This window comes from Cetorhinus maximus, chromosome 13 (assembly GCF_964194155.1).
Source record: "Cetorhinus maximus chromosome 13, sCetMax3.hap1.1, whole genome shotgun sequence".
Lineage (NCBI taxonomy): Eukaryota > Metazoa > Chordata > Chondrichthyes > Lamniformes > Cetorhinidae > Cetorhinus > Cetorhinus maximus.
Window position 1 is genome coordinate 90,295,954 of NC_135891.1, and position 71,381 is coordinate 90,367,334.

Here is a 71,381-nt window from a genome sequence, read left to right on the forward strand (position 1 = left end):
GGCCCCTGGACTCCATCTTGCGTCAAGGTAAATTGTCCTTCTACAATCTGTTTTTTAAAAGTAAAGTGTCCATCTTCTTCAAAACTTCCATGTGGGCATAACACTCACAAACTCCACATTATTAAAAAATATTGACCTTTTGGTAGGGATTCAAAATTGTAATTTCATCTTGAGATTCAAAAAATGATTATCAATCTTTTGGCGTTTGTTATCAAACATCAACAGCAAGTATCTATTAGGCTCGGCCTTGTAATGAGTCCCAGGTATCCATTACCCATTTACTGGATTTCTAAACTGGCAGTACCTTTGTGCTGTGAATGAACTTTTCACTGCGAATTACCTGCCATACCTCACTTGCCTGAATTCAGTTGATTGCTGGAAACACCCATAGAATAATACAGCCTGGAAGAATACCATTCCACCCATTGTGCCTGTACTGGCTCTTTGATAGAGCTATCCGGTTTGTGTCACAGCCCTGTGCCTTCCCCATAGCCCTGTAAAAAAATTTCCTTCAAGAATTTATCCAATTTCATTTTGACAGTTACGATTGAATCTGCTTCTACCACCCATTCAGACAATGCATTCCAGATCACATTTCATTTGGTATAATTTGAGTACACTCAGATGAGCACTGGAAATAATCATGTCGCTTTAATAATGTGATTTACATATGAGCATTTCTTTCTTTCCAAATATTCAGTCCCTGAGCTCGTGCAGCATTTCCTGACAGTGCTGATTAGAGGATAGATCCTCTCAGGGGTAAGTTCTTCTGGTTCAGTTTTCTTTACATTACCGGACACATAATCTTCCCTGTCAGAGTGCTCCTAGTTTTAATTGTGTGCTTCAGTTTCTTTTTCCTCACCTCTCCTGACAGGGTTGCCAACCCTCCAGGATTGGTCTTGAGTCTCCAGAAATTGAAGATCAATCTCCAGAACACTGCTGTGTGCAACCCTCAAGAAAAATCATTGGGACATGAAAACAGATTGCTTTTTTTTTGTCATTTTTGAACATTTCTTTTTACCAGATATAAAATTATTGAAAATGGGAATAAGGCTCTTTGGCTGACAGTCAAGCATCATTCAGTTGGGTAATGAGTCTTTTTGCTTTCTAATTGGTGTAGGAAGGAAGGGGCTTCACAAGGAGGGCGGTGTTGGTGGAATAATGGCTGGTGCATTGGGGCAAATCAGGTGATGAAGCCTCCAGGAATACATTTAATCACAGTTGGCAACCCCATCTCCTGATGGGGCTAACTCCTTTCTAGGGGACAGTCCTCTGAGTGCTGGCTTCCCTACCCATGTGGCCATTCTTCATGCTTGAGTCCAGACGACGTGTATTGGCAGGCTATTCCACTGCAAAAAGCATCACAGCTGAGCTTGGTCTCACTTTCATCTGATTTCCACCTTCCCAGCAGGAGCAGTTACTAGTGAAAATAACTTTCTTAACCTGGCCTTCTGACTTCAATTCTACTATTCCTACCCCCACCTGGCCAAGAGGTTGAACCTGCATGGAGCTTCCTGGCCTGTTTCACACTGAGCATCTGAACATTGGATGCTGCAGTTACCCTCAAAACGCTTGGCCTAGTGAAGGAAAATATTAGCCAAGGATCTTGGTCCCGATTGCTATCCTTCCTGCAAAGTATGGGCAGAATCGTCTGCTCCCATTGGCGGCGGTTGTCATGGCTGGTGTGAGCAGACAATATAGCTAGAAGGGCTGGCGTGTCAGTCTCCAGAGGAGATGAGGCCAGATGGAGATGTGAGGGCATGTGTCAGAGAGTGAGCAGTGAGGTCCCTTGAGCCAGCAGTGAGTGAGATGCTAGTGAATGTGTGATGGGCTTGGTCAGTGTGTGAGTTTAGAGTGATGAGATGGTTGCCTTACCCTGGCAGCACAGATGAGATCATCCAACCTCTTTCTGCATTGGATGATAAACCTCTTTGGTGCAGTGTTGGCACTGATCACCACTGCCACCACCTCCCAAACTGGAGTGGTGAGATTGCTGAACCTCCTGCAGCCAGAGTGGGGGTGGAGGACATCACGGCGGGCCTCCGAAAGACATTCCAGTGACCGGTCACTAAACTCTTTCAGGGCCATGTCTTCACTGGAGCAGTCCTGGGCTGCAGGTATCAAGGACTGTGTGCGTGGCTGCAGTTTAGATATGACACCTGGAGTGAGGAAAGGATGAGGTGACGGTGTGGCCAGCGATTCAGAGGCTCCCTGCCAGTGAGGCAACGTGTTTCCTGTGGCTGCATAATTAATGAGGCAGGAAGGGAACCATACGGTGCGAAAATCTGCCAGTACAGCCAGCAGGTAAAACGTCTTTTTCCACGCCCACGACGACATTTAGTGCAAATCGGGGGTGATCCGCCCTGTGTGTCTGCGTGTTGGTCGATACTGGATTAAATCATGCTCAAGATCAGATGAGACATCCCTGTGGGCGAGCAGCCTTCCAATTGCTCGCTGTCAGAATTTACAAATGAAGAGTTGTAACTTGGGCAAAGTGGAGGTGGAAAAAATGTTATAAGTACATCTATATTCAGACAAAGTTGGTCTGTGACTTAAATTTAAGTTTGATGTCCTCGAATTATGATGAAATGGAAGGTCCAGCACAGAGGGGGCCATTCAGCCCCTTACTGCTGCTGCTATCCATTCCCATGTCGGCTTCAGTAAAGATCCGATTCCCTTTTAGAAATTGTCAGGCTCTCCGGCTCAATACTTGCAGTAAAGCATCCCTCAGCCTAAACCATCCTCTGTGTGAAAGAAACCAATTTCCCCGTTAGTTCTTTTCTTGAAACCTCAATATACTATTTGTTGACAGTCCTGATGTGTATTTTCTGATTTTACTCCAGGTTTTCAGGTAAAGACTTCATTAGAAAGCCACCTGGACTGGGCCAACCCCTGATCGCTTCTCTGTACAATTCCATGATGTGTTCTGGGTGTTGTGAAAAGGTGATGTGACTGGAGATTGACGTCAGTTTCCTGTCTGCCCTTGTTTCCTGCAGCTTTTTCTCAGTGAATGACCCAAAGATTTAGACAGAATTGGAGGAGGGGAGGGCAGTTCCGCCCAGCCTGGAATTTGTCAAGTTTGTGCCCATATATAGATACGTGCTCGCCGAGCGGGTGGGGGAAGAGAGGAACTCGCAGTGAAATTCACTTTGCTGAAACTGATCAAAGAGCGCAGCCACTTCGCCGCTGCCTGGGTTCAAAGCGACGTTAGAAAGCTTTGAGCAGCATGTCTAACAAGCAGTTTAACATCGGACCCGCCTACGGTCTATCAGCAGAGGTCAAAAATAGAGTAAGTTTAACTTTTTAATTTGGTGTTTAAGAGTCTCAGCTTGTTGCTGGTTTTGTAACCTGCTGGTCTCCGGTAACTTCAAGTGAGGACTCAGCGTTCCCTCATCTTTATTGATAAGATGTTTCTCTGACTTCTCTTTTTTGTAACTCTGGGCGTTGTCCCAGCTGCTGCTGCTGCAAACTGCCATCAAAGTGTTTTTCTGTATCTTCTACAACCATGTGTCTTTATCAATCAGCTAATTCTCTGTCTGTGCCTGGGCCAATTCATCTCCAACTCCAGCAGGAAGAATTGGGAAACTTCTTCCTAAGATATGGTGGGCGGTGACTTTTTTTTAAAAAGTTATAATTTCCTGCATGTTTTGCTTTAAGCAGTGATGGCTACCTTAATGCAAAGAGAGAACTTTGATCTTGCCTTTAAAATCTTAGTTTGGTATGTGCTTTTATGATGCTTTGTGTCAGGAGTGGATGGTGACATTGGTTGAATCTCTTTGGTTTTTAAAAAAATCTTAGCTTTTTTATTCAATATTGTTTCTGGGACCCACGAGGTGTCTGAATAACTGGGAGGGAATGCTCCCTCTCTCTCTGCCCCCTTGTGTGTCCTACCCTGAATAAACCTCCCTATGTCAATGTCCTTGTAATTGATATGGAAAAAGGAGCTAGGTTTCTTTTTTTCCCTTCGTTTCAAACATTTGTACTGTCACTTCTCAAGTAATGAGGGAAATCCCAAGAATGCTTTTAAAGTTTGTGCTGGTAACTCTGAGGCTGAATCAGACTGTATGCAGACTTGGCCTGATATTTGACACTGAAATAAGCTTCCAGCCCCCATACATGTTTCACCGCTAAGACATCTATTTCCACCTCCAACATCATCTAACTCCTTCCCTGCCTCAGCTCATCTGTCGCTGAAACCCTTATCCGTGCCTTTGTTATGCCTAGGTGTGACTATTCCAGTGCGTTTCTGGCTGGATTCCCATGTTAAACCCTCCATAAACTTGAGATCATCTAAAACCCTGCTGCCTGTGTTCTAACTCACATTATGTCCTGTTCACCTATCACTACTGTGCCTGCTGACCTAGATTGGCCTCCCAGAGCAGCAAGGCTCTAAGTTTTAAAATTCTCATCTTTATATAAAAATCTGTCTTGTGACCTCACCTCCTCCCGATTTTGGTAATCTCTTTCAGGCCCACAACCCGAGTAGATATCTGCTCTTCTCCAATTCTGCCCTCTTGAATATCCCGATTCTAATTGCTCCACCCTGACATCGAATCATAAGAAATAGGAGCAGGAGCAGGCCATTTGGCCCCTCGAGTCTGCTCTACCACTCAATTAATCTTCAGTTTCTCAAGCCCAAAGCTCTGGAATTCCCTTCCATAAACCTCTCTACCTTTCCTTCTTTAAAACCTACCCATCTCACCAAGCTTTAGATATTCTGCCCTAATATCGCCGTACTTGGCTCAGTGTCAAATTCTATTTGATTGCACCCCCGTGAAGCACTTGAGAGGTTCTTGTTGCTGTTGAATTAGCTCAGTATGGGCAATGAGGGGCTATGATTAGCATGTGATCCTTGGGCTATCCTCAATTTGTGCACAGCAAGCTCCCACAAGCAGCACAGAGAGGTGACCAGATGTCCCTCAACCAACAGCACTGAAACAGGTTAAATTTTGGCCAGGGCATTGGGAAGACACCCCTGCTCTTCAATATAGTGTTACACCAGAGGTAGGGGACACAACCTTGATTTAACATCACAAGTGAAAGACAGCACCCCTAACAATTCAGCGCACCCTCAATACTGCACTGAAGTGTCAAGCCTAGATCATGCGCTGAAGTCTCTGGAGTCGAACTTGATTCTGCAATCCTCTAATTCAGAGGTGAAAGTGCAACCACTGACCTAGGGCTAACACTTAAGGACAGGATTGGATTGGGCTGGTGTGTCCTCAACCTGTCAACATGGGTGAAATATGCAAAGGAGGGGGGAGTGGGTAGCGGAGTTAGTGGTTGATGCCTGGGGAACCTGTATCCTAGTAAAGATCAACATCTCTGGGAGAAGAGAGAAGAAAATTTAGGGTTAGAGATGTTTAAAATGTATGTGGAAAACCAGGAAATGATGGTCAATTGACACTAAGTTCTACTTTAGGAGGGGAGAGTTGTGCCATTTTGAGATTTTGGGGAAAGATTAGAAGAAGGTGCAGTGAGCCTTGGTTTCAGCATGGTGAGGATACAGGGAGAGGGCGGAATGGTAAAAAGCTGGAGAACTTGCAGCATAGGAGAATGAGAAAGGGGAGTTCAGAGGAGTGCCGACAATTGCAGCTTTCACACAGCAAACTCTCTTCCCCATCAACCAATCAGCTTACTTGTTTTCTCTGTAGCCCTTCTAATCTTTCTTTTAATCAAGATCAAAAAGTGACCTTAACATTGTAACTATGTTGGTGTTTCATGTATCAAACCAGTCGGAAGGTTTAAACATTCCACCTTCGTATTTGCGTAAACCTCATAGCCAACAACCCACTCTTTCTCTTTCCAGCCCTGCACAAGCATAGATTGTTTTAACACTTGACACCCAGCACTTTAAAAAAAATGATGGTCCTGAGGTTGATATTTCTCACTGTCCCTTTGTACTGGTAAAACTGATTTTACGAAGTGATACTATGATGTACTGTGGTGTGCTTTGGGATCTGCTCTCCTTTTGTGTTGGTGATGGAGAGACAATTTTACATAAGTCAATATGCACAGGAGAAGTTTCTGATTTTTTTTTTCTGGCTGCAGACCATCCCTGGTAGATCTGTAAGGTCAAATGATTAGAGAAAATATATACTGAACTGAACTTGAATGGTGCTGGGGTTGACTGGGAAGTAGTGGTGTGCAAAGCACCTGACCTGTATGAATAGCTGGGCCTGCCAATGGCCAGAGACACTTGGGAGTGAAATTGGATATGGGTCAGAGACACACAGCATGGATCGCCTGAAATAGAGTCCGCCCAATATTCAGTTTTATTTTATTCACTCACAGGATGTGGATGTCACTGGCTAGACCAGCATTTATCGCCCGTCCTTAATTGCCCTTGAGAAGGTGGTGGTGAGCTGCCTTATTGAACCACTGCAGTCCGTGTGGTGTAGGTACATCCACAGTGCTGTTGGGGAGGGAGTTCCAGGATTTTAACCCAGTGGCAGTGAAGGAATGGCGATATATTTCCAAGTCAGGATGGCAAGTGACTTGGAGGGGAACTTCCAAGTGGTGGTGTTCTCGTGTATCTGCTGCCCTTGTCATCTAGATGGTAGTGGTCGTGGGTTCGAAAGGTGCTGTCTAAGGAGCCTTGGTGAGTTGCTGCAGTGCATCTTGTAGATGGTACACACTGCTGCCACTGTGCGTCGGTGGTGGAGGGAGTGAATGTTTGTGGATGGGGTGCCAATCAAGTGGACTGCTTTGTCCTGGATGGTGTCAAGCTTCCTGAGTGTTGGAGTTGCACTCATCCAGGCAAGCAGAGAATATTCCATCAAACTCCTGACTTGTGCCTTGTAAATGGTGAACAGGCTTTGGGGAGTCAGCAGGTGAGTTACTTGCTGTAAAGATTCTCAGCCTCTGGCCTGCCCTTGTAGCCATGCATTTTAATAAGTTGAATATCAGGAGTGATGTATGATGGGCAGTGATTGCAAACCCACCAGTTTTGTGTCCATGCCCATGTCCAATTTCAACTCCAGTAGTTTCTGATGATAATGGCAGTGTTTACATAGTTGCAGATTGCCTTGTGGCAAGGGGTGTGGATGGGGATGCCATTTACTGCGGTGTGTAGCTAGGTAAATGCGGCCGAAACGCTTCAACTGTTACAGCTAAGAGCCAGATCCTCATGAGAGGATCAACTAACATTGCCAAAAATTTGGTCAAAATTTATACTGAAGTTCTCCTAATGCCCCCATATCCATTGTAATTTAACATGTATCCAGTTTATCCCTGGAGTTTACCACCTCCTCCCACAGTTGGAGAGGACACTTCCCCAGAAGTTTTCATTCAACATGGGGACAGTTTTTGAGGTAGTGAGCTCAGTGTTGTGTTCACTGACAGAATGTTAGGTAGTAGACTGTGTAAGCAACACAACAGCAACTTGTATGGACTCGCTTCAGGTACAAGGGGGCTGTGGCGCACCAGGGTTGTAGTGAGTGACTGAAGGTTCCTCTTGCCTTAGAAACTACCCTATCAAATCTCCTGAGATAATGCCTTCCAAATCCACGACTGCTACCATCTAGAAGGACAAGGGCAGCAGACATATGGGAACACCATCACCTGGAAGTTCCCTCCAAGCCACTCGCCATCCTGAGTTGGAAATATATCTCTGTTCCTTCACTGTCGCTGGGTCAAAATCCAGGAACTCTCTTCCTAACAGCACTGTGGGTGTACCTACGCCACATGGACTGCAGCGGTTCAAGAAGGCGGCTCACCACCACCTTCTCAAGGACAATTAGGGATGAGCAATAAATTCTGGCCTAGCTAGTGACCCCTTCATCCCATGAATGAATACAAAAAAATCTTGCGCCAGATTCCATAGCATAGCAGAAAACAGACAAATAACCAGCAGTTTGAAAGTCTCTACCTGATCACACCTGATCTGGTTGCTTGATCACACCTGGGGATTTGCAGTGGTGAATCTTGAGCTGTGAGCCACACAAGTAGCCTGAACACAACCAGAGACTAAATTGCAGATAGGACAGCTTGTTATCAAAAAAAGATTGTGGGCATCAAGGTGAGGAATGTTTGTTTGTCCTGAAAAAGAAGCTCTTCCTATTTCTGACACCCATGGTGTCAGTATCAAGCACTCCCTGGACTGTTTATTCAAGATTTGATTTTATTTCTCTAATTAGCCTTGGATTTTCAACTAGGTTATTTGTCTCTGTCCCAGAGGATTACATAGCTGCTGGAGGGGAGAGGCTGTCTAATCAGAGTGACTCAGGCATCAGGGGTGGAGCAGCTTTGATAGAGCAGGCGATTGTTTTCTACCCGTCATTTTCTTCTATATGCGCAACATAGCTGGGCATGGAGTAAAGCTCTTCCTAGCCTAACAATGTGCCTCAGTGCCAAATTCTGAAAGCAGACTCTTCTGCATCAGTGTAACATTTTTCCATTTCCCACACCAGCCTCCCCATGCCCTTTCATGAGTGAGATTGTTGATTCAGAACCTGGAACAATTGGAGGGATAATTGAAAGAGGCATAACTGCTGGTAGATAGTATAAAATGAAAACAGAAAATGCATGAAATACTCAGCGGGTCAGGCAGCATCTATGGAAAACGACAGTTTTTTTTTTCGGGACAATTTTCTTGTGTTACATGGCTGTGTGTCCAGTGGTCATTTTGATTGGTAGGTAGATTTCTTAAGGGAAAACATAGCTTAGATATGTATATTGGGGATTTGCTTAATTGCCAGCCTGACAGAATTGTCCATCATCCTTATGGTGATGATAAAAATCACATTGTGTGGTTCTGCCAGGAGATATTACTGTAAGAAAATGATATTACAGGTAATGATCTGAAGGCATGAGGAAAATCCTAGGTTTAACGGGAGATAATTAAGGTCAAGCTTTGGACCAAAGCTCCTGATATTTGAGAAGACAGCCTTATAAAAATCAGGAGCGATCATTAAATTCAGAGAATCTGGAGAAGTTCTTGGAGTCTGTGCTAGATTAATACAACATTATAATAGGAGACATATGCAATTACTAACATGCAAGATCTGCATCGCTTGTTGTACAGTCTCTGGCTGGCCTCTTCAGCCATGATGGGCACTGGATTTGCAGCAGATGGACACTCTTGAGAGCAAGGAAAGGGTAGAGGTTCTTGTGGGTGCTTTGTTGGAGAGTCAAGTGGTAGCATTCAGTATCTGCAACAATTGAAAGATTTGTGAGGGATATCACGACACATCACATCAGCTATTGTGGAGAATTTGGCTGAATTTCATGCAGATATGTGCAGTGAAGAAACTTCAATCTCTCTCTGATGTGAATAACAAAGAGAATGAAATTAAAGAGTTTGGGATGTGTTGGCCATTCTTCCACAAAAGAAATTTGGATATAAGCCATTTTAATATTTATCCTGGCAGAAGGGAAATCTGTTCACCTTGCGTAAGACTCCACCCACTGTGATACGTGTATTCTTTATATTTTTCTAACGATGGGTGAACCGATTACCCTGACTGACTTTCAGTGGTCTGAATGATTTGTCTACAGATTTAAAGTGCTCGGCAAAGAACCAAATGCAACATGATGAAAAACTTTTTAATGCAGCAAATTCTTAAAATCGGGAATGAACTGCCTGAGTGAGTGATGAGGAAAAGGGGAGGGGAATGGCATTGGCTGAATTGCTCTTGCAGAGTGCCAGCACAGATTTGACAGGCTGAATGGCCTCCTTCTGTGCTATAACCATTCTGTGGTTCTACTGTAGAATAAAGTAATTTACAATTGAATTAAGTGACCCCCTCGCCCAGCGTCAACTTGGTTTATCTTTGGAAAGATTAACATGGTACAGTTCTAGTCTGCATCACAAAACAAATTAATGTTTTAATATCAAAGAACAAAGAAAAGTACAGCACAGGAACAGGCCCTTCGGCCCTCCAAGCCTGCACCGATCATATTGCCCGTCAACTAAAACATTTTGCACTTCCGGGGTCTGTATCCCTCTATTCCCATCCTATTCATGTATTTGTCAAGCTGCCTCTTAAATACCACTATCGTACCTGCTTCCACTGCCTCCTCTGGCAGCGAATTCCAGACACTCACCACCCTCTGCGTAAAAAAACTTGCCCTGCACATCACCTTTATAGTTTTCTCCTCTCACCTTGAATCTATGTCCCCTAGTAATTGACTCTTCCACCCTGGGAAAAAGCTTCTGACTATCTAGTCTGTCCATGCCACTCATAATTTTGTAAACTTCCAACAAGTCGCCCCTCAATCTCCTTCGCTCTAGTGAGAACAATCCGAGTTTCTCCAACCTCTCCTCATAGCTAATAACCTCCAGACCAGGCAGCATCCTGGTAAACCTCCTCTGCACCCTCTCCAATGCCTCCATATTCTTCTGGTAATGTGGCGACCAGAATTGCACTCAATATTCCAAGTGTGGCCTAACCAAGGTTCTATACAGCTGCAGCATGAATGAAGGCAAGCATCCTTATGATTTCTCTCCAGGGCCACTCACAACAGTGTCTAGGCAATTAATCTTTAATTTCTGGGACAATCCGGGAAGGGGGGCAACCCTAGGTGGGGAACTCAAACTAGAAGCAACATGCACTTGCACGTTAGTATAAATTCTGTGTCCTTGGAGAGCCTAAACTAGTGATGGTGAAGAGCTAAGATGCCAGACAGGATGTGAGTGATGTCTGCAATGGCTCTTTACCATTGCTGCACTGGTATCTAGTAAAACCCACTCCCCAGGATCACTGCAATGCCTGTGGTGGAGGGTCTGGGTGTTCACTTTGCTAGCTCACGTCTGACAGTGAACTTTTGACCAAAGAGAACTATGTAGATCGTTGGATAATAGCTCCTGTTTGTGATTGTAAATTATAGTAGATCCCTGTTTTTTTTTCAGCAGTGTTTGTGTGCAGTGTTTAGCATTGCTATTCATTTAGTGAGCTCCTGTTTATACTTTAAATGGCATTTTCAGACCCAGGGCTTTCTCCTGGTTTCCATCAGATTGACTATGTTTCGAGTCTTCTCAGGGAAGTGACTGAAGAAGATCAGGTTCCTGGTCTGTGCTGAGTTTGCTAATCTCACTTAGGTTGGCTGCAGAAGGCATCAGTCACTTTACATTAAGGCAGGGGGAAATCAGCCAGAGTTCCTGCTTCTGATCATTATCCAGTGACCCCAATGGAAAATGCGTCTTGGGTAAGGACAGGGTCAGCTTCCTCTACAATGCCCATCAAAATTGAACAGCCTGTTCATACCCACCTAAATGACAATTCAGAGTATCAGAGGGCAGTCAATACTTGTTGAATTTACACCCCAGCAAAAGTCAACACCCTCAGGAGAGAGAGGGTTGGAGAGGTGGTTGTGGGGAGAGACTAAGAGATTCGCTTATAATACTATACTACAGAATTTTTTTCTAATGTCAGTGCTTAGTTTCATTTTATATCACACAAATATTTTGGGGAATTTCCTGCAGAATTCTAAAAATCTTTTTTTTAAAAATCTTGTTTCTATGATTAGTTGAGACTTCTATTTAATACCTGTAATGGATAAAAATAGTAAACCTGTGAATAGATCTTCTGCTTAATTCCTTCTTCCTCATTTTGACTTTTAAAAGGTAATAGTACTTATCTTGCTCTAAACAAATGGTTTTGTATTCTAGCTCACTTGTTTTTGATCTTAAATCTCATGCATTTACCAAGCTGCCAACTTGAGCAGCCTGAGCTTGCTTCAGGCTCTGGCTTTAGCACTGTAGGCCTGAACAAACTGGGATGTCTTTTTTTAAAAAAAAGAGGGTCAGCTGCTTTCGTTCAGTCGCAATTTTTTTTTTGTAAATTGCTGAATTAATTTTTAATCGTCTGAGCGCCTCTTTATGTGAAGATTCTCTAGGCTGTAAATAAAGGATCTCTTTGTACATGAGCAAAAACCTAGCTGGATGTGACATTCATTTTAGAAGAAATTGGTCCCCAGATGGAAGGACATTGGTTTGCTTTCAGTGCTTTAATGTCAAGTGCAGCTGCTGCTCAGCTGAGGAAAATTTTCAGCATATCAGCCAATTGATCTCTATGGTACCTTCCATTGCATAGAACTCTCCATAGATTTTTATGCATGTAATTCACTATGCATGACAATCTCTGGCAAACCTCTGTCATTTAAAATACTTTATTGGACGATGCGGTGCTCTGGTTTTACACCACATCAAGGCTTTTTTTCCAACAGTGTCACATTTTAGGCCTTGCTGAACTTTCCCATTTGAAATACTCCTATTAATAAGGCTGTTTATCACCAAGTGTAAGAATCATGTATATGATCGTTGCACGTGCTTGCTGTCCTGAGATTTCACCAATGAGCCCCAAAATAGAAACCTCACTACCATGATTGCAAGGAAATCCCCTTCATCGCGCACGTTGTTTCTGTTTCAAACCTACATTCTCCAATTGGAGGAGGATGTGAAACTCTGGTTTGTCACAGTTGCAACAGACGTGTTTTTAATATAAGTCCAGTCAGTATCTTAGTCATGCCTTACTGTAAAACACAAATCTTTTCGCCCAGTAAAGCAGCTCTCTTCTTTACAACTAAAGCACCAGGTTGTAGTGATCTTTTATGGGGTGTATCACTCACTCATAAACTGAGCAAAGGAAAATCTTTAATTCACTAAGTTCTTTGCTTTGTTTCTATAACACTCTCTACCAACTTCCCAAAAAGTTGTTTATTGAACAGTGTGTGGTTGCACTGATGTTTTGAGGCTGTGAGTGACTCATGTCCATCTCTGGTCCAGCTAGTGCTGCACAGAAGCTTCCAATCGCTCTCCAGATCTGTAACTGTGTACATGTTTTAGGTATTCCCCTGGGCTGTCACAGCATTGGGTGTTTCCTAGGGGCTGTTATCTCACAGGGATATGATTCTACTGTCACCAGCTGCCTGACACAAGTAGCCTTCTCATGCTAGCCTAGATAGTGAATTGCGGTCGACTATTCAATCACAGGGTGAATCATACAGTCCAATTCTGTTCTCTAATGTCCGCACATGTACTTTCTAGCCGGATCCACTGGATAGTGGTTGAGAACAAACATTTTTTTAGAAAAAAATTAAATTAACATTTCACTATTTAAAAAAAGAACAAGTGAGTTCTCCCTGATGTCCTGGCCAATATTTATCCTTCAAGCAACATCACTTAAAAATAAATTACCTGATCATTATCTCATTGATGTTTGTGGGAGATTGCTGTGCACATTTTAGATGCCATGTTTCCACTATGCTTCAAAAATACTTCATTGACTGTCAAGTGTTTTGGGAAGTCGTGAAAGGCGCTATATAAATGCAAGTCCTTTTTTGATCAGTGTCCTGAGTGAATGAAAGGAATGTTAAAATTAGCCAGAGTGTCTGCTATTCCCCAATTAAATACCCAGCTGACTCTCCACTCTTAAACTTATGGGTTAAGAATTGGTATTTGACAGACAGGAACCAGACTTGGTGCATTTTCCCACAGTCACTGTAGAGCTGCACTTTATTTCTGTTTGTTCAGTATGTTGTATGATTTGGCAGGTATGGAACCTGTTAGCTGATGTAGTTGTTACAATGGTTTATTTGGTTAGCTTTCACTGATCAGCAAATCTCTTAACCACAAGTGTCTGATGGTTCGAATTATAAAGCATTAGTTCCTCAAGAGACAAATTTGCTCTCTGGATCTCAGCAGTAACTCTATGATGCGCCATCCGTGTTATGCTGGTATGTAATTTGGTAAATGTAAAATATTTGAGCATGTTGAAGCCTGAACATTAATAATAGCCTGTGACCATATGGTTGTCCCTATTTTTTTTCTAGTTTACTCTGCTCCTCTGTTACTGACTTGTGGTGGAACCTCCAGCTTCTCCAGTTTCTGACCTGTGGGACCCAGTGTTCCCCAGATTTTGACCGTGGTACCTGAGTGACTCTGTGAGCTCATGTGGTAAATGTCAGAAGGCTATTGGGAAATCCTACCCTTACTCAATATGTGCACATATCCATTGTTCCAGGCCCTTTATTCTGCCTGCTGGACCTTGAGGGGCTGTATTCCCTCAAATAATTAAGCAGTTAATGGTGAGCCAAAGTTTTGTCTGTGAGCCATTTCCGCCTGGGGCTTTGTTATTCCCAGTGGAGGGTTTGTGAAATGAGCCATAAATAGCCCTTGTTTGTAGTTGTGGGAACACTACATGCAGCTGGTGGGATAGACTGTTCCCTTCTCCCCTTTTCTGATTTGTTGTGAGGACAGTAAACTTTGCTGCTTCCCTACCCCCATGTTTACCGATTCTGTTGACACTCACTATCTTGGCCAACATGAAGAATGGCCACTGGACATGGGCCCGGTGGGAGTAGCTGTGAAAATGTACCACAACACAAACCTGAACCTTGACTGGAGAAAACAGAGTGACAGCTGATTGCCAGTCAGTGCCTTAAAGCCTCTGAATGATTTCCTATGCTGAGTTTTTATGTGTTGTCATTCTCGTTGCAGGATTAATTTCTTTTTATTTGATCCCTAAATAAGTGGTCCGGTATTCAATCAATCACAGAGCGGTTTAGGGCAAGTCATAGAGTGTCCAATCTATAAGCCCTAAACCTTGTGGCCTTTTGATTCCCCAGTAATTATTTCTATTGGTAATTTTGAGCTGGCCTTCTAACCCCAAATCATCTTATCACAAACACTGCCCACTTCAGTAATACGACCTCTACCCTTACCTCAGCCACATGTGTCACCTAACCTCCATCCATACCTTTTGACACCTCCAGTCTCAACTGTTCCAATGCTCTCCTAGCTGGCTTCCCATTCACCACTCCCTTTAAATTTGAGCATATCCAGGGTTCTTCTGTCTATATTCTATCCTGTACTGAATCCCACTCTTCCATCACCTCTGTCCTTGCTGATATACATTGGTTCCCAGACTCAACACTTTGAGTTTAAATTCTCATTTTTTCATTGCCTCACATCTCCCAATTTCTAACCTCAGCCCTACAAATCACTCCAAATTTACCTGCCTGCTCACTGGCTTCTTGTGCATCCCTACCATTGGTGGCTGCATTAGCCATCCCATTCCCACCTTTCAAAATCCCTCGCTAAACTTTTCTGCCTCTCCAACTCTCTCAGATCGTGGGCATATTATTAATGTAAGAATGTTCACAGGAAATTCCTCTGCCTGTTTTGTAACAGAAGCTGGCATTGTTAAAACAGGAGAGACGGGAGAGACCTTGGAGTATGATTTTGTTGATATAATGTATATATACCTTTAATGGGGGCATATCTTAAACTGCTGTCAATCACTACCACCTTGATGGGATGTGATGTATTAGTCCCATGACTTGTATCCAGTCAACAAGCAGCAGCAGCTGAGATCAGGCATGTATACTTAGCCAACTAGTTAACTCTACTTGTACATAGCCTCATCTTCAAATAAAGAATTCACATTAAGATAAAAGCAAAAAACTGCGGATGCTGGAAATCCAAAACAAAAACAAAACACACATTGTTGTTTTACCAATCCTTGTATGATTGGTATGTTTATGTTGATGCAAAGAAGAGATTTTGCCATTTAGTACTGGATCACCGGGCTTTCACCATGTAGCATAAGCTAACTCCCAATTACAAAACTCAGCCAGGAACTTGAATTGTGTTCTTTCCAGCATTGGATTTAAGGAAATGTGTGCACTGAAGAACAGAGCAAGGGGAGGAGCTGGGAGACGGAGATGCAGATACACCACCTGTCTCCTGTTGTCATCCATGTACAATATCTTAATTGCTTAATCCTTTGTAAACTCAACATTTAGGCTGTTTGTCACAGCACAAGAAATTACTACTGCCCCATCAACACCTCCTTCAAAGAAGATATTCTGGGGGCTGAAGAGAGAACAATTAGCTGCATCATTTAACAGCTCCGAAGGAGGGAGGGCTTCAATGTTTTATCATCCTTTTCACTCACTCAGTGTTCAGAAGTTCCACAGTTACCGTGTTAAGAAGGGTTTAGTTGGGGGTGGTGAAATTGTTGTTCATTTTAATCATGTTTGCATCTGTTCTCTTAATTCTTCCAATTCATTTTTTTTTTGCAGTACAGGCTTTAATCTGCTGCCATGTTTACTTTTGCTTAAATCTCTTCAGAATGCAGCAGCTGGAATTAGCCCAGCTCCCATTACATTCCCTTAACTTTCCTCGTTTCCTTTGCGCTTGAGGCACAGGTCCCACCTTTACTGGTGCTTCATGCAAGTGCTCATTCTTCATGTGTGGCCCTCAGCAATCTGTGTGTGTTTACTCGGACCACTGACCACTCCACACTGTCTGGGACAGTGTTTTCATGATTAAACATGGGCACCGAGTGTTGAGAGTTAGGCTCTGATGTTGACCATCAGCACAGTAACTGAAATAGCCAGGGTAACTGGGGCTAGGAGGAAAAAATAGTGGAATTTCATGTCCTCCATGTGTAATAGAGGAGGTGATTTTGTAATAGTTCCCTTTCGCCTCCATCTCACTCTGTTTTAGCAATGACCCACACACTCGATTAATTTAATTTATTTTCACAATGCTGGAAAGATCTGCATTCATTGCCTGTCTCTGGTTGGCCTTCAGAAGGAGGTGGCCTTTTTGAACTGTGGCAGTCTGTGTCCCAGAGGGTTATTAGTCTGTAGCATTCTCTTCCCCAGAGAGCAGTGGGGGCTGGGTCATTGAATTTATTCCAGGCTGAGTGAGTTAGGTTTTTGATCGGTAAGGGAGTTGAGGGTTATGGGGTGGCAGACAGGAGAGTGGAGTTGAGACCACAGTCAGATCAGCCATGATCTTATTGAATGGCAGAGTGGGCTCGAGGGTCTGAAAGGCCTACTCCTCCTAATTCTTGTGTGTGGTGTACACATTTGCACGATGCTGTTAGGGGGAGGAGGTGGTGGGGGGGGTTCAGGATTTTGACCCAGCCACCATGAAGGAACTGCAAATAAAGTTCCAAGTCCAAGTGTGTGACTTGGAGGGGAACTTGGAGGTGGTGGTGATTCCATGCACTTGTCCTTCTAGGCAGTGAAGGTTGCAGATTTGGGAGGTGCTGTGGAAATATGAAGTGATTTGATGGTTGAAGAGGTGTCTTTTTTCATTAAAAATTGGCTGAAGAGTTGCAGTGCGCTCACTCACTATACAGGCCAGAAAAAGCAGTTTGCTATAAGCTGGTCTCCCTGTATCTTTCTGAACCAGCTAGAGAACCACTGCTGAGAGTGAACTGCTCAAAGTTTGCAACTTTATAACTGAAGGTAAATCCTTCAAGACTGTAGTCCAGGTATACACTCGTTGGGAGTGCTGACTGCAGAGTCAGATGTGGAGGTTATTTAGGATTTGTTATGATCTCTGTAGAGACCAATAGCTTTTCAAAAGAGATGAATTTCCTAGTGACTGACAAAGTACCAAAAGACAAGGTTTCACAGTTTAAGACTCATGGTGACTTTTGTTACAATAAATCAAGCATTACTGAACAAGCAACAAATACATCAAACTAAAGGTACTTTTGCATTGACTGACTAATGCAATCGAGATACATCTTGCAATCCTTTTTACTGTACACTGCAATTCTGGCAGACATGTAGCATTACAGGGACAGTTCCAAATTAACTCAGCTCTCCAGTGGGACTTACCTTCTCCCTGTCACGTTAGGTCAAACCTTCCAGCGTCTTTCAAAAGTCGTTCCACTCAGCCTGAGTTTCCTGGATCCAATTTTCACCAGCAAGGCCCACCTCGGTGACTCCATGTTCCTTAAATCTCCAAGAGCTCTATCTGTCCCTTTTTAGTGCTGACTCCTCCTGGGGGCTAGTTCCATGGATCCTCGGCATCGTCCAATTCCTCTTCCCAAATAGTCATTGCCCACCTGTAAGTTGAAACCCTCACCGTCAGCAGGCTGATTGATCTTGGTGGGGGGCAATCTCGACTGAGCCTAATTCTGCCCTTGCTCAACCTTCCTGCATGTATTTCCCAGCAGGATAATGATCTGAAGCGGCAAACTTGGCTAACCCTGGAATGCTAAGGTCAATTGTAGCACCCTAATCCTGCACTGTGGCTGCAGAGAGATAATTATAGCACCAATCGGGGTCAAAGCTGGTACATTCCTCTGCTAGTTTGGTGTGTATTTATCTACCAGACAAGGTGGTGTCAGCTGTGGCTCAGTTCATAGCACCCTCACCTTTGAATCAGAAGGTTGTGGGTTCATGTCCCACTCCCGGAAACCAAGAACTGTGAATGTACTCGAAAGAGTTACATGCGATCTGTTGATAACTCGAAAGAGTTACATGCACACCATTTACAGCTGACCTGAATTAGGGGCTGTGCTTGATTTCTCCCTTGTTATTGTTAATTTAGTTAATTGTTTTAACTCTAAAAGAAGTTACATGCACACCATGGAGCCTGATGGTGGGCCTCGTCAAGTTTAAATCCAGGTCCCGTTACTTTTTTTTCTTCATTCACAGGATGAGAGTGTCACTGGCTAAGCCAACATTTATTGCCCATCCCTAATCGCCCTTGAGAAGGTGGTGGTGAGCCGTCATCTTGAATTGCTGCAGTCTCTGTGGTATAGGTACATCCACAGTGCTGTTAGGGAGTGAGTTCCAGGATTTTGATCCAACAATAGTGAAGGTATAGTGATATGTTTCCAAGTCAGGATGGTGAGTGGCTTGGAGGGGAACTTGTAGGTGGTGGTGATGTATCTGCTGCCCTTGTCCTTCTTGATGATGGTGGTTGTGGGATGATGGTGGTTGTGGGCCTGGAAGGTGCTGTCGAAGGAGCCTTGGTGAGCTCCTGCAGTGCATCTTGTAGATGGTACACACTGCTGCTACTGTCCGTCAGTGGTGGAGGGAGTGATTGTTTGTGGAAGGGGTGCCAATCAAGCGGGCTGCTTTGTCCTAGATGGTGTCAAGCTTCTTGAGTGTTGTTGGAGCTGTACTCATCCAGGCAAGTGGAGAGTATTCCATCACACTCCACTCTTGTGCCTTGTAGTTAGTGGATAGGCTTTGGGGAGTCAGGAGGTGAGTTACTCGCCACAGAATTCCTAGCCTCTCGTAGCCACAGTATTTATATGGCTAGTCCAGTTCAGTTTCTGGTCAATGGTAACCCCCAAGATGATAGTATATATCTCTCTGAATTCCCCACTAAGATGCTGAGGTTTGGGGGCATGGGGGGGAGGGGTTTCCTGTGGCCCACCGGTGACAGTTTGGACAACCCCACACTAGGCCATTAGGGGGTTTTTAATGTCTTGGTGAATGATATTTCTGTACAGTAGTTGCTAATAAACTTCCCAACCACCTTGAAAAGTTGGTTTCAAGTCCAACCTACTGCTGCCCTACAAGCCTCAAGAAGCTTTACTCAAAATGCAGGGCTGTCTACTTCAAAGTTGCATAAGGGGAAAAAAAAGTGATTAAATTTGTGAATTTTACCTTTATATTTATCCATTAATGCTGATACGTGAAGTTTGAAATTGGTGTAATTGTACCTGCTAACCTCCCATATGTCACACAAGCAGTATCTTCATGCATGTGTAGTGCCCCAATGCTCACTGATAGTGACCAACCAAAACAGACTGGGGACCAAATCTGGAGCTTTCCTTGTCTACCTGACTCAGTTCCACAAAAGGCGGTGTACTTCTTGCTTAACCATGGGAAGGGGGTTGGAGGAATCATTTTGACACTCTTCATTTTCGGGGAAAATCTCTGATTAATCAATCTTAAATGTTTGTAGCACTTTGTAACTGCATGGGCAATTTGAATGTTTCCCCTAGTCTTTGTTGGTGTCAGTCTTACCTCTGAGCTAGAAGGTTGCCAGTTGAAGCCCAAATCCAGGCCTTGAGTGCGCAATCTAGATGGACACTTGAGACCAGTACTGAGGGAGTGCTGCACTGTCCAAGGTATCTATTTCAAATGGGGCATTAAGATGATTTACAGGTAGATGCGAAAAGCATGGTTACAATTCTGCAAGGAACGTTTTAATTCACATGGATCATGAATTACTTGCAGGGTTGTGATGGACTAGAACCATTGCCTATCTCAAGGTTCATTAATTCCAATTTTGAGAAGAAGGGGGTATTGAGCACTCACTGAATTTCCACAATTTATCACCTAATTAATAATTTATGTAACTGACTTTAGATTGCAAAACTGCAGAATCCAAGCACTTACAGGAAGTGTGATTAACAAATAAAGTCAGCGTGTTTTTTGATGTCAAGACTTTTTTTTCCTGATTGTTTCTATATTAAAAAAAGTTATACCTTTTTTGATTGTTTAAAACAATTTGTGTTCTCACAGGGATTCTTAGATGGAGCACCAGGCATTGAATGGTTAATACGCTAAATAGAAGTTGTTTTCGGAGAATGAACCTATTCATTAAGTTGTCTGGGTAATTGGAAACCGTTTCTCACCAACAGTGATCTTGGAGCTGTTTATGATATCCAGGCCCTTTTTACTTCATTTAGATGAAGAGCAGAATCTACATTAGACCTGAAGTTGTAATGATGAATGAGCTTAATATTAATTTCAAAAGTGTATATGAAGAAAGTCTAGTGTGATGATAGCCTAGTCTGGACGTAGTGGCTTGTAGATTGGTCCAGATTTGCAGTGAGTGTTTTGTACATTGCTCAATGCCTGTATGGGGAAAGGGACTAAATGGTCCCCGATGTGGCATTTATTTAATATCCATGAAGAGAATAAAAGCTTATCCCAATATCTGCTCCCCAACTTGGGTCCCTCACTGCACCAGTCTCATGCTTCTGATGTTTTAAGTATGCATTAAAAGTAATGGGTGTAGGAATGATTCACTCCTGTAATCATATGCCATAACAATACTCACTTTGTTTAAGATTTGTTTTACCATTTATTCAGGGCTGCTCCTGAGTTCCTCATGAGTTCTTTCTATTCTGTTTTGGTAATTGACTCTGAGGGAAACATTTCATTTGTGCTGTTCAGGGTGAAATTGGGTAACCACACGTAAAAGAACAAATTCATAATTTCATCATAAAGGGAAGCATCAGGTTGATCTGTGTCCTGTTTTTCTGCAGATTGCTCAGAAATATGACCCTCAGAAGGAGGAAGAGCTGCGAGTCTGGATTGAGGGGATCACTGGGAAGCAGATTGGGGACAACTTTCAGAAAGGTCTGAAGGATGGTGTAATCCTTTGCGAGTGAGTACTATACCTCCACCCTGATTTGTCAATAAGTTGGCAATTTGACAAAACATTAATTTGCTAAACAATTTGGTCTTATTTTCCCTGCCTCTTGATTTTCTCTTTTTTTTCCCAAAAACCCCCACCCTCTAAGATGCTGGTTTATGTTCAATGGGGTTACATCCACCCTCTAGTACTTCAGTAAAGTTGTTCTTTGTTTAACGCTATATAATCAGAATCGCTGAGCTGTTCAGCCATGGGGTGGGAGTGGGGTAGGGTGCATCACAAGCAAATCTGATATTAGTCTTGAGGCACTGAGGTTAATTGTTGCATCCTGATTGGTGCCCTGGCTGAGGTTATCTGACCCGCTCTTCCCTCCCCGCCACCCCCACACCCCAATCTGAGGCGTCACCAGTAAAGCTCTATCACTTCCTTGCTGCCTCACCAAGTCGACTGATTTCTGACACTCGCATGTTCTAACACAGGTTCTTCCTGCATGTGGCTCTATTGTTGAGCTGTCATCACGTTTGGTGATGGCTCATAATGCAAAAGCAGAACAAGGTGAGGGCAGCAGAGAAACAACTTTACACGTCGCTTTTCGCTGATCAAGGGATGTGAGGACTAAATTTCAAACACTTTCCCATTTGGGACATTCCATTTCAGCAGCTCACACTTCCAGGCCGTGTCCAGCAAGAGTATCAGATGCAGAGTAAAAGTTGTTCTACACTATACCAGTAAAGTGCTTCAGCTCCAACCTCAACCTCACCGTCTGATATGTGTCCCCCAATTACGGCACTGACATTTTTCCATTTCCACACCAGCTGTGGCCTCTGCTTTAGATTGTCAAGTTAGGGGCAGCTTTGCACTCTGATATTGCACTCGGTAGAAACTGTGAAGTCTCCCCAAACTCATTTCTTTTGAGACTCTTACAGTTAGCAGATTTCACTCCAGCTTTGCATGTGTCATCCAACCCTCAGAGAAGGACACTAACTGAACCTTGGTGATATGTTTCTGGCCTTCTAAAGCACGTATTGGTAGCACCTATGTGCAGGCTAGTAGCTTTTTTTTAGTCTTCCTTGTATCAGTTGGATGGTTGATATTCACAATGAAACTGCTTCTCTGGTTTGGTCTATTTGCTCGAGGATTACAAACTGTTAAAGTGATAACCGTGGCCAGACTTCACTAGTCAAAGAAACATTCGAAATGATTCGAAACAAAGAAACAAACAAAGAAAAAGTCGGGTTTCACTGTTGATTGTAGGTTGCATGTTTTGCTCAAGACTGCAGAGCATGCTGTGTGTGAAACAAAAACAGAAATATCTGGAAAAACTCAGCAGGTCTGGCAGCATTGGTGGTGAAGAACAAAGTTGACGTTTCGAGTCCTCATGACCCATCAACAGAACTAAGTGGAAATAGGAAAGGGGTGAAATATTTATTTGGTGGGGGGTGGAAGAATTTGGCGGGGGTGGGGGGTGTTGTTGGGACAAGCAAGCAGTGATAGGAGCAGATAACCAAAAGATGTCACTGACAAAAGAACAAAGAGGTGTTGAAGGTGGTGATATTATCTAAAAGAATGTGCTAATTAAGATTGGAGAGCAGGACGAGCAAGGTAGCTCTAGTGGGGGTGGGGTGAAATAAACCATGGGTGGAATACATTTAAAAGTAATGGAAATAGGTGGGAAAAGAAAAATCTATATAATTTATTGGAAAAAACAAAAGGGAGGGGGAAGAAACGGAAAGGGGGTGGGGATGGAGGAAGGAGTTCAAGATCTAAAGTTGTTGAACTCAATATTCAGTCCGGAAGGCTGTAAAGTGCCTAGTCAGAAGATGAGGTGCTGTTCCTCCAGTTTGCGTTGAGCTTCACTGGAACAATGCAGCAAGCCAAGGACAGACATGTGGGCAAGAGAGCAGGATGCAGTGTTAAAATGGCAAGCGACAGGGAGGTCTGGGTCATTCTTGCGGACAGACCGAAGGTGTTCTGCAAAGCGGTCACCCAGTCTGCGTTTGGTCTCTCCAATGTAGAGGAAACCGCATTGGGAGCAACAAATGCAGTAGACTAAGTTGGGGGAAATGCAAGTGAAATGCTGCTTCACTTGAAAGGAGTGTTTGGGCCCTTGGACGGTGAGGAGAGAGGAAGTGAAGGGGCAGGTGTTGCATATTTTGCGTTTGCATGGGGAGGTGCCGTAGGTGGGGGTTGAGGAGTAGGGGGTGATGGAGGAATGGACCAGGGTGTCCCGGAGGGAACGATCCCTACGGAATGCCGCCAGGGAGGGTGAAGGGAAGATGTGTTTGGTGGTGGCATCATGCCGGAGTTGGCGGAGGATGATCCTTTGAATGCGGAGGCTGGTGGGGTGATAAGTGAGGACAAGGGGGACCCTATCATGTTTCTGGGAGGGAGGATAAGGCATGAGGGCGGATGCGCGGGAGATGGGTCGGACACGGTTGAGGGCCCTGTCAAATACCGTGTGTGGAAAACCTCGGTTAAGGAAGAAGGAGGACATGTCAGAGGAACTGTTTTTGAAGGTAGCGTCATCAGAACAGATGCGACAGAGGCGAAGGAACTGAGAGAATGGGATGGAGTCCTTACAGGAAGCGGGGTGTGAGGAGCTGTAGTCGAGGTAGCTGTGGGAGTTGGTAGGCTTGTAATGGATATTGGTGGACAGTCTATCACCAGAAATTGAGACAGAGAGGTCAAGGAAGGGAAGGGAAGTGTCAGAGATGGACCATGTGAAAATGATGGAGGGGTGGAGATTGAAAGCAAAATTAATAAATTTTTCCAGGTCCCGACGAGAGCATGAAGCAGCACCGAAGTAATCATCGATGTACCGGAGAAAGAGTTGTGGGAGGGGGCCGGAGTAGGACAGGAACAAGGAATGTTCCACATACCCTATAAAGAGACAGGCATAGCTGGGGCCCATGCGGGTACCCATAGCCACACCTTTTATTTGGAGGAAGTGAGAGGAGTTAAAGTTCAGTGTTCAGTGTGAGAACAAGTTTAGCCAGACGGAGGAGAGTAGTGGTGGATGGGGATTGTTCGGGCCTCTGTTCGAGGAAGAAGCTGAGAGCCCTCAGACCATCCTGGTGGGGGATGGAGGTGTAGAGGGATTGGACGTCCATGGTGAAGAGGAGGCGGTTGGGGCCAGGGAACTGGAAATTGTTGATGTGACGTTAGGTGTCAGAGGAATCACGGATGTAGGTGGGAAGGGACTGGACAAGGGGAGAGAGAAGGGAGTCAAGATAGCGAGAAATGAGTTCCGTGGGGCAGGAACAGGCTGACACGGTCGGTCTGCCGGGACAGTCCTGTTTGTGGATTTTGGGTAGGAGGTAGAAGCGGGCTGTCCGAGGTTGGGCGACTATCAGGTTGGAAGCTGTGGGAGGAAGATCTCCAGAGGAGATGAGGTCAGTGACAGTCGTGGAAACAATGGCTTGATGTTCAGTGTTGGGGTCATGGTCCAGGGAGAGGTAGGAGGAATTTCTGGTATCCAGGTATTTCTGTTTTTGTTTTAGATTTCCAGCATCCGCAGTTTTTTGTTTTTATGCTGTGTGTGAAGTTGCTTTGTAATAGAAGGATAAGCCCATGGCTGACACCCAGCGATGTGTCTGCACTTCCGATGCGTCAGAGCTTGTGAAGGAAGCAGCAGTGTTACTGAACCTCTACTAAGCTTAATGTAGCAAGAGTGGAATTTGTAGATTGACCATGTTGTTTGTTTTACTTTTTGTCCTGTAATGGGAGTTTGTAGTAGGCATGTTTTGTGTTTAAACCTTATGATGTCAAGCCACATGGTGTCTCGATGCCTTCGTGGCTGTACAGGGAGCAGTAGGATGTAGGCAAAGTTCCCTCTAAATTGCACAATCATGTGGCATCCCAAAAGTCATTGTGAAGGCCACACTCACAAGTTGGCCTGTTTTAAGTTATCACGCAGCAGTGCAAAAATAATTTGAAGGCACAGTAACTTAAAAGAAATTGCAGAGGACATTAGATATGGGTCAGCATCTGCAGCCTTTCTCTTCCAGGCCCTAACCCCACAATATGAGCTCCTGGGTTTCAGTTATGCTGCTGTGGGCAGAGCCAATTGAAGTTAGGCCCTCCCCATATAAAAAAAACGAAGATATAGGAACAACAATAGTCTAATAGGACTGGTGCATTTACTGGGTGGTAGCCTTAGCTCATTGGGAGCAATCTTGTCAGATGAGTCGAAGCTGGTTCCAGTGGGATCTTCAATTTTGGAAGCATTGCAGCTGATCCTGACTCTCTCCTCAACTGGGCTTGATATATGCAGGACAGATGATTGGAAAGAGGCACTGTGTTTCTTCTTGGGTTTAGGGTCTAGATTGGGTTTTGTTAGGGTTTGCCTGTTACCCTAAGAATGCTGCCATAGACTTATTCATAAAAACGATTCCTGTTTATTTACAATCTATATACATCTCTGTACTCTACATGAGGTTGTACTTCGACTTCCTAACAGATCTCAGTATCTTAATCATGACATTGCATCACAGTTACATCAGTATCAGGTGCTCCTGATGTTAACCCTTTAGAGGAACCTGTTTGACTTTTTCCCCCCCTTCCCCTAATCAGTGGGCTGTGTCGCGTAGCAACTCTGCCTCTTTTCTGTCTCAGGTCAGCCAACTGCTTGGGGTGGGATGATCAATGAGTCACTACCCCAGCGGTCTTCCTGTCTGTGGGCGAATAAGAGCAGAGCTGTAGTTTGCTAAATTGAACAGGAATGTGCACACATGAGCTCAGCAATGTGATGCTGTCATGGCATTTTCTGCTTTAAAGGGCTAATTGTCAAACTAGGTTTTATATTTTTTCAGTTACTTATTACTCTTGCATGTGTTTTTGGCTGTGGTTTTTTTCCTGAGTGGATACATGCCACCACATGGGTGATTATCCTATGCTGAAGCTGCTTTTACACTGGCCTTAACAGTGGGTGCTTCTATTGACAGTCCGCTGACACTGTCTCTATGCAGTGGTCTCCAGTAATAACCTCAATGAACATTGTCAGACTGGCTGAGGCCTATAGCTGTGGATAGAATTAAATCATGCTTCATGTATAAACTTCATTTATATGTTGATTAAAACACAGCACCATGTGACGTGGGACCGGTGCCACTGCACAGTGGGCATAGGATCAGTGTTGTGCATAGTGCAGTAAGATGCAGGATTCATAGCCTCCAGTGCTTCTGTATTGGGCATTTTTTTTTTTAAATAGCTCCCAATAGCATTTCAGGTTAATGGTGAAGAACTCTGAGGGAGATTCCCTGATGCTTTCTAGATTAAGGGATTTCCTGGTCTACAACTGAACCATTCAAGCCAGAAGGATGCTTAATGCAATAGGCCCTTGCACTTCATAAGTATGGAGGGGTCAGTACTTATTCTGGTGATTTGGCTAATACTTCCCTTTGCCCTTCTTTCACTCACTTTCTCTTTCCTCCCCACCACCCACATCACAACACCCCCCCTCCTTCCTTTTTAACAATTTTCAACAAATTTCAGCCCTATTGCAACTAATATCATATTGCTGTTGTCTGAGGAATAACTATTGGTCAGGATTTCAGGAAAACTCCCCAGCTGTTCTTCGAATAGTTCTATGTGAACATTTTAATTCCACTTGAGAGAGTAGATGGAGCCTTGCTTTAACAATTCATCTGCAAAACAGCACCTCCAGAAATGTCATATTCCTCAGTACTGCACTGAACTGTCAGTGTAGATTATGTATGCAAATCTCTAGAGTAGGATTTGAACCAATGATCTTCAGACTCGAGATGAAAGTGCTGTCACTGAACCAAACCAAAGTATCCCATGGAATAAAATAGACTTTGGCTTATTCAGTCATTGTAAATCAGTGGTACTGATGGTTCTTTATTCTTCCTGAATATTAAAATCCTGTGAATATAAATCACAGCTATACCTTTCCTGTGTAACTAGGTCCTTTTTCCTTTCCTTCTCTCCAACTGATAGACTCATGAACAAAATTATGCCCAACTCTGTGAAGAAAATCAACCGGACAGCTTTAAACTGGCATCAGGTAAAATGTTACGTTTGATTGTAATAGTAGGAGGAGAAAGCAATTGAAGATTTTAACAACCTATTTGCTGGAATTCCAGCTTCTCTGAAATGCGAGTTCCCTTCATTTAATGTTTAGTTAGTACTTAAAAAAAAATTTCTTTCTTCTTTCATTGGATGTGGACATCGCTGGCAATGCCAGTGTTTGTTGCCCATCTCCAACTGCCCTTGAATTGAGTGGCTTCCTAGGCCATTTTAGAGGGCAGTTAAAAGTCAACCACATTGCTGTGGGTCTGGAGTCAAATGTAGGCCAGATTAGGTAAGGATGGCAGATTTCCTCCCCTAAAGGACAATACAGTGTACAATCCTTAGAGTAGAGGAGAGCAGCCAGAGTGATCCGAGTGTAATGGGGATGAGCTCTTGAGGCAAGAGCTGGAACTTTCTGTTCTAATGAGGTGATGGTTAAGGTTGGTGAGGGGTGGGTGGTGGGGTGGTGGAGGGGAGACCTCTAGGGACAAAAAAACATTAAATGGAGTTCAGAAAGGAAATCCAGCTTATGCTGAAAAATAAACAAGGGAAGTCAGAACTGAGGCCAAATCTAAATCATAAAAAATGCATTCAATTCTTTGAGGTTGAAAATTAATCCATTTTTGTTTTGAACAGCTGGAGAATTTGTCCAATTTTATCAAATCGATGCAGAATTATGGTATCAAACCACATGACACGTTTGAGGCAAATGACCTTTTTGAGAATGGGAATCTAACCCAGGTACAGACAGCACTGCTGGCCCTGGCAGGGATGGTAAGTACCAGGCTAGCACCAGCTAAAAATAATTAACTTGATAAGACAGATTACTGTTTCCACAGCTACGTTATAGCTTTCAACACCTGATGTACTCCTCACTTCACAGTCTATGCTCCAAATGGTCCAGCAGAGTCACTTTAGTGCTCCCATTGCAGTGCACCTACTTTGGGAGCGAACATTGACTGCTTTTATCTTCAATTAGTCCTTCCCTCTCGCCCTCCCCACCCTCTCCTTCTCTCCCCCCACTCTTACTCCAAAAAGCATTGTTGTGTGTAAACACTGACTGTGGGTAAGGATAATTATAGTACCCTTGGGGAGTAGAGAGGTAATGAAGGATGATCAGGAAGTTTATTTTACACTTTTAGTCTGTCTTGTGCATATATTCCCCTTGTTTTCACCTTCAGTTTCCTCCACTTGACTAACTCATTGTGGAGGTAATAGTTCCACGAGCATCGGACTCACTTGTCCTCGAGATATTGATTAAGAAGGTCACCATTGCCAATCATCAGTCTTGTCCCTTACTGCTCATTCACTTAACACAGACCAGGGCTGGAACTTTGTACTGTCAGGGTCCATTTGAAACTGGTCCCTACATTTTCCAATTGAGGCATCAGGGAAGAAAATTCAAGAAATATTTATTAAGCATTCATCCCCGGAAAATTTAAAGGGTTAGAGTTCAGAGGCGCTGATATGAAGGCCACTTTTGGTTATAGAGCTTTCCTCTTTCAGTTGGCATAGAGATATATCTATTGCTGGGGGAGCTTGAGCAGAAATTGAGCAGTAAAGTGAGGGGGAGCAGCCATGGCATAATGGTAGGATTTTGCTATGTGTGAGTGTGGAACATAGTTAACTGTAGAATGGGCCAAATGGCTGGTATCTGTACTTGGAGTCTGTTGTATGATGTCGTATGTGCCTGCATGCCATTGTAATGTAACGATACTCAGCAGAACAAGAGTTACTGTGGGACTGGAGAATAGCACTACCCGCAGTATGATGTATAGAGTCACATAGTAATAGACTCAGAACAGTCTAGAGAGAACATTCTGGAAGCTGCCTATCTTTCAGGAACAGCACCATGCATGACAGTAACCTGAGATCTTTAAATGGTTGAAGACTACCAATAAATTGTTCATGTTTAAATATACAAGTCTCAAGATCTCATCATTGAGACATTTAAAGAACCCATATTACAACAAAGTCTTTAAATAATATTCAATCCTCTTTCATCCTAGGCGAAAACAAAGGGAGTGAATGCTGGAGTTAATATTGGTGTCAAATATGCCGACAAACAGCAGCGTTCTTTCAATCAGGAGACTTTGAATGCAGGACAATGTGTCATTGGGCTTCAGGTATTAATATTTAATTTTTATGCATGTTAAGCTCCGACTCCTGATGGGAGTGAATAGCTGAACCATAGAGAGCAGGAATGCCTCTGGTTCTGTTGGCAGATCCCAGCCATGATAGCAATAAGGGTGATATTAGCTTTGTATCCCAAGGCAAGAGAGAAGATTGATCACTGTATAGTAATCCATACTGAAAAATTCATGTGTGCGGACACTGGGTAAGGGTAGGATTATGGACTTGGTTGTGATGCTCCTGCAGTTGAATAACTTAATGATGTCTGCCATCGAGGGTTTTTTGTGGATAATGGCCACCGGCCAAGGAACTGGAGGGAACCTGGTGTCTGTAACCCTGTAATTCAGACAGTGTCAGTAACCCTGTAATTCAGACAGTGTCAGTAACCCTGTAATTCAGACAGTGTCAGTAACCCTGTAATTCAGACAGTGTCAGTAACCCTGTAATTCAGACAGTGTCAGTAACCCTGTAATTCAGACAGTGTCAGTAACCCTGTAATTCAGACAGTGTCAGTAACCCTGTAATTCAGACAGTGTCAGTAACCCTGTAATTCAGACAGTGTCAGTAACCCTGTAATTCAGACAGTGTCAGTAACCCTGTAATTCAGACAGTGTCAGTAACCCTGTAATTCAGACAGTGTCAGTAACCCTGTAATTCAGACAGTGTCAGTAACCCTGTAATTCAGACAGTGTCAGTAACCCTGTAATTCAGACAGTGTCAGTAACCCTGTAATTCAGACAGTGTCAGTAACCCTGTAATTCAGACAGTGTCAGTAACCCTGTAATTCAGACAGTGTCAGTAACCCTGTAATTCAGACAGTGTCAGTAACCCTGTAATTCAGACAGTGTCAGTAACCCTGTAATTCAGACAGTGTCAGTAACCCTGTAATTCAGACAGTGTCAGTAACCCTGTAATTCAGACAGTGTCAGTAACCCTGTAATTCAGACAGTGTCAGTAACCCTGTAATTCAGACAGTGTCAGTAACCCTGTAATTCAGACAGTGTCAGTAACCCTGTAATTCAGACAGTGTCAGTAACCCTGTAATTCAGACAGTGTCAGTAACCCTGTAATTCAGACAGTGTCAGTAACCCTGTAATTCAGACAGTGTCAGTAACCCTGTAATTCAGACAGTGTCAGTAACCCTGTAATTCAGACAGTGTCAGTAACCCTGTAATTCAGACAGTGTCAGTAACCCTGTAATTCAGACAGTGTCAGTAACCCTGTAATTCAGACAGTGTCAGTAACCCTGTAATTCAGACAGTGTCAGTAACCCTGTAATTCAGACAGTGTCAGTAACCCTGTAATTCAGACAGTGTCAGTAACCCTGTAATTCAGACAGTGTCAGTAACCCTGTAATTCAGACAGTGTCAGTAACCCTGTAATTCAGACAGTGTCAGTAACCCTGTAATTCAGACAGTGTCAGTAACCCTGTAATTCAGACAGTGTCAGTAACCCTGTAATTCAGACAGTGTCAGTAACCCTGTAATTCAGACAGTGTCAGTAACCCTGTAATTCAGACAGTGTCAGTAACCCTGTAATTCAGACAGTGTCAGTAACCCTGTAATTCAGACAGTGTCAGTAACCCTGTAATTCAGACAGTGTCAGTAACCCTGTAATTCAGACAGTGTCAGTAACCCTGTAATTCAGACAGTGTCAGTAACCCTGTAATTCAGACAGTGTCAGTAACCCTGTAATTCAGACAGTGTCAGTAACCCTGTAATTCAGACAGTGTCAGTAACCCTGTAATTCAGACAGTGTCAGTAACCCTGTAATTCAGACAGTGTCAGTAACCCTGTAATTCAGACAGTGTCAGTAACCCTGTAATTCAGACAGTGTCAGTAACCCTGTAATTCAGACAGTGTCAGTAACCCTGTAATTCAGACAGTGTCAGTAACCCTGTAATTCAGACAGTGTCAGTAACCCTGTAATTCAGACAGTGTCAGTAACCCTGTAATTCAGACAGTGTCAGTAACCCTGTAATTCAGACAGTGTCAGTAACCCTGTAATTCAGACAGTGTCAGTAACCCTGTAATTCAGACAGTGTCAGTAACCCTGTAATTCAGACAGTGTCAGTAACCCTGTAATTCAGACAGTGTCAGTAACCCTGTAATTCAGACAGTGTCAGTAACCCTGTAATTCAGACAGTGTCAGTAACCCTGTAATTCAGACAGTGTCAGTAACCCTGTAATTCAGACAGTGTCAGTAACCCTGTAATTCAGACAGTGTCAGTAACCCTGTAATTCAGACAGTGTCAGTAACCCTGTAATTCAGACAGTGTCAGTAACCCTGTAATTCAGACAGTGTCAGTAACCCTGTAATTCAGACAGTGTCAGTAACCCTGTAATTCAGACAGTGTCAGTAACCCTGTAATTCAGACAGTGTCAGTAACCCTGTAATTCAGACAGTGTCAGTAACCCTGTAATTCAGACAGTGTCAGTAACCCTGTAATTCAGACAGTGTCAGTAACCCTGTAATTCAGACAGTGTCAGTAACCCTGTAATTCAGACAGTGTCAGTAACCCTGTAATTCAGACAGTGTCAGTAACCCTGTAATTCAGACAGTGTCAGTAACCCTGTAATTCAGACAGTGTCAGTAACCCTGTAATTCAGACAGTGTCAGTAACCCTGTAATTCAGACAGTGTCAGTAACCCTGTAATTCAGACAGTGTCAGTAACCCTGTAATTCAGACAGTGTCAGTAACCCTGTAATTCAGACAGTGTCAGTAACCCTGTAATTCAGACAGTGTCAGTAACCCTGTAATTCAGACAGTGTCAGTAACCCTGTAATTCAGACAGTGTCAGTAACCCTGTAATTCAGACAGTGTCAGTAACCCTGTAATTCAGACAGTGTCAGTAACCCTGTAATTCAGACAGTGTCAGTAACCCTGTAATTCAGACAGTGTCAGTAACCCTGTAATTCAGACAGTGTCAGTAACCCTGTAATTCAGACAGTGTCAGTAACCCTGTAATTCAGACAGTGTCAGTAACCCTGTAATTCAGACAGTGTCAGTAACCCTGTAATTCAGACAGTGTCAGTAACCCTGTAATTCAGACAGTGTCAGTAACCCTGTAATTCAGACAGTGTCAGTAACCCTGTAATTCAGACAGTGTCAGTAACCCTGTAATTCAGACAGTGTCAGTAACCCTGTAATTCAGACAGTGTCAGTAACCCTGTAATTCAGACAGTGTCAGTAACCCTGTAATTCAGACAGTGTCAGTAACCCTGTAATTCAGACAGTGTCAGTAACCCTGTAATTCAGACAGTGTCAGTAACCCTGTAATTCAGACAGTGTCAGTAACCCTGTAATTCAGACAGTGTCAGTAACCCTGTAATTCAGACAGTGTCAGTAACCCTGTAATTCAGACAGTGTCAGTAACCCTGTAATTCAGACAGTGTCAGTAACCCTGTAATTCAGACAGTGTCAGTAACCCTGTAATTCAGACAGTGTCAGTAACCCTGTAATTCAGACAGTGTCAGTAACCCTGTAATTCAGACAGTGTCAGTAACCCTGTAATTCAGACAGTGTCAGTAACCCTGTAATTCAGACAGTGTCAGTAACCCTGTAATTCAGACAGTGTCAGTAACCCTGTAATTCAGACAGTGTCAGTAACCCTGTAATTCAGACAGTGTCAGTAACCCTGTAATTCAGACAGTGTCAGTAACCCTGTAATTCAGACAGTGTCAGTAACCCTGTAATTCAGACAGTGTCAGTAACCCTGTAATTCAGACAGTGTCAGTAACCCTGTAATTCAGACAGTGTCAGTAACCCTGTAATTCAGACAGTGTCAGTAACCCTGTAATTCAGACAGTGTCAGTAACCCTGTAATTCAGACAGTGTCAGTAACCCTGTAATTCAGACAGTGTCAGTAACCCTGTAATTCAGACAGTGTCAGTAACCCTGTAATTCAGACAGTGTCAGTAACCCTGTAATTCAGACAGTGTCAGTAACCCTGTAATTCAGACAGTGTCAGTAACCCTGTAATTCAGACAGTGTCAGTAACCCTGTAATTCAGACAGTGTCAGTAACCCTGTAATTCAGACAGTGTCAGTAACCCTGTAATTCAGACAGTGTCAGTAACCCTGTAATTCAGACAGTGTCAGTAACCCTGTAATTCAGACAGTGTCAGTAACCCTGTAATTCAGACAGTGTCAGTAACCCTGTAATTCAGACAGTGTCAGTAACCCTGTAATTCAGACAGTGTCAGTAACCCTGTAATTCAGACAGTGTCAGTAACCCTGTAATTCAGACAGTGTCAGTAACCCTGTAATTCAGACAGTGTCAGTAACCCTGTAATTCAGACAGTGTCAGTAACCCTGTAATTCAGACAGTGTCAGTAACCCTGTAATTCAGACAGTGTCAGTAACCCTGTAATTCAGACAGTGTCAGTAACCCTGTAATTCAGACAGTGTCAGTAACCCTGTAATTCAGACAGTGTCAGTAACCCTGTAATTCAGACAGTGTCAGTAACCCTGTAATTCAGACAGTGTCAGTAACCCTGTAATTCAGACAGTGTCAGTAACCCTGTAATTCAGACAGTGTCAGTGTCTTCAGGAAAGGAGGAGAGAAAGCTAAGCAAGGAAAAAGAAGAGTGTGCTGCAAGTTTTAGTAAATAGTCTCGTTATGGTGGCTGTCTCTCTTGTATCTATGCATTGTGTTCATGGTGGTATATCTCTACCTGTGCTATAGATGGGGACCAATAAATGTGCCAGCCAGACTGGAATGAGTGCCTACGGTACCAGACGACATCTTTATGATCCAAGGTCCCAAATCCCTGCTTCAATGGACCAGTCCACTATTAGTTTACAGATGGGGACCAACAAAGGAGCAAGTCAGGTTTGTGCCAACTTGTTTATTTGGCAATTGAAAAACGGGAAGCAGAAGTCCAATCTTCAACTGTGAATGTGCGGTTTCGGATGTGGCTTGGTGATTGCACTCTCATCTGAATCAGAATGTTATGGGTTCATGCCTCACATACTTAAGAGCATTAAGCACAAAATCTGGGCTGACACTCCCTCAGTATTGCACCACTTGGGTGCCATCATTCAGATGAGGTGTTAAAATGGGGCCCAATTTTCCCCCTCTAGTCATAAAACATGCCACGTTAGTATTTGAAGCAGAGGTGGGAAGTTTCCAGGTTTTCTGGCTAGTACTTATCCCTCAATCAGCATCCCTGGTGTTGTCTGTAAGAACTTGCTGTGTGCAAAATGGTTGTTACATTTTGAAATAGCACTTCATTGGCTGTAAAGCACTTTGAGACGTCCTGAGGTTGTGACATGAGCTCAAACGACAAGTCCTTTAATCCTCCTGAATGCACTAATTTTAAAACAAATGCAGATATTGTCATCCTGTTTCGATTTGAATTGACATAAACTGAATATTTCAGTCTTGAATTTGGTGTTGAATAGTTTAATCTTTAACACAGGAAAACAGTTACAGTAGCTAATGTGATGTAAATTCTCTCTGAAAAACATTAAATAGGAGCAGAAACAGACCATGTGGCCTCTTGAGTCTGTTCCTCCAGAGTCTGCTCCTCCATTCAATAAGATCATGGCCGATCTTCTATATCAACTCCCACCTTGTGCCTAATGCCCATAATCTGAGTCCCTTGTTGCTCAAAAATCTATTGCTCTTAGTTTTGAATAAACTCTTTGACTGAGCATCCACAGCCCACTAGGGTAGAGAATACCAAAGATTCACAACCCCAAGTGAAGAAATTTCTCCAAACCTCAGCCCTGAATGCCAGCCCCAATATCTTGCATTAGAATGTTGCTGAAAAACTCCCTTTGAATGTGGTAATCCCCCTCCCACTATTTTCATTGAATCCTACCTCCTGCCCACCTTCTCACCATATCCCTCAATCTATTCTCCCTTGTGAACGTCCAGTTATTGCTTGATCTCTAAGAAAACAGGGAAGCAGACAATCTGCTTTCATCACCTAGTATCATATTCCAGGATCTGATTACTCTTTAGGTGAAAAAAAATTTTCCATGAATTCCTTTCTCATTCCCAAGTGGAGTGATTTTATATTTTTCCTCTCCATTAAAAGATAATGTTAATCCTGGTTGGCTGTCCCTCAGCAGACTGTTGCTACTGACATGCTGCCTTTCCCAATTGCAATTTGAACAATAACATTTTTCCACTTGTTCAGGCTGGTATGACTGCACCAGGCACCCGAAGACCCATTTATGATAAGAAGCTAGGCACCGAACAGTGTGACAACAGTACAGCTTCTCTGCAGATGGGCAGCAATCAAGGAGCCAACCAGAGCGGCACCAACTTTGGCCTAGGCCGCCAGATCTACAATCCCAAGTATTGTCCAAATGCTGGGCCTGGACTGAATGGAAGCAATTCGGATTACAGTGCAGAGCACTGCCCAGAAAACGCTGCTATTTATCCTGAACAATATGACTGAATTCATCGCTGCAACATGGTAACGAGGGAAAAAGCAGCTTGCTGTCCAGCTTCTATATGTGGCCAACTGCTTGTGGCTAAAATCCCCTATATCACACATGAACTGTTCCTAAATGCGTCTCTATTTCTGATTTTTACTTTGGATGTTGACCATGGGCAGAATTTTTAGCTCGGTGGGCAGGCGCGCTAAATCTAGTTTGAAATTGCGTGAGATGACGTTGGGCGAGCGTCCCGACGTCACCTCATGCTCATGTGCTATTTCGGTCGGTGGGCGTGCCCAAAAGTCGGAAGTGCGCCTGGCGACAATTAAGAGGCCAATTAAGGTAATTAACAGCACAATTCTCTAATTTTATGTTGCCCGTCCAACCTTGCGGTTGGCAGATGGGCGAATCGACCAGGCGGACTTTGTATTTTTCATGAAACCTCATCGAAGGGCGGGATGAAGTTTCCATTATTAAATGAAAGAATTTTATTTTTCTATGGACAGCATTTTTATCGTGTATATGTTCAGGTGACTGATTGTGATGTTTGGACATTTTTTTTCCCGACTTTTAAAACATTTATTTGATGCTTTTCGGGTCTGCAGCACCTGCCCTCCCCCTGCCCCAACCCCGGTAGTGCTGAACTTCTCAGTGCACACTTCATGAAATCGTGGTTGGGGGCCGATCGCAGTCGGCTGTCCGTTCCCTGGCCGATCCCGGACCCGCCGATCATGCCCGCCTGCCGACCTAAAAATTCTGCCCCATAAGTTGATTTTAAATCTTTATTTTAACCCTGCAGTGATTGAGCAAAAGAAAGTGTTTATTTTTTTTTTAAAAGTTCGTTTCTTTAAAAAAAAATTAAAGCAAAGTTTCATTGAAGTCAAGTTGAAGCAACTGATAACTTGAGAGGGAATGTGGGGAAGTCTGGGGGACAAAAAGCAGCAGTAAAGTGTGATGCTGCTGAAACAGTGTTTAGAGATTGCCCTTAGACCCACTTCAGTAATTGTGGCTCATTGTCAATGTTGTCTCCATTAACAGTTTAGCAAGGCATATTTTGTGCATTTTTTTTTAAGTATGGATCTTCTCTTTCCAGAAGAAAGTGAATGTATTCTGGAATTTCAATGTCTCCAAGGACCAATCACTCATGGGTGGGAAATGCAGCCACCTGTTTCCAATTTTTCCACCCTGTCAACTCCAATAACGTTCCAAGACCATTGCGTTTACATTTTTTTTTTGTTGTTGCTTTTAAAAACAAACTGGATTCTTTTCAAATCTGACTAACATTCCAAAGGATTAGGAGTGTGGAGATTGCGTATAGGCTAAACCCTCAACATGAAGCCTTGCACAGTGCTTGGGTGTGTGAGCTACAGAGCTTTGGTTTTTCAATACAGCGCAAGACGATTCTTTAACAATGTAAACTTGTTTTGTTTTGTTCCCCCCCAATGTCTGGTCTCATGATTTTGACCAATACCTTTTTCACAAAGCTTGGATTATAGTTACTGCTAAGCCTACTGAGTGTCAATACAATAAATCATGTCTGATTTGCTTATTGTGCGACACTCTTCATATCATCTTTCTCAACTTGCTGCAACCCCTTACCATGCACTTGTGGCCCTTTTGTAGTATATTCAAGGGCCATAGCTCGAAATTGGAAGCACAGGATTCCGAACTGAACTGGGCATTTTACAGTTCAGTGTGAAATTATCACATACCACTGCACGCCATGTGGTATTGGCAATGTCAGAAAATAAAATTCCAGGAAGACTGTTTGCTCTTGGACTCTGAGAGAGACCCACAGATGGAGAGAATAATTGCCACATCCCCACTGAGGCATCCTGAAAATAATATCCACATCCAGGGGCAGGGATTTATATCAGCATCATTTTCATTACACACTCTTAGGATAATGATTCTTCCTAACAGCCACAGTTTGATATCATATTGCAAATTAAAGGCTTCAACTCTAGGAGAATCTGTTTGATTTACTTTACTCCATTTTCCCATGTATTCTGCTGAACGGGCAATTGAACTGCTCCTATATAATAGAGAATATTGTGCCTGCAGACTTTAGTGCCTCTCCTGTGGATCATTCATCACCAGTGAAATGTGTACTGTGTACTGTGTGTGCAGATTATTTGTAACTCTTTAGTTATTAAATGTTTTTTGTAATTTTCCTTGTGTAGTTTTATTTGACAGTTTTCATTTTGCTTTGCAGCTTCTAATCTGAGTGGATCTCTGTGGCATTGCTCTGGGTACCCTAGAGTCCAGCAATAGTTGAAGTAACTGTTAACCTGACCTGTCCTTTTAAGACTAACTGCACTGAATAGGCAAATCTGAGTAACTCTGCTCAGCAAGTTTAAAATTGTTACAGTCAGAGGGCAGTTGTAATTGTTTGTAAATATTAAGCTCTCATGAAAAATGTAATATTCTTTTGTATCTGTAATGAAGGTTGGATGTAGAAGATCATGTGTCTAGCGCATTACAGATGCAAAATAATCTTTTTAGTCAGTCATTGTCCTCGGGCTTCACATTCTGTCCAATTTACCAAGTTCCTCAGTGAAAAGGAAATCAAAACTACTTCTGCGCTGTGTTTACTTGATGACAATTAAACTTTATGACTTTATTGACAGAAGGTCAGCCATCTCAGCTCCAGGTCATCACTGCAGGAGATCCTCAGGGTAGTGTCCTAGGCCCAACCATCTTCAGCTGCTTCATCATTGACCGACCTTCCATCATAAGGTCAGAAGTGAGGATGTTTGCTGATGGTTGTGCAATGTTCACCATTCGTGACTCCTCAGATACTGACGCAGTCCATGTACAAATGCAGCAAGACCTGGACAATATCCAGGCTTGGGCTGACAGGTAGCAAGTAACATTCACGCCACACAAATGCCAGGCAAAGACCATCTCTAACCAGAGAGAATCTAACCATCACCCCATGACATTCAATGGCATTACCATTGCTGAATCACCCACTATCAATACCCTGGGGGTTGTCATTGACCAGAAACTGAACTGGACTAGCCATATAAATACTATGGCTACAAGAGCAGGTCAGAGGCTAGGAATCCTGCAGCGGTTAACTCACCTCCTGATCCCCAAAGCCGGTCAACCATTTACAAGACACAAGTCAGGAGTGTGATGGAATACTCTCCACTTGCCTGGATGAGTGCAGCTCCAACAATGCTCCAGAAGCTTGACACCATCCAGGACAAAGCAGCCCACTTGATTGGCACCCCTTCCACAAACATTCATTCCCTCCACCACCCATGCACAGTAGCAGCAGTGTGTACCATCTACACGATGCACTACAGAAACTCAGCAAGGCTCTATAGGCAGCACCTTCCAAACCCACGACCACTACCATCTAGAAGGACAAGGGCAGCAGATACATGGGAACATCACTACCTGCAAGTTCCCCTCCAAGCTACTCGTCGTCCTGACTTGGAAATATCTTGCCGTTCCTTCACCGTCGCTGGGTCAAAATCCTGGAACTCCCTCCCTAACAGCACTATGGGTGTACCTACACCCACATGGACTGCAGTGGTTCAAGAAGGCAGCTCACCAGCACCTTCTCAAGGGCGATTAGGGATGGGCAATAAATGCTGGCCTAGCCAGTGATGCCCACATACTGTAAATGAATGCATAAAAAATAACTGTAGGATAATACATTGTAGAAAACATGGAATAAGTCTTGAGTATATGCTATAACTCGTCATGCACCTGTTACATGGTTACACTATTGTCTAACTTGCCATGCGCAGTTCCTTGCCTCTCCCATTAGCTTTAATTTATTCTCTCCTTCCCGGAAGACGCTTACTCCTGTTGCTGAGAAACAGTCTCCTGTTGCTTGCCCTCCACTAACCTATCCGAGTGGCCATTCTTCACATGTAAATTGTCGAACTCCAGCTGAACTCAGCATAGCTAGCACAGAAACAGGATTAAACCTGGTCCCTTCCCACCCTTTTTTTTAAAAAAGTGTTCTTGGGATGTTAGCAGGGCCATGGTTCTCTCACCCGTAGTTACCTTTGGAAGTTGTTAATGGACCTTTTTCAGTTGACATTGTGGTTTTTATGTAGGAAAGTCCAGGATTTTGACCCAGTGATAATGAAGGAATGGTGGTCCATCTCCATCAGGATGATGCATTTTGGAGACCAGCTTGGAGGTGATGCTGTTGTTCCTGCTGCTCTTTCCCTTCTCCATGGTTTTGTTCATGGCGACACTGTAGTATGTTTGGTGAGTTGCTGCGCTGCATCCTGTCGATAGTACATACTGCGGCCAAAGAGTGCCAGTGTTAGATATTCAGTCCAGTGCGTGGGTGTTAATCAAGTGAACTTTTTTTTTTGAGGGTTGCACCAGCTGAGTCATGAATATGGCATACTTTGGCATTCTCCCGCATTGTTAGGTTGATGCCAATGCCATAGTGGCAGAGAATTTTTTTTGTTCTTGGGATGTGAGCATCACTGGCAAGACCAGCATTTATTGCCCACCTTTAATTGCTCTCGGTGGTGATTGAGCTGCCTTCTTGGACCGCTGCACTCCATGTGGTGTAGGTACATCAGCTGTTTTCCCTATAGCAGTTTGCTAGACCATTTCAGGGAGCAGTTAAGAGTCAATCACATTGCTGTGGGTCTGGAGTCACATATAGGCCAGACCAGGTAAGGATGGCAGATTTCTTACCCTGAAGGATTAGTGAACCAGGTGTTTTTTTTTTAATGACAATCTGATAGTTTTGTGGTCATTACTATTAAAGATTATCTTTTCATTCCAGATTTATTAATTGAATTTCAATTCCACCAGCTGCTGTGGTGGGGTGTGAATTTGTGTCTCTGGATTACTAGTTCAATAACATTACCACCATGCTACGAGCCCCCTTATCTGAGCCAGATGGACAGCTAGCTTGGATGTGCAGGTCTTTGGTACAATAGTGGGTGGGTCACCTGTCTCGACCCCACCATGAATCCTACTTTCCTTCTGGTTGGGGCTCGTTCTGTTTGCATGGTGGTTTCTGGCACAACCTCTGGCATTAAAAGGTGGCTTACAGCTGTGATGGATCAAGAACTCTGTTGTGAAAGTGGCTCTTGAAGGGACAGAAGAGCCTGAGGTTCTTTTTTTAAAAAAAAAAAATCACAAGGCCTTCCATGAGTTAAATAATCCCCAGTATGAAGTGAGAGGGACAGGAACCCACCACTTTCCCCTCTTCTCTTGCACTTTTCTCAGGATGAGTATGCTACAGTTGTCCTGGATTCAACCTTGACCCCTGTTCTCGTGGGCCCTGGGGTCAGTAGAGGTGGGAAGTAGTGAAATCCCTAAGCCTGTTACCCCTGGGTAACAGAGTGGTGAGAGGGCAGTTCTCTATGATAGAGGAGATAACATTTAGGTAAGTGATGGTAGTGGTGGTTATGTGGCAAATAGACCTCCATGCTTCAATGCCCTTGATTTTTGGGTAATGTAGCAAAGGAAATTCCAGGTGTAAGTCAGCAAATTATTTGGCTATGTACAGCATCATAGCTAAGCCCTAATTATGTCCCAACAGACACCTTCCAGGAGAAGTCATTAGGTAATGAATATGTGCATGAACCATGGCAGATTTCCCTACCCCACTCACCATAGTTCAATGATGCTCAGGCCAAATGCAGCACATATGCTCCTGTCCTATGTGAAATGAACAAAAGCAATGTGTAACAGGGAGAATTGCTGAGTCCTTCTTGGAATGTTAGTTGTAAACTGTGAATATTATCTACTATAATAGGTTCTCTGTCTCTCAAATGTTCCACCTTCTCCAACCACCACCCAAAACAAGGCTAAAGCCTGCAGCTAGGCTCACCAGCATTGGGTTAAAAGAGGGAAAACTCTGTGTGGGTCTGACTTCCTGATGTGAGCCACTGGAAGGTCTGATGACTCATACTCTGGGTTTATTTCTGAAGAATGGCCATTTGGATGAGATTGCATCGAGAAGTTGTGGAACTGTTCTCTGGCAAGAATCTGTGCCTTCCACACTAACAGAAAGCAGATGGAAAAAAGCAAACTCCGTGACTGCAGCGCAGTAACCTTCATCTGATGGTTATTTCCAGATCTTGTTTTCACATCCAGTAAGAACACAAGCAAACTGTAACTTGGCTGGGTAATGAATGAAATTGGCCTGGTGCCTTGACATAAGCAGTTTGTGATAATCTGAAGTCAGTGCAAGAACTATAGCAAGTGGACTCTGATATCAAAGGACTTCCAGCACGTGTCCAAAAGTGGGTGACAACCAGCCCAAGCTGCCTGGCTGTAACCTGCAGGAAACCAAGTCATTTGGCTTCATTAAAGGTATTGACCCACAGTCACTCGCCTGATAACAAGTGAGACTTCATTTCATTTGTGCTGCAAACAGCATTCAATTTGCACCAAGTGCTATAGTCTGGAGCCTCAGCATCTCACTGAGATTAGCTTCAACTGCAGTGAGTGCTTTGCTGCTTTAAAAAAAAATTTTCCTCTCCTTTCCCCCCACTCCCACTCCCCTCAATGGTGCCAAATCCAACTGTGCAGTTCCATGTCTGCCAACTGTCATGTATATGTCCAGGAGAGGTTAGGACATTTCTTTTTTACACAGTGTTGTTTGGATAGAGGGTTCTCTGTCAGAAACAGAGATGGAGGTAGAATCCATAATTGTTATTACAAGAGGAGTGGATAAGTATTTGGAAAAGAAGATGAGTATAAAGGCTTTGAATTCAGTGGCTAGCTCTTCCAAAGATCACAATGTATGGCCAAACTGCCTCAACCCATGCTGGAAAAATACCCAGATATATCCCAGCCACTAAAAACAGGACATACCTAAAATGGTTAATAACATCCCATCAAGCACCCCAAAGTGATGGAAGGAGTAATCAATAACGTCAAGCCACACCTCATTAATTACTTACTTGGTGACAGTTGGTTTGGTTTCTACCAGACCCACTAGACTCCAGACTCTTTGGGAATCTTGATCCAGGCATGAGCACAAGAGTTGTATAGCACAGAAGTGAAAGTAACCCCCATCAACATCAAGGCAGCATTGAACCACATGTAGCATCAAGGAGCACTAGCAAAACTGAAGTCAATGGGGATGAAGAGAAACCACTGCAGTGACTGGTGTTATAAGTAGGCACAAAGAAAGATAATTGTAATTGTTAGAGGTGCATCACCACAGAGCAAGGACATTGCTGTAGGAGTTCCCTATAAGCCCAATGGGGTTCTTTGCTGATGATTCTACAATCTTCAGTTCTATTTACAACTCCTCCAGTAATGGAGCTGGTTAAGGCATCCTGCACAGCAGGATTTGGACAATGATAGGCTTGGACTGACGAGTAGCAAATCACATAAGTACTAGGATCAGATAACTCAGTGCAGAGCAGAAAGTGAACCTTGGTCTTGGGTAATTTTGGCTCGGGTACATGTTGCATTTTTTTGACAAAGTCAGCAGGGTAATTTTCCCTTATCACTTATTCCATGACTGTATTCCCCTTTGTGTGAAACCGTTCTTCCTGAATTCCCCAACACTTCCTCCTCCTTCTTGAGTTCTCTGCCCAAAGGCAGGTCCAATCCACCATGACCTCCACCACAGGTAGGACAAGGGGGCAAGTCCCAAATCCATCCCAGCCAGAACAGGGATTGAATCCCATGCTGTTGGCACCAAGCTGATCCACATCAGCCAACTGGCCCCCTAAAGAATCTGAGTTGCTGTGGCAACATACACTTTCTACATGCATGTTGTAGCCTGGAGATACGGATAGTGATGGTAAATGCTCCAATTTCTTTCCATCACACGGCTGAATAGGACTCTCTCCCGCCCTTACTGCTTGCCATTGAAGTATGTTGGAAGAATTACAAGTTGATCTTCAACTTGTTTGGCCACATTATGAACCCTCCTTGGCCATCCAGTCCTGATGCAGGACTTGAACCCAGATCTTCTGGCTCAGAGGCAGGGACATAATCATTAACCCATTACCCTACAGTGGGCAATGTTAATAGTTATGTTAATGCCGTCAGAGTGCTATCCCACTCCACCAATGCCTTTGCCTTCCAAGGCAAAGATAATGGAACGCATGAGTCCAGCTTGTCTTCCAAGAGAGCTGAGAACACAGTTGGAGATTGAAGCCCCTGGTGTCAGTGACTTCGGGAGTGGGTTGTGGGGAGGTAGGCGTTGGATAGAAACTGTAAACTGTGCAGGAGGTTTACAGACATTGGGAATGTAATATAAATAGTTTAACAAAAACAATTTTGGAATTATACTTGGGGGGGAGATGTAGATAATGGGTTAAAAGTTATGCTAATGAGACCATGATGTTAATGATGATGCAAGCATGACATCAAGAGTCAGATGACCAGGAGGCTCCAAGAGACCAGGACGTAGGATAGTCTGCTTGCTTGCCCTGAGGTCTTTGTAAATAGTTCTTAATAAATAGTTTCAAGAAAAACTACACACCGACTACCTCAAGTCAATCGTAGAATAAGCAAAACCTCATCACCATACAGTGACACTACAAGACACGGTAAAAGATCGAAGCATGGTGGCAGTGAAACATTTTTGAAATACCAACCGCCTCACAAGACCTTCCACCCCAATACTTTCAGCTTCCTTATTTTTAACAGCTATTGTTTCTTCAAACTGGAGGATTTCTAGAGATGAAGCCTAAATTTAAAATATTTTCATCAAGCCTTCTTGGATGAGATGGAGCTGCTGGGAAATTGGCCTACAATTTCACAAGGAATAATCTACCTTGCTCTGTTAATTTCTAAATTCCCGGTCCTATTTCTTGTTTGCTCATTTTGTTGCAATTGTGGCTAATGGTGGATAGTGGTATTGTCACTAGTATTCCAGAGACCCAGAATAATGTTATGGGGACCTGGGTTTGAATCCCACCATGGCAGATGGTGAAATTTGAATTCAATAAAAATCTGCAATTAAAAGACTAATGATGAACATGAAACCATTGTCGAATGTTGTAAAAACCCACCTGGTTCACTAATGTCCTTTAGGGAAGGAAATCTGCCGTCCTTACCTGGTCTGGCCTATGTATGACTCCAGACCCACAGCAATGTGGTTGACTGTTAAATGCCCTCTCAACAAGGGCAATTAGGGATGGGAAAAAACGCTGGCCTAGCCAGTGAGACCCACATCACATGAGTTAAAAAAAACTCTAATTCATTTTTCCCAGAGCCTCTGAACTGTTCAATTCCTCACTTCCCTCAATCTTCTGTTTCTCCTACAATCAGTAGGCTTTTAAAACCCAAGCCTGGCACCACCTAACCTCTAATTGTTGATTTATTTCCTCTTTTCCACAACGTTGTTGCCTTGCACTGCAGGACTGGGTCTGTTGCCTGATATCATACAGTATGGGCCTCAGCCCTTTATATGCTACCTTTTGCCCTGGGCTTTGGCTCCTCACCTGGTGCCCAGGACCTTAGCTTCTTATTTCGTTTTCTCAAAAAATGAAAATCATTCTGCGATGTTAGACTTCCAGTTACGAAGTTGTAATGACCCTCTTTTTTTTCCTTTATTCCCACAAGACAAAGAATTAGCCTGGCTGCTGTTGGCTGCCCTAGTTTCAGGTAACATAAATGTATGGATGGGAAATAGCCACCTGGCGCATCAAACTGCTCAATTATTTTAATAGCTATACCAGTTCTAACCTCTTAGTCTCTTTTTTTTCTCCACATCCGTTAAAGTATTTATTTCCCAAGCAGGTCTCTGCCTTTTTAACAGCTCAGTTTGTGAGCTCTAACATTCAGGCTGAAGCCCACAGTCTGAGTGCAATCTACCTATCATGGACTCGAGCTGTCCACTTCCCTCCTGCTTCCTTTCTGTATAAATGCTTTCTTCAAGCCTGTTGCAGTTGGTGGCCCTCTTGTCTCTGGTTTGTCCTTCAAGACAAAGATGACCATGTTCACAGTCTGGGGTGTTTGGTACGGTTCCAGTGGGTATGCAGGTGACTGTTAAGGCCAATCTGCACCTGGAAGATCCTGCTGCAAATAGGGCACAATACCACAGACAAGTTTTGGAAGAGTTGCTGCCTCAGGATTTCCTCTCCTTTTTCTCTGTGTCTCTGATGTGCACTTGCTTTCGAAGGATGCAACACCGTTTTTTGTTTGGTTGTGCCATGTGTGTTGATCCTGGGCGAGTATCTCCCAGGACTTGAAGTCAATATCGAAACTCCTAAGTAAAGCCTTCAGTGTCCTGGTAGCACTTCCTTTAACTGTCATGAGAGGGCACCCCAAACTCAAGCTCACCATAGGAGATTCACTTTGGTAAATGAGTGTTAGGCATTCTGGCTACCTGACCAGCCCAACTCAGTTGTGACTGTCTCAAGATGTTGTGGATGCTTGGCACGCTGCCTTGCATATTTTGTCCTGCCATCTGATCTTCAGAGGCTTCTCAAAGCAGCTTATGTAGCCCTCTTACCTCAGAGTCAAAAGACTGCCAAACCAAGTGTACTCCTGGACTTCAGCATGTAGCCGAGGTTGATACTCAGTCCAGCACATAGAGAGCACTGCATTGTTGAAGGGGCTATTCTTTGCATAAGGTGCTAAATTAATGTCCTATTTGCCCATCAGGTGAACACCATAGATCCCGTGGCAGATTTAAAGAGAGGTTCTGGCCAACACCCACACCTTCACGCTCCCCATAACCAAAATAACCTGAGAGGAGACTTGATAGAGGTATTCAAGATCCTGAGGGGTGTGGACAGGATAAATAATGAGAAACTGTTCCCACTCAAGAGAACATCAAGAACTAGAGGGCACAAATTCAAAATAATTGGCAAAAGGAGTAAATGTGATGTGGGGAATTTTTTTTACCCAGAGGGTTGTTGGAGACTGGAACAAACTTCCTGAAAGGGTGGTGGAGGCAGATTCGGTCGAGGTATTCAAAAGGGAATTAGATTGCTACCTGAAAAGAGAGAATATTCAAGGTTACGGGAAAAGGCAGGAGAGTGGGACTAGGTGAAATGCCCCTTCAGGGAGCCAGTGCAGACTCGATGGGCCGAAGGCCTCTTTCTGCACTGTAATGATACTGTGATACAGAACTCCAAGGCTTGATCAAAAAACTCAAGGCTGACAGTCCAGAAAGCTCTGCACTGTCGGAGGTGCCGTCTTGTGGAAGAGACATTAAGCTGAGGACCCTCTGACTGCTCAGCAGGATGTAAAATGATCCTATGGCACTTTGTTGAAGAGGAGCAGGGAAGCTCTCCCCAGTGTCCTGGCCAATATTCATCCCTCAATCAACATCACAAAAACAGATTATCTGGTCATTGTCACATTGCTGTTTGTGTGAGCTGGCTGCATGCAAATTGACGGTCACATTTCTTACACTACACCAGCAACTACACTTCAAAAGTGCTTGATCAGCTGTAAAGCACTTTGAATCATCTGGTGGTCATGAAAAGCACTTTGTAAATGCAAGTCTTTCTCAATTTTTATTAACCAGCCATTTCTTTTGTTTCAGTTTGTTCACAATGGCTGCCATGCTTGTAAACATAACAATAGTCGCTAATTAGTCAAAGTCATTAGTTATTTGTGAAGAAATTTGGGATATAACAATAAGATGTTATAGAAAGGCAATTTCTGTCATCTTCTTTGCTGGTCCCCAATGCCATTAAGCAAATTTGCAGAACTGCTTACACATCCATTATTAACAACTGAGCTGCTGGGCTCCATACAACATTCCTTCTCCATAACTGGAACCCAGGCACATTCCAGAGAGACTTCATCAGCTTGGACTGTATATTTTGGCTTGTGTGGTTCAGTTCTAGAAGCACTAGGTTGATATGTTTGGCAGTCAGGCCCTACTAATTGGGACTGCTGCTGCAGCTCGAATGTGTCACGAAGGGATTGAACCAACCTTCATTGAATTGCTTTATTTAATTTTCTCCCTACCTGCCAACACTCAGTGTGATGCACTGATTAAGCAACAATCTTCAGCCAGAAGTACTGAGGATGACCCATCTCAACCTCCTCCTAAGGTCCCCAGAATCTTAAGCTAATTCGAATCACTCCACGGGATATCAGGAAATGGCTGAAGGCACTGGTTACAGCAAAGATTGTGGGCCCTGATAACATCCTGGCCACAGTACTGCAGACTTATGCTCCAGAATGAACCGTGCCCCGAGCCAAGCTGTTCCAGTACAGCTACAACACTGGCATCTACCTGACAATATGGAAAATTGCTCAGGTATGTCCTGTTCACAAGAAGCAGGAAAAAAACGGGAGTTTACCTGTGAGGGAGCGGAGTGGCTCTATAAAGAGCGGAGCGGGGTTTACCTGTGAGGGACCGAAGCACCTGTATAAAGAGCGGAGCGGAGTTTACCTGCGAAGGAGCCGGTTCTCACCCAGACTCTCGGTGGTGCTGGAATTCGAAATAAGTGATGTCAGGACAAGGGAGAGAGCTGATTGGTAGGTAGTGGGTAAGTTGTTTTTTTGCACTTTAAAGTGACATTACAGAAGGTAAGAGTCTCAGCATTTGTTTTTTTTAAGAAAAACTAAATAGTTTTCTACTTGGCTTAAATTTAAGGAAATAGTCTTTTAATTAAAAACAAATAAAAAAGTGTGGCAAGGGAGCTCAGTCCTGTGTGTTATACGGCCTGCATCATGTGGGAATTCTTAGACACTCCTTGCAGTCTGGATGACCACATGTGCAGGAGGTGCCACCGGCTTGACCAGCTGGAGCAACGGGTTTCAGAACTTGAGCATCAGCTGGAGACACAGCGGTGCATCTGTGAGGCTGAGGGTTACGTGGATAGCACGTTTATAGATGTGGTCACTCTGCAGCTTAAGGAAGTGCAGTCAGAGAAGGAATGGGTGACCATCAGTCAGAACAAGGGAGGCAGGCAGGTAGCCAGGAAAGCCCCAGAGTGCATCTCACTCAAGAATCAATTTTCTGTGTTGGAAAGCGGTGAGGGTAAAGGTTCTCCTGGAGAGTGCAGCCAGAGCCAAGTTCATGGCACTGTGGGTGGCTCAACTGCACAAGGTGGGGGAGGAGTAAGATTGCAAGAGGTAACAGACTCAATAGTGAGGGGTGCAGACAGGCACTTCTGTGGCCGTAGACGTGACTCCAGGATGGTGTATTGCCTCCCTGGTGCCAGGGTCAAGGATGTCACAGAACGGCTGCACGGCATTCTGAAGGGGGAGGGTGAACAGTCAGAGGTCGTGGTTCACATTGGTACCAATGACATAGGCAGAAAGAGGGATGCGGTCCTGCAACAAGAATTTAGGGAGGTAGGTAGCAGATTAAAAAGTAGGACCTCAAAGGATGTAATCTCTGGATTACTTCCTGTGCCACGTGCTAGTGAGTATAGGAATAGGAGGATAGAGAGGATGAATGCATGGCTGAAGAGATGGTGCAGAAGGGAGGGCTTTAGTTTCATTGATCACTAGGTCTGTTTCTGGCAAAGGTGGAGCCTGTACAAGTCGGATGGGTTGCACCTGAACCAGAACGGAACCAATATCCTTACAGGAAGGTTTGCTATTTCCGTTGGTAGGGATTTAAACTAATTTGGCAAAGGGATGGGATACAGAGTGGAGGTACAATAGGGGGTAACGCACAGCCAAATATAGAAGAGAAACTAAGTCCGTCTGGAAGGCAGAGCAAACATAGACCTGTTAAAGAACAAGGGAATAATGCAAGGCTGGATTACTTCTATTTTAACGCAAGGAGTCTTACAAGTAAGACAGATGAATTGACGGCGTTGATTAACACATGGGAATATGATATTGTTGCTATCACAGAGACATGGCTGAGGGAAGGGCAGGACTGGCAGCTCAATATTCCACGGTATAGAATCTTCAGGTGCGATGGGGGGGAGTGGGGGTGTAAAGGAGGAGGTGGCATTGCACTATTGATTAAGGAGTCAATTACTGCAGTAAGGAGGGATGGTATCTTAGAAGGTTCCATAAATGAGGCCACATGAATAGAACTTAAAAAAAAACAGGCGGCAATCATTTTGCTGGGAGTGTACTATAGACCTCCAAACAGTCAGGGGTGGATGGAGGAGCAGATATGTAGGCAAATCTCAGAGAAGTGTAAAAACAATAGGGATATAGTAGTAGGGGTTTTCAACTTCCCCAATATTAACTCGGATAGTCTTAGTGTGAAAGGCTTAGAGGGGGAGGAATTCTTAAAGTGCATCCCAGGAGAGCTTTTTGAGCCAGCATGTAGAAAGTTCTACAAGAGAACCTAATCTTAGGCAATGAAGCCAGGCAAGTGGTAGAAGTGTCAGTGGAGGAGTATTTCGGGGATAGTGACCAGAACTCTGTAAGATTTAAGGTAGTTATGGAAAAGGACAAAGATAGACCAGAAGAAAAGATCCTGAATTGGGGGAAGGCCAATTTCAATATGATAAGACAGGATCTGGCCAAAGTGGACTGGGAGCAGCTACTTGTAGGAAAGTCTACATTAGACCAGTGGGAGTCATTCAAAAAGGAACTAGTGAGAGTTCAGGGCCAACATGTTCCCATAAAGGTGAAGGTTAGGACCAACAAGTCCAGAGAACCCTGGATGTCAAGGGATATAGAGGATTGGATAAGGTAAAAACAAGGGGCTTCTGGCAGATACAGAGGGCTGAAATCAGCGGAAGCCCGGGAGGAGTGTAGAAAGTGTAGGGAGGAGTGTAGAAAGTGTAGGGGGGGTGCTTAAAAAAGTAATTAGGAGAGCGAAGAGAGGGAATGAAAAGGAAGACAAAGGAAAATCCCAAGGCATTTTATAAGTATATTAAGGGCAAGAGGATAACCAGGGAAAGAATAGGGCCCATTAGGGACCAAAGTGACAATCTGTGCGTGGAGCTGGAGGATGTAGGTGAGTTTTTAAATGATTACTTTTTATCGGTGTTCACTATGGAGAAGGATGATGTGGTTGTAGAGATAAAGGAGGGGCCTGTGATATACTTGAACAAATTAGCACTGAAAGGGAGGAGGTATTAGCGGTTTTAGCGGGCTTAAAAGTGGATAAATCCCCAGGCCCAGATGAAATGTATCCCAGGCTGTTATATGAGGCAAGGGAGGAGATTGCGGGGCCCTGACACTATTTTCAAATCCTCTCTGGCCACAGGAGAGGTGCCAGAGGACTTGAGGACAGCGAATGTGGTACCATTATTCAAGAAGAGTAGTAGGGATAAACCAGGCAATTACAGGCCAGTGAGTCTAACATCAGTGGTAGGGAAATTATTGGAAAAAAATCTGAGGGACAGGATTAATCTCCACTTGGAGAGGCAGGGATTAATCAGGGATAGTCATATAGCTTTGTCAGGGGAGATCATGTCTAACAAATTTGATTGAATTTTTCAAGGAGGTGACTTATTGTGTGGATGAGGGTAATGCAGTTGATGTAGTCTACGTGGACTTCAGTAAGGCGTTTGACAAGGTTCCGCATGGGAGAATGTCAAGAAGGTAAGAGCCCATGGGATCCAGGGCAATTTGGCAAATAGGATCCAAAATTGGCTTAGTGGCAGGAGGCAGAGGGTGATGGTCGAAGGTTGTTTTTGCGATTAGAAAACTGTGACAAATGGTGCACTGTAGGAATCAGTGCTGGGTCCCTTGCTGTTTGTAGCGTACATTAATGATGTAGACTTGAATATAGGAGGTACGTTCAGTAAATTCGCAGATGACACGAAAATTGATGGTGTCGTAAATATTGAGGAGGAAAGCCTTAAGATTACAGGATGATATAGATGGGCTGGTAAGATAGGCAGAGCAGTGGCAAATGGAATTTAATCCTGAGAAGTGGAGGTGATGCATTTTGGGAAGACTAACACAGCAAGGGAATACACAATAATTGGTAGGAGCCTAGGAAGTGCAGAGGATCAGAGGGACCTTGGTGTACATGTCCATAGATCCATGAAAGCAGCAGCACAGGTAGATAAGGTGGTTAAGAAGGCATATGGAATACTTGCCTTTATTAACCGAGGCATAGAATTTAAGAGCAGGGAGGTTATGATGGAGCTGTATAAAACGCTAGTTAGGCTAGCTGAACAAATAGCAAGTTGTTGCAGTCCTGTGAATTAGCTACAACTTGTATGAGTGGAATATATACCAGCCACTTTATTCTGATGCAGTGTACAGGCTGTGTAATGTGCTGGTCGGGCACTTCACATTTTCAGCTTGTAAACAACGTCCCTCCCCACTTAAAGAAATTAGATTTCATGTTTCATCTCTCTCCTGGAAACAGAAAAATAACCCTGGCACCACAGAAGCTGTAATTTGAACAGACTCACGAGTAAACAACTTTAATGTAACAGTAAGTCAGTCATAACATTCCAGGCACAGACTCAGCACAATGGGCGATGCAATTAAGGAGCCACTGGGGAGGCTGTAGTCACAGATTAACACTGAACTAGCATTATAAACCAATAAAGACTGTCACATTGATAAGCAGAACCCCCACAGCAAATAGTTTGTGGAGGGAGAGGCTGTGACCTGCTCTGATATAAAGTTTCAAGCCCTGTTGATTCCAACAAGGCTTTACCTCCCTCTTTGCCTCAGGCAGCAGCACTTGTGTGTGTACAGTGAGACTTGCATAGAAATAGGGGTCTGCAAGCCTGCTTTCAGGTGGAGGCTGCTGCTTTCTGTGAATGCAGGGAGCCATGAAGTCTGAGTTTGTGTGTTACATGCCAGAGAATAATATGCAATGGAGGCTGACACCTGACCTGACTATAAATGAGGAGGTGTGTTGCACAATTGGATCACTCCCTCCAAACAAGAAAACTCAGAAATATAAAACTCTTTTCTTGAAGCTAGGTATGTCCCAGGTTCATTATTGGCCTGGCCTGAGTTAACTGAGCACACCATTGAAGGGTGCTATGCACCCCCAAAAGTTCCTGCTTCTGTCCGCTCCCCACCATCCCTCATATAGTAAACATTTACTCATTGCTGGGACAATCAAGTTCAGCTTTACATTTCCATAGGAAATCATGGTGGCGTGGTGGAATGTTACAGCTCGCTTAGGGAGTCCGAGTTGATGTGGCAACATCACTTTACATGCATATTGTAGTCTGGAGCTATGGGTAGTGATGGTAGAGGCTCCAGCATTCTTTCTATCACATGGCTGACCAGGAACTTCTCCCTCTTTTGCCACCAGCATGTGTTGTAAGGACTCATAGGAGGAGGACTCATAGGAGGATACCCAACCTGTTTGGCTACATTATGAATGCATCTTCCTTGGCCATCAAGTTCTGGGGTGGGACTTGAACCCGGAGCTTCTGGCTTACAGGCAGGGACACTACCCACTGCGCCACAAAATCTCCTCATGCTCCAGTTCACTGAAAAATGTTTTAAATTCGCATCCTCAAATCCCCCCCAAGGGCCTCGCTTTTCCTATCTCTGTAATCTCCTCCAGCCCTAGAACCCTCCTCCAACTCTGGCCTCCTGTGCATCCCTCACTTACCTTGTCCCTCCGCTGGCATCTGCTTTCTGCCGTCTTGGCCCTGACTTCAGGAAGTCCCTCCCCGAACCTCTCTGGCTCTCTCTCCCCCTTAAACCAATGTCCCTGAGCAAGCCTTCAGTCATGTTTCTGAATAGCTCCTTCTTTGGCTTAGTGTCCATATTTTTCTGATTGGGCTTAAGTGCCTCGGGATGTTTTAATGCATTAACAGCGCTATATAAATGTAAGTTGTTGTTTTCTAGAGCTGATCTGGTGATCTGAGTGTTAGAGAGAGCCTATAGACGCACCTTGCAATGGCTCCTTCCATTTCGATGGTGGATTGAAGCTCAGCACACCTTGCAAACCCCGCACTACTTCCTGATCCCAGATGGAACACTGTAGCAGCTACTCCAGGACTGGGATATCTCCTGCCAAACTGGAAGCTCCTGTTGTCTCCGGAGCAGATGATTACACCACGTAGCTGACATCAATCGGATTACGTTCAGCTAAAAAAGAAAGAAAGGTTTCCATTTATGTAGCACCTTTCACAACGTCAGGCCGTCTCACAACGCTTTACTCTTGAAGTTCAGTCACAATATTGGGAAGGCTGAAGTCACCAGGCGGAATTTTCCGTGCCCGTTGGCGGCAGTCATGTTTGGTGGCGTGAGCGGACAATATGGCGAGAAGGCCAAAAATCAGTTTCACTCTACCTGTCGATGGCGGGCCGCGTTTCCTGCTGTCGGAAGTCAGCAACTTCATTGTAATACATCTGCATATCGTTATAAACCCAGCTCGCTGGAACCATCCCCCACACTGGATCATCCGATCACGTTGGCGCGATTACACGATGATGTGTTTCACAATTGTTCATAAGCGACGTGCACGTGATGAGCTGCACTTGGCTCGGGACTTCGAGGTTTGTTACCTACCTTACTTCAGGCAGCACTCAGTCATCAGCGCCAGGCTTCACAGACAGCACCACATTACTTTTAGGGGGGCTCTACTGGGAAAGGGGGGTACTGGGAAAGGGTTTGTATGGGGGCACAAATTGATCTGTGCAAGCGGCCTCAAGATGATGAGGGCTGAGGAGGCAGACTCCAGAGGAGATGAGATGGAGATGTGAGGGTATGTGTGTGAGAGAATGAGTAGTGATGTCCCTTGAGCTGGTAGTGAGTGAGATGCCAGTGAATGTGTGATGGGCTTGAGTGTGTGAGTTTAGAGTGATGAGATGGTTGCCAAATCCTAGCGGGACAGATAAGATCATTCATCCTCTTTCTGCATTGGATGGCCAACCTCTTCTGTGCAGCATTGGCACTGATCACCACTGCCATCACCTACCAAGCTGGAATGGTGAGAATGCTGGACCTCCTGCGGCCAGATTGGGGGTAGAGAACATCACGCCTGGCCTCCATGGCATCCAAAAGGCATTCCAGGGACACGTCTCTGAATCAGGGTCTGCAGTCTTACTTTTCGGGGCCAAGTCTTCTGTGCAACTGTCCTGGGTTGGAAGCACTGAGAGGTGTTCATGTGGCTGTACTTTAAGTATGGTGCCTGGTGTGAGGAAGTGACGAGATGACGGGCAAATGAGAGCTCGCCCGCCATTGAAATGGCATTTTTCCAGGGAATGCATGATTAATGAGGCAGGATTGGGATGAAACTACATGAAAAGCCGCCATTGCAGACAGGGAGTAAGACATTATTTTTGCTGCCCGCTACTGCAATTAGTCCAAATTTGGGACGATTCCGCCCATCGTCTTCGATCACCTTCACAAGCTCAGTTCCCTAGCTACCAAGTTGATCTCTCTCCCTAGCAAATGCCTGAGGCTGAGCCAGACTTATCGAAATCTGTGTCATATTTGACTCCAAGATGAGTTTCCATCTACATTTCTGTGCCGTCACTAAGAAGCCAATTTCCATCTCCTTAACACTGCCTGTGTCTGCTCCTGCTTCACCTCTTCTGCTGCCGAAACCCTCAACCATGCCTTTGTTACCTCCAAGCTTAACTGTTCGAACGTATTCCTGGCCAGCCACCCACATTCTACCCTCTGTAAACTTGAGGTTACCCAACAGTCTGCTTCCCATATCCTAACTTGCAGCAAACGCCATTCACCCATCACCCGTGCTTGCTGACTTTGGCTCCCGGCTAAATGATGCTTCAATTTTAAAGCTCCGATCTGTGTTTTCAAATCCCTCCATGCCTTCCTACCTCTGTAATCTCCTCCTTGCAGTGCCACAACCTCCTGAGATAACTCTACTCCTCTAATTCCAGCCTCTTGAGCGTCCCTGATTTAATTGCTCTATTATTGGTGGCCATGCCTTCAGTTGCCATAGTTCTAAACTCTGGAATTCCCTCCCTACACCTCTCCGTCACTCTGCCTCACTTTCCTCCTTTAAGACGTCCCTTAAAACCTACCTTTTCAACCAAACTTTTGATCATCTGATCAAATATCTCCATGTGACTCGGCATTGTGTTTTGTTTTATAATGCTCATGTGAAGCACCTTGAGATGTTTTATTACATTAAAGAGGCTATATAAATACAAGTTCTGTTGAAGAGTCATACGGACTCGAAACGTTAACTGTGTTCCTCTCCGCAGATGCTGTCAGACCTGCTGAATTTTTCCAGGTATTTTTGCTTTTGTTTTGGATTTCCAGCATCCGCAGTTTTTTGCTTTTATATAAATACAAGTTTTTGTTGTTGTAACGTGGGAATTGCAGAAATTTTTACATAGCAATATTACACAAACAGCAGTTTGACAATGACCAGACGCTCTGCTTTTGGATGGTTGAAAAATATTGTCCAGGAACGGAGGGAGAACAGCCCCCTGCTCTCCTTCAAATAACACCATGAGAACTTTTACATCCACCTAATTGGGCAGACAGGGCCTCAGTCTGGTATCTCATCTGAAAGATAAAACAGTGTAGCACTCCCTCAGTGCTACAGCCTAAATTTTGTGCTCAAGTCCCTGAACTGGACCTTCTGAGGAAGAGGCAAGAGTGTTACCTTGATACTTGGTAAGGTTTCCCTCTGTCATCTTCCACCAAGGAATTTTTACAGGAGGTGCACAATGAGTACAGTCAATGTTCACGTTAATTAAAAAGGCTCAACAGATTTTCCTTAAATGAATCCGTAGCGAGCGAGGAGATTAAGATTTATGGAAAGTTGGTCCAGTTCTTAATTGCACTTGGAAAAAAAGAGTTAGCAAAGGAAGCACATTGGGGTGTATACAGTTGGAACTGTTGGTCATGAACTCTTTGAGTTTGGTCACTCTTGAGCTTAATAGTACTGCTTAGAAATATTTAATTGTTCATTCAAAATTTCAGAGGCATGTCAACCTGTGGGCTTTTCTTCGGTTCTGGAGACTGTGCCAGCAATGTGACCAACTGGGAGACACTAGAATCTCGCGAGTAATTGTAATGAAACCAGCTTCCTGATGTCGAACTATCTCAAGGAGGGTAATGTTTTTAGCAGTTGGTGGGTCCCAAGTGGCTACGCATACTCGAAGCGTGGTCTAAACAATGTCTGGTATTGCGTTTCCTTTACTGATGGAAGTTCTGTTTCATGAAACCAAGCATTTTGGATGTCTTGGAGACTTTGTACATTCCACTTTAAATTATTCTGGATGTGGATTCCTAAGTAACAGCATTCTTTTGTAAATTCATGCAGGGAATCTTGCATTGTGCAGTTGGGTACTGAGGTACGTCAGGTATTGTTGATTCACATTATATTGCATTTCTCCAAGTTGAATTTCATTCCCCATATATTGGCCATTTGCTGAGATTATTCAGATTTTCCTGAAGGCTAACCTCATATGCTGCTCCAGTAATGGCTTTTTTAGCTAGGCAATTATCTGACCTGGCTTGATGTTCCATGCTGGATGTCCATTTATAAAGAGGTGAAATAAATATGGGCCCAGGACGGTACCTCGGGGGAATACCTGACTGACAACTAATGTGAGATTGAGGTTGACAAAAATATGTGAAGGCGGGAAAATATTTTTTTTCAAGGTGCTGCAGACTAAAAGTTGTCCAATCATGTTTACTGGAGCTGGATGCTTGAAGATGGCAGGAAAAACCTTTGGTTACAGCACCACCTTGTGGCAATGTTAAAATAATCTGAATGAACAGACTGGGTTATGTCCTGATCTTTCAGGTGAGCCTCATAGACTGCTGGTATATACATTTCTGCCACTTTTATAAAATCAACCCGTTCACCTACGGTGAATGTCTCTGCTTGTTCCCAACACACTTGATGACAAAGATTCGGAATAAAGCCATCTGCTGGTTTTTGCTTCTTGTTCAAGTTTCCTTTATACAGCAATTGCAACTGCCCCTCGGTCACAGAGTTGATAGTTTTGCAAACGGTGCAGGTTTTCCCGAGGATTTCCTGAATCTCCTCTCAGTTCAGCAACGTACAGTGCCTGTAAAACATCCCATAGTCCCTCGCTCAGGAGGAACAGGAATGGGAGCTGAACATCTTCAGGGATAATTAGGAGGAGATCAAACACATGGTCAGAGATGTGGGGGATGAAGGTGAAGTACAGAGGCTGAGAGGTTTGTGGAGGGGTTCCAGACTTTGTGGCTGAGGTGGCTAAAGGTCCTGTCTTTGATGTTGGGTTGAAGGAGTTTCACAGGACGCTAGAGGCATTTGGGGCAGGGGAGAGAATGAGAGACTGGTGGGGGTAAAAATGCAAACTGTTTCCCAAAGATTTTAACCATACACAATGTTCACATAGTCTGTAGAGGGGACAATCCTCAGTAATGTGCAGCATTGTTTGTGTCTCTCCACAAGTGCATCAGAGGTTTGTACTGAGGCCCCAGTAGTGGGGGTTGGCTGCACAGGGGCCCAGCCCTGTCCTGAGCCTGTTTATCAGGGACCACGCTCTCCATCATTGTTCAAAGCCTGCCATTCGACGGATGGGGCAGGATTTTCGGTGTGGTGGGCGGGCCCTGGAGCAGCTGGGAAAGGGCTCGCCGCCCGCAATCGGCCCCCAACCGCGATTTCACGCTGGCTGGCCAATTAATGGCCAACCAGCCTTAAAGGCACACTGCCAACCTCAGCGCGGGGTGGGGGGTGGGAGGAGTGCGAGCGCAGCGGTCAGCACATGTGCGGGGGAGTGCGCACCGAAAGCTCCCTGAAGGCAGGGAGATGCCTCGGGGAGCTGTATAATTTTAAAGTCAAAATGAAGAGTTTTAAAATCTGAAAAAAAATCCCCGACGTGGGACTTGCTCACAGTAACGTCAACAGAATAAAAATTCTGCCCAATAATTTATATTTACTTTGTATTTAATTGTGGAAACCTCATGCCGCCCATGGGTGAGGTTTGCTAAAAAAATCAAAAGGCCGCCTGGCCGATTCGTCCATCTACCAACTGTAAGGTTGGACTGGCAGCAAAAAATAGGATTAAATTAATTGATTAAGGGCCTTAGTAGGCCTATTAATTGTTGGCGGGCACGCTACCAACTCTCGCGAGCACCCGCCGACCAAAATATCGCACGAGTGCGCGATGATGTCGGGACGCTCGCCTTACGCCATCGCGCACTATTTTACGCCCAATTGCCTCGGGTCTGGGACGTAAAATCCTGCCCATGGGGTTTTTTCACAAGGAGCTTGTTTGTGACTTCCATGCTTCCCATTCCCTGATCCATAGGAGGTCTGCTGGTAGACATTGATCAAGAAGGGTACTCCATATGGGGCACTGAGATGGAAAGCAGGCAGGAGGTGGGTTGAACAGATCATCATGGAGTGGTAAGTGAGGTGCAGCATGGATGGTTTCAACCAGCTTGTGGGTTTTTGTCAGTCGGCGGATGTGTGGAGGAGTGATGTTTGCACAGACAGGAAGCCAGGAGAGGGGTGTTGAGCAGAGAGCTCCTGTTATGATGCACATTGTTGCATTCAATTGAGTGTCAACAAGGTGTGTGTGTGATGACCTTTGCCAGATATATGCACTGTTCTCTGCTGCGGATTATGACAGGGCGAGTGCTGAGGACAGGATTGTTGTAACAGCATCTCCCCACGTAGATCCAGCAAATTTGGTTAGTAGGTTGTTTCTGGTTTTCACCCTTTATGCTCTTTTCTTCAAATGTTCCTGGAACATTTCTTCAGAGTCCGACCTAAAGTCACTCCAAAGTCTGTTGGATTGGGATCATGCTTTAGTCTCTGGCCATGCAGGTGGATATGCAATTCTTTTTAGGCACTGGCATTGTGGAGGTGGAATACACTGGATATGGTTTTAGAGGGATTTAACGTGAGATACCATGTGCTGCAATGGTCCGTCAACTTTGTAATGTCTTCATTAAGGACCTGGTCCAGAGTGCAGAAGGATGGAGCTGGGGTGGCACAACAAATGTCATCAGCGTAGATGAATTTGCGGGATGTGGTTGTTGGCAGGTCATTTGTATACATGTTGAACAGGGTTGGGGCCAGCATTGAGCCCAGTGGTAGACTGTTGGCCTGTCTTCTCTTTGCACTTCTCGCTTGCCCAAGGTGGACTCTGAATCATCTATTGCGAAGGAGAGTTTCAACAGCTATCCCGAACCAGGTTGGGACCATTCTGGACAGCTTTAGGAGCAGGTCACGCTGTATCGTAGGCAGCTGTGAGGTCCAATTGCACTGCCTGTCTTCAGTTCTTTTGGAAGTCAGTTATGAAGTAGATGATGAGCGCTGGAACTTGTCTATCAGTGTCCGAGCGTAACAGCGTGTCTGTAACTGCCCGAGCGTAACAGCGTGTCTGTCAGTGTCCGAGTGTAACAACGTGTCTGTAACTGCCCGGGTCTAACAGCGTGTCTGTAACTGCCCGAGCGTAACAGCGTGTCTGTAACTGCCCGAGCGTAACAGCGTGTCTGTAACTGCCCGAGCGTAACAGCGTGTCTGTAACTGCCCGAGCGTAACAGCGTATCTGTAACTGCCCGGGTCTAACAGCGTGTCTGTGACTGCCCAAGTGTAACAACGTGTCTGTAACTGCCCGGGTCTAACAGCATGTCTGTAACTGCCCGAGCGTAACAGCGTGTCTGTAACTGCCCGAGTGTAACAGCGTGTCTGTAATTGCCCGAGTGTAACAGTGTGTCTGTAACTGCCCGAGTGTAACAGCGTGTCTGTAACTGCCCGAGTGTAACAACGTGTCTGTAACTGCCCGAGCCTAACAGCGTATCTGTCAGTGTCTGAGTGTAACAGTGTGTCTGTAACTGCCCGAGTGTAACAGCGTATCTGTCAGTGTCTGAGTGTAACAGTGTGTTTGTAACTGCCCGAGTGTAACAGCATATCTGTCAGTGTCTGTGTGTAACGGTGTGTCTGTCAGTGTCCGCATGAAACGGTGCATCTGCATGTGTCTTTTATATTTTTGGTTATCAGGTTTGATTTGCCCAGCAAACGCTAGCTGCACCCTTGATATTAACATATTAGCTGGTGCTTGAAACAATACAGGCAGAGAGACCTATTAACTGAACAAACACTGGTGGTTTATTGAAACTAAGAACAGAGCACCTACACCATGTGTACTTCTTCAATCACCTCCAGCTCTAGGCTTACAGTTACCAAAGTAGCCCACGCTGTGTAGCAATTGGTCAATACAGTGACATGTCAATTAACTACATTCTCTTAAAGGTGCATAGCACTCCACTTTCCCACAGTGTCCAAGTGTAACAGCATTGTTAGAATCACTTTTCTCAAGGCTGAAATTTTCTTTTACAACATGGAAGGATTTAGCATGATCTTCACAGAGGAAGACATAAATAACTTCCCATATTTACTAGGAAACCAAGGATCTAGTGAGAAGGAGGATTTGGAGGAAATTAGCATTACTAAAACAAAAGTGCTGGAGAAATTATTGGGACTGAAAGCTGCTAAATCCCCATGGCCTGATAATCTACATCCCACGGTGCTAAAGGAGGTGGCCATGGAAACAGTGGATGGGTTGGTTGTCATCTTCCAAAACACCGTAGATTCTGGAAAAGTCCCGGCAGATTGGAGGGTGGCAAATGTAACCCCACTATTTAAAAAAGGGAGGGGGGAGAAAACAGCGAATTACAGACCAGTTAACCTAACATCAGTTAGTGTGCAAAATTAAAGCACATGGGGTGGGGGATGATATATTGGCATGGATTGAGAATTGGTTAGCAGACAGGAAACAGAGAGTGGGAATAAACAGGTCTTTTTTCAGAATGGCAGATAGCGACTAGTGGGGTACCACAGGGATCAGTGCTTGGGCCCCAGCTATTAACAATATATATCAATGATTTGGATGAGGGAACCAAATGTAATATTTCAACAAGTCAGCCTTCAAAACAAACAGGATCACAACTTCAATTATTTTTCCTCTCTCCTGTGTAATTGCCTATTTATCTCCCAGCTTTTTATTAATTAAAGTGCTTTGCGGTTCAACACAAACAATCAACTCCTTCTCAAGTGCCATATAGGTCAGGTGATTTCTTGAAAGAGGCCTGCATGTTGACAGTTCCAAGATGAACTTATGACCTTCTTTCAAATAAAATCCCAGGTTAGCATCCACATGTCCAGATAGAAACATAGAAAATAGGGGCAGGAGTAGGTCATTCGTTGTTTGCTTGTGTTGAACTGCAAGGAACTTTAATTAATAAAAAGCTGGGAGGTAAAAAGGCAATCACAAGAGAGAGAGGAAAATAAAAATTGAAGTTGTGATTCTGCTTGTTTTGAAGGTATACTTGTTGGAGAACAAGCTGAGAAAGGAAGGCTACCTTGACAGGCTCCCTCTCTCGACCTTGCTTAAAATTGTGTGTGTCTATCAACCTGCAGCCGGAGAACCCTCATCTGAGTGTAACCAGTCTGCATTTGGACATGCAAAGTTGAGACCAGTTGCTGAGAACTTCGAAGCATCCACCAGGACCAGTGACCAGAGAACGCCAGGTCAACAATGTTGAGACCCAGCGGACATTATCCTTTATTTTATAATGCCTACCCTCCAAGTACCATCTCTGCAGAGAGACTCTATTGGTTTGTCTGTGTCTGTGTGCATCTGTGTTGGTGTGCTGCAGAATGCTTTAGGAAGAGATACACAGTTATACTTCCCGGGTTACAATTGTGTGCTAACCAATAGTTGCAACTTGTCAAAGAAGTTTTGTCTTAAAATAAATTAATCATTCTGAGTTTTTCAAAGAAGCCTGGTCAGAATCTCCTTTCTTCTGGCTGGGAGAGGTATAGGTAAACAATTAGCCATTTTGGTGAGAAAAGTAAACATTTAAATCTATGGTACGGCCTGTGGAGTAATGGGGCTTGATAATTCGTGCACTCCTCCCATCCCGGCCCTAACAGCTGTGCACGAGTGTAACAGCGTGTCTGTAACTGCCCAAGGCTAACAGCTTGTCTGTAACTGCCCAAGGCTAACAGTGTGTCTGTAACTGCCCAAGTGAAACAGCGTGTCTGTAACTGCCTGAGTGTAACAGCGTGTCTGTAACTGCCCGTTGCTAACAGCATGTCTGTAACTGCCTGAGTGTAACAGCGTGTCTGTCACTGCCCGAGCGTAACAGCGTGTCTGTCACTGCCCGAGCGTAACAGCGTGTCTGTCACTGCCCGAGCGTAACAGCGTGTCTGTCACTGCCCGAGTGTAACAGCGTGTCTGTCACTGCCCGAGTGTAACAGTGTGTCTGTAACTGCCCGAGTGTAACAGCGTGTCTGTCACTGCCCGAGTGTAACAGCGTGTCTGTCACTGCCCGAGTGTAACAGCGTGTCTGTCACTGCCCGAGTGTAACAGCGTGTCTGTAACTGCCCGAGTGTAACAGTGTGTCTGTAACTGCCCGAGAGTAAGAGCGTGTCTGTCACTGCCCGAGTGTAACAGCGTGTCTGTAACTGCCCGAGAGTAACAGCGTGTCTGTAACTGCCCGAGTGTAACAGTGTGTCTGTAACTGCCCGAGTGTAACAGCGTGTCTGTAACTGCCCGAGTGTAACAGCGTGTCTGTAACTGCCCGAGTGTAACAGCGTGTCTGTAACTGCCTGAGTGTAACAGCGTGTCTGTAACTGCCCGAGAGTAACAGCGTGTCTGTCACTGCCCGAGTGTAACAGTGTGTCTGTAACTGCCTGAGTGTAACAGCGTGTCTGTCACTCCCCAAGTCCAACAGCGTGTCTGTAACTGCCCGAGTCTTACAGCGTGGCTGTCAGTGGCCGAGTGTAACAGCGTGTCTGTAGTTGCCCGAGGGTAACAGCGGGTCTGTATATGCCTGAGCGTAACAGCGTGTCTGTAACTGCCCGAGTCTAACGTGTCTGTAACTGCCCGAGTGTAACAGCGTGTCTGTAACTGCCCGAGTCTAACAGCGTGTTTGTAACTGTTCGAGTGTAACAACATGTCTGTCAGTGTCCGATTGTAACAGTGTGTCTGTAACTGCCCGAGTGTAACAGCATGTCTGTAACTGCCTGAGTGTAACAGTGTGTCTGTAACTGCCCGAGTCCAACAGCGTGTCTGTAACTGCCCGAGGGTAACAGCGTTTCTGTAACTGCCCGAGGGTAACAGCGTGTCTGTAACCGCCCGAGTCCAACAGCGTGTCTGTAACTGCTCGAGTCTAACGTGTCTGTCAGTGTCCGAGTGTAACAGCGTGTCTGTAAATGTCCAAGTGCAACAGCATGTCTGTAACTGCCCGAGTCTAACAGGGTGTCTGTAACTGCCCGAGTGTAACACCGTTTCTGTAACTGCTCTAGTGTAACGGAGTATCTGTAACTGCCCGAGTTTGACAGCGTGTCTGTAACTACCCGAGTGTAGCAAGATGTCTGACAGTGTCCGAGTGTAACAACGTGTCTGTAAATGTCCAAGTGCAACAGCATGTCTGTAACTGCCCGAGTCTAAAAGCGTGTCTGTAACTGCCCGAGTGTAACAACGTGTCTGTCAGTGTCCGATTGTAACAGCGTGTCTGTAACTGCCTGAGTGTAACAGCGTGTCTGTAACTGCCCGAGTCCAACAACGTGTCTGTAACCGCCCGAGTCCAACAGCGTGTCTGCAACTGCCCAAGTGTAACAGCGTGTCTGTAACTGCTCGAGTCTAACGTGTCTGTCAGTGTCCGAGTGTAACAGCGTGTCTGTAAATGTCCAAGTGCAACAGCATGTCTGTAACTGCCCGAGTCTAACAGGGTGTCTGTAATTGCCCGAGTGTAACAGCGTGTTGTAACTGCCCGGGTCTAACAGCATGTCTGTAACTGCTCAAGTCTAACGTGTCTGTTAGTGTCCGAGTGTAACAGCGTGTCTGTAACTGCCCAAGTGTAACAGCGTGTTGTAACTGCTTGAGTGTAACAACATGTCTGTCAGTGTCCGATTGTCACAGCGTGTCTGTAACTGCCTGAGTGTAACATCGTTTCTGTAACTGCTCGAGTGTAACAGAGTATCTGTAACTGCCCGGGTCTAACAGCGTGTCTGTAACTGCCCGAGTGTAGCAAGATGTCTGTCAGTGTCTGAGTGTAACAGCGTGTCTGCATCTACCCGAGTTTGACAGCGTCTCTGTAACTCCCCGAGTCCAACAGTGTGTCTGTAACTACCCGAGTGTAGCAAGATATCTGTCAGTCTCCGAGTGTAACAGCGTGTCTGTAAATGTCCAAGTGCAACAGCATGTCTGTAACTGCCCGAGTCTAACAGCGTGTCTGTAACTGCCCGAGTGTAACAATGTGTCTGTCAGTGTCCGATTGTAACAGCGTGTCTGTAACTTCCTGAGTGTAACAGCGTGTCTGTAACTGCCCGAGTGTAACAACGTGTCTGTCAGTGTCCGATTGTAACAGCGTGTCTGTAACTGCCTGAGCGTAACAGCGTGTCTGTAACTGCCCGAGTGTAACAGCGTGTCTGTAACTGCCCGAGTGTAACAGCGTGTCTGTAACTGTCCGAGTGTACCAACGTGTCTGTAACTGTCCGAGTATAACAGCGTGTCAGTAAATGTTCGAGTGTAACAGCGTGTTTGTAACTGCTCAAGTGTAACAACGTGTCTGTCAGTGTCCGATTGTAACAGCGTGTCTGTAACTGCCTGAGTGTAACAGCGTGTCTGTAACTGTCCGAGTGTACCAACGTGTCTGTAACTGTCCGAGTATAACAGCGTGTCAGTAAATGTTCGAGTGTAACAGCGTGTTTGTAACTGCTCAAGTGTAACAACGTGTCTGTCAGTGTCCGATTGTCACAGCGTGTCTGTAACTGCCTGAGTGTAACAGTGTACCTGTAACTGCCTGGGTCTAACAGCGTGTCTGTATGTGCCCGAGCGTAACAGCGTGTTGAGCATAACAGTGTGACTGTAACTGCCGGAGTGAAATAGCGTGCCTGAAGCTGCCCGAGTGTAACAGCGTGTCTGTAACTACCCGAGTGTACAGCATGTCTGTAACTGCCCGAGTGTACAGCGTGTCTGTAAATGCCCGAGTGTGACAGCGTGTCTGTAACTGCCTGAGTTTGACAGCGTGTCTGTAACTCCCCAAGTCCAACCGCGTGTCTGTAACTGCCCGTGTGTACAGCGTGTCTGTAACCTCCGGAGTATAACAGTGTGTCTGTAGCTGTCTGAGTGTAACAGCATGTCTGTAACTGCCCGGGTCTAACAGCGTGTCTGTAGCTGTCCGAGTGTAACACCATGCCTGTAGCTGCCAGAGTGTAAAAGCGCGACTGTAACTGCCCGAGTGTGACAGCCTGTCTGCATCTACCCGAGTTTGACAGCGTCTCTGTAACTCCCCGAGTCCAACAGTGTGTCTGTAACTGCCCGAGTGTAGCAAGATGTTTGTCAGTGTCCGAGTGTAACAGCGTGAATGTAAATGTACAAGTGCAACTGAATGTCTGTAACTGCCCGAGTCTAACAGCGTGTCTGTAACTGCCCGAGCTTAACAATGTGTCTGTCAGTGTCCGATTGTAACAGCGTGTCTGTAACTGCCTGAGTGTAACAGCGTGTCTGCATCTGCCCAGGTTTGACTGCTTGCCTGTGAATCCCCGACTCCAACAGCGTGTCTGTAACTGCCCGAGTCTAACATCATGTCAGTAACTGCCCGAGTCTAACAGCGTGCCTGTCAGTGGCCGAGTGTAACAGCTTTTCTGTAACTGCCCGGGTGTAACAGCGTGTCTGTAGATGCCCAAGTGTAACAGCGTGTCTGTATATGCCCGAGTGTAACAGTGTGTCTGTAACTGCCCGAGCGTAACAGCGTGTCTGTAACTGCCCGAGTGTAACAGCGTGTCTGTAACTGCCTGAGTGTAACAGCGTGTCTGTCAGTGTCCGATTGTAACAGTGTGTCTGTAACTGCCCGAGTGTAACAGCGTGTTTGTAACTGCTCGAGTGTAACAGTGTGTCTGTAACTGCCTGAGTGTAACAGCGTGTCTGTAACTGCCCGAGTGTAACAGCGTGTCCGTAACTACCCGAGTGTAGCAAGATGTTTGTCAGTGTCCGAGTGTAACAGCGTGAATGTAAATGTACAAGTGCAACAGAATGTCTGTAACTGCCCGAGTCTAACAGCGTGTCTGTGACTGCTCGAGCTTAACAACGTGTCTGTCAGTGTCCGATTGTAACAGCGTGTCTGTAACTGCCTGAGTGTAACAGCGTGTCTGTAACTGTCCGAGTGTACCAATGTATCTGCAACTGTCCGAGTATAACAGCGTGTCCGTAAATGTTCAGTGTAACGTGTCTGTAACTGCCCGAGTGTGACAGCGTGTCTGCATCTGCCCAGGTTTGACAGCTTGCCTGTGAATCCCCGACTCCAACAGCGTGTCTGTAACTGCCCGAGTCTAACATCATGTCAGTAACTGCCCGAGTCTAACAGCGTGCCTGTCAGTGGCCGAGTGTAACAGCGTTTCTGTAACTGCCCGGGTGTAACAGCGTGTCTGTAGATGCCCAAGTGTAACAGCGTGTCTGTATATGCCCGAGCGTAACAGCGTGTCTGTAACTGCCCGAGAGTAACAGCGTGTCTGTAACTGTCCGAGTGTACCAATGTGTCTGCAACTATCCGAGTATAACAGCGTGTCCGTAAATGTTCAGTGTAACAACGTGTCTGTAACTGCCCGAGTGTGACAGCGTGTCTGCATCTGCCCAGGTTTGACAGCTTGCCTGTGAATCCCCGACTCCAACAGCGTGTCTGTAACTGCCCGAGTCTAACATCATGTCAGTAACTGCCCGAGTCTAACAGCGTGCCTGTCAGTGGCCGAGTGTAACAGCGTTTCTGTAACTGCCCGGGTGTAACAGCGTGTCTGTAGATGCCCAAGTGTAACAGCGTGTCTGTATATGCCCGAGCGTAACAGCGTGTCTGTAACTGCCCGAGAGTAACAGCGTGTCTGTAACTGGCCGAGTCCAACAGCGTGCCTGTCAGTGGCCGAGTGTAACAGCGTTTCTGTAGCTGCCCGAATGTACAGCGTGTCTGTAAATGCCCGAGTGTGACAGCGTGTCTGCATCTACCCGAGTTTGACAGCGTGTCTGTAACTCCCCGAGTCCAACAGCGTGTCTGTAACTCCCCGAGTCCAACCGCGTGTCTGTAACTGGCGGAGTGTACAGCGTGCCTGTAACTTCCGGAGTATAACAGGGTGTCTGTAGCTGTCTGAGTGTAACAGCATGCCTGTAACTGCCTGGGTCTAACAGTGTGTCTGTAGCTGCCTGAGCATAACAGCGTGTCTGTAACTGCTGGAGTGTAACAGCGTGTCTGTAGCTGCCCCAGTATAACAGCGTGCCTGTAGCTGCCAGAGTGTAAAAGCGCGACTGTAACTGCCCGAGTGTGACAGCCTGCCTGCATCTACCCGAGTTTGACAGCGTCTCTGTAACTCCCCAAGTCCAACAGCGTGTCTGTAACTGCCCGAGTGTGGCAAGATGTTTGTCAGTGTCCGAGTGTAACAGCGTGTCTGTAAATGTACAAGTGCAACAGCATGTCTGTAACTGCCCGAGTCTAACAGCGTGTCTGTAACTGCCCGAGTGTAACAACATGTCTGTAAGTGTCCGATTGTAACAGCGTGTCTGTAACTGCCTGAGTGTAACAGCGTGTCTGTAACTGTCCAAGTGTTCCAACGTGTCTGCAACTGTCCGAGTATAACAGCATGTCTGTAACTGCCCAACTGTAACAGCGTGTCTGTAACTGCCCGAGAGTAACAGCGTGTCTGTAATTGGCCGAGTCCAACAGCGTGTCTGTAACTCCCCTAGTGCAACAGCGTGTCTGTAACTCCCCGAGTCCAACAGCGTGTCTGTAACTCCCCGAGTGCAACAGCGTGTCTGTAACTGCCCGAGTGTAACAGCGTGTCTGTAACTGCCCGAGTGCAACAGCGTATCTGTAACTGCCCGAGTGCAACAGCGTGTCTGTAACTCCCCGAGTGCAACAGCGTGTCTGTAACTGCCCGAGTGTAACAACGTGTCTGTAACTGCCCGAGTGCAACAGCGTATCTGTAACTGCCCGAGTGCAACAGCGTGTCTGTAACTCCCCGAGTGCAACAGCGTGTCTGTAACTGCCCGAGTGTAACAGCGTGTCTGTAACTGCCCGAGTGCAACAGCGTATCTGTAACTGCCCGAGTGCAACAGCGTGTCTGTAACTCCCTGAGTGCAACAGTGTGTCTGTAACTGCCCGAGTGTAACAGCGTGTCTGTAACTGCCTGAGTGTAACAGCGTGTCTGTAACTGCCCGAGTGCAACAGCGTATCTGTAACTGCCCGAGTGCAACAGCATGTCTGTAACTCCCTGAGTGCAACAGTGTGTCTGTAACTGCCCGAGTGTAACAGCGTGTCTGTAACTGCCTGAGTGTAACAGCGTGTCTGTATATGCCCGAGCATAACAGCATGTCCGTTACTGCCTGAGCGTAACAGTGTGACTGTAACTGCCGGAGTGAAACAGCGTGTCTGAAGCTGCCCAAGTGTAACAGCGTGTCTGTAACTACCCGAGTGTACAGCGTGTCTGTAAATGCCCGAGTGTGACAGCGTGTCTGCATCTACCCGAGTTTGACAGCGTGTCTGTAACTCCCCGAGTCCAACCGCGTGTCTGTAACTGCCCGAGTGTACAGCGTGTCTGTAACTTCCGGAGTATAACAGTGTGTCTGTAGCTGTCTGAGTGTAACAGCATGTCTGTAACTGCCCGGGTCTAACAGCGTGTCTGTAGCTGCCTGAGGGTAACAGCGTGTCTGTATTTGCCCGAGCATAACAGCGTGTCTGTAACTGCCGGAGTGTAACAGCTTGTCTGTAGCTGCCAGAGTGTAAAAGCGCGACTGTAACTGACCGAGTGTGCAGCTTGTCTGTAACAGTCCAAGTGTAACAGCGTGACTGTAGCTGCCCGAGTCCAACAGCGTGTCTGCAACTGCCTGTGTCCGACAGCGTGTCTGTACCTTCCCGAGTGTAACAGCGTGTCTGCATCTGCCCGAGTTCGACAGCGTGTATGCAACTGCCCGAGTGTGACAGCGTGTCTGTTGCTGCCCAGTGTAACAGCGTGTCTGTAACTGCCCGAGTATAACATCGTGTCTGTAGCTGCCTGAGGGTTACAGTGTGTCTGTAACTGTCCGAGTTTGACAGCGTGTCTGTAACTGCCCGAGTTTAGCAGCGTGTCTGTAACTGCCCGAGTTTAGCAGTGTGTCTGTAACTGCCCCAGTGTAAAAGCGTGTCTGTAAATGTCCGAGTGTAACAGCATGACTGTAACTGCCCATGTCCGACAACGTGTCTGTAACTTCCCGTGTGCGACAGAGTGTCTGCATGTGCCCGAGTTTGTCAACGTGTCTGCAACTGCCCGAATGTGATAGTGTGTCTGTAGCTGCCCAGTGTAACAACGTGTCCGTGACTGCCCGAGTGTAACAGTGTTTCTGTCAGTGTCCGAGTGTATCAGTGTGTCTGTAACTGCCGAGTGTAACAGTGTTTCTGTCAGTGTCCGAGTGTATCAGTGTGTCTGTAACTGCCGAGTGTAACAGTGTTTTTGTCAGTGTCCGAGTGTAGGCTGGACTTTGCCCTCGTCGGTCAGGTGGTCCTGTGGGTGGCTGTGAAACTGAGCACAGCCCGCGATTGGGTCCCAACCGCAATTTCACGTTGGTAGGCCAATCAAGGCCCACCAGCGTGAATCGTGGCTCGTCACTGATAGGAAGGGCCGAGCGGGGGAAGGAGTGGGGGCCGAGGCCTGTTTGCTGCCGGGACCAATGCCGACCCAGCGGCCGGCAAAAAGAAGGCCTGGGCAGTCCCAGAAAAGTTGCCAGGGAAAGACCGCTGGCTGCCATTCTGATGGTGCATTCGAGTGCGTCAGGAAACGCCAGGCGGGAGGGCAGATCAGGTGGGCACCCGGCCCCCCTACTTTTCGGATGAGTGCCTCGCTGTCCTCCTGGAGGCGGTGGCTGCCAGGAGGGACACCCTTGCCCCCAGAGATGGGAGGAGGAGGCCAACACACCTCACCAAGAGGACATGGGAGGAGGTGGCAGCCCGGGTGAGCAGCCATGATGTGGTGCAGCGCTCCTGGGTCCAGTGCCAGAGGCGCTTCAATGACTTGCTGTGCTCAGGAAGGGTGAGTACAGTGTTGGCATGGGTCAGTGTGCAGAAGTGTTAAGGTGTGGCCGTCCCCCCCCCCGCCCCCCCCCACCCCGGCCTGTGGTCCTCAGTGTCTGCTTCAGAGGGCGGGTGTGACGCGGGTGACAGTGATGCCCCGTGGTCCTCTGGCATCAGGGGTAGATCATTGGGGTCTGCAAATGGGACGCCTGCTGGCAAACCTAAAAGGGAGAAGAAGGACATGTCATTAGTTACAGTCACCACACCAGAGCTAGTGTCAATATCGCCGGAGCTGGCCAAGGGGGTGAGCCCTGGCTGCTTGGACTGAGTGTCTTGCGGCTCGAGGGCCAAGACTCGGATGTGCCCCGCCAGGTGCTCCTCAGCTGGGATTGACCAGGCTGCATTGGCGATGCAGGTAGAGAGTGGACTAATCAATGCTCCTCTGTCGTTTCAGGAGAAGACAAACCACAACCAAGCCGAGAGGGCATGTATAGGTGGAGGCCCACCCAACTTCCTGCTGCTCTCCCGGTTCGAGCAGGACACCCTAGAGCTGGAGAGCGGCATGCTCCCCGTGCAACTGGGTGTGGAGAGGCAGGGGTGCCGGACAAAGGTAAGAGCACAGTGCACAGAGGTGAGACTTTCAGCCATTCTATGCAGTACCTCATTGATGTGAGCCTCGAACCTGGAGTCCCCGTTGATCATTGCTGATCTCCATTGTCTCACCAGGGAGCCTGGCATGTACAGTGACAGTGTGGTGACTGTAACTAATGACATGTCCTTCTTCTCCCTTTTAGGTTCGCCAGCAGGCGTCCCATTTGCAGACCCCAATGATCTACCCCTGATGCCAGAGGACCACTGGGCGTCACTGTCACCTGTGTCACACCCGCCCTCTGAAGCAGGCACCAGCGCAGATATCAGCACCTTGGTGAGCATTAGATCATCGGCTAGTATCTCGGTGCACATTGGTGAGGGCACTTCA

At 45.3% G+C, this 71,381-nt stretch overlaps 1 protein-coding gene across 2 annotated transcripts; it reads left to right on the plus strand.

Annotated features, from left to right (window-relative positions):
• The first annotated feature begins 2,162 nt into the window (after positions 1–2,162).
• On the plus strand, positions 2,163–37,824 carry LOC144688798 (calponin-2-like). 2 transcript variants are annotated; one of them, XM_078555749.1, is made up of 8 exons: positions 2,163–2,304; positions 2,844–2,943; positions 20,985–21,106; positions 27,053–27,119; positions 27,761–27,898; positions 29,134–29,250; positions 33,945–34,091; positions 35,407–37,824. In XM_078555749.1, the coding sequence occupies exons 1-8, from the start codon at positions 2,252–2,254 to the stop codon at positions 35,668–35,670; spliced, it is 1,008 nt and encodes a 335-aa protein (XP_078411875.1). In that variant the 5' UTR covers positions 2,163–2,251; the 3' UTR covers positions 35,671–37,824. The 2 variants fall into 2 exon arrangements, with proteins under 2 accessions (XP_078411875.1, XP_078411874.1); XM_078555748.1 differs by lacking the exons at positions 2,163–2,304; positions 2,844–2,943 and adding an exon at positions 2,970–3,289.
• Positions 37,825–71,381: the final 33,557 nt, after the last annotated feature.

Excerpts from the sequence above, each read along its gene's own strand:
- LOC144688798 (XM_078555749.1), top strand. The coding sequence starts at position 2,252 with ATGAGGCAGGAAGGGAACCATACGGTGCGAAAATCTGCCAGTACAGCC. Across the intron at positions 27,120-27,760 it reads CAGCTTTAAACTGGCATCAG|CTGGAGAATTTGTCCAATTT; the intron begins GTAAAATGTTAC and ends TGTTTTGAACAG. Across the intron at positions 27,899-29,133 it reads TGCTGGCCCTGGCAGGGATG|GCGAAAACAAAGGGAGTGAA; the intron begins GTAAGTACCAGG and ends CTTTCATCCTAG.